Genomic DNA, 72,089 nt, shown 5'->3' with positions numbered 1-72,089 from the left:
TGCACACCTGAGACCTAGTAACACTAACGAGTCACATGACATTTTGGAGGGAAAATGACAAGCAGTGCTCAATTTGGACATTTAGGGGTGTAGTCTCTTAGGGGTGTACTCACTTTTGTTGCCGGTGGTTTAGACATTAATGGCTGTATATTGAGTTATTTTGAGGGAAGAATAAATTTACACTGTTATATAAGCTGCACACAGACTACTTTTCATTGTGTCAAAGTGTCATTTTGTCAGTGTTGTCCCATGAAAAGATATACTTAAATATCTGCAGAAATGTGAGGGGTGTACTCACTTTTGTGATACACTGTATATGAAGTTTCATTATATATATATATATATATATATATATCAAGTTTCATTATATATATATCGCGTTTCATTATATATATATATCAAGTTTCAATTTATATATATCGAGTTTCATTATATATATATCAAGTTTCAATTTATATATATCGAGTTTCAATTTATATATATCAAGTTTCATTATATATACAGTATATCGAGTTTCATTATATATATATATTGAGTTTCATTATATATATATTGAGTTTCATTATATATATATATATTGAGTTTCATTATATATATATCAAGTTTAATTCCATATACAGTATATCACAAAAGTGAGTACACCCCTCACATTTCTGCAAATATTTTATTATATATTTTCATGGGACAACACTATAGAAATAAAACTTGGATATAACTTAGAGTAGTCAGTGTACAACTTGTATAGCAGTGTAGATTTACTGTCTTCTGAAAATAACTCAACACACAGCCATTAATGTCTAAATGGCTGGCAACATAAGTGAGTACACCCCACAGTGAACATGTCCAAATTGTGCCCAAAGTGTCAATATTTTGTGTGACCACCATTATTATCCAGCACTGACTTAACCCTCCTGGGCATGGAATTCACCAGAGCTGCACAGGTTGCTACTGGAATCCTCTTTTACTCCTCCATGATGACATCACGGAGCTGGTGGATGTTAGACACCTTGAACTCCTCCACCTTCCACTTGAGGATGCGCCACAGGTGCTCAATTGGGTTTAGTCCATCACCTTTACCTTCAGCTTCCTCAGCAAGGCAGTTGTCATCTTGGAGGTTGTGTTTGGGGTCGTTATCCTGTTGGAAAACTGCCATGAGGCCCAGTTTTCGAAGGGAGGGGATCATGCTCTGTTTCATGTCACAGTACATGTTGGAATTTATGTTTCCCTCAATGAACTGCAGCTCCCAATTGCCAGCAACACTCATGCAGCCCAAGACCATGATGCTACCACCACCTTGCTTGACTGTAGGCAAGATACAGTTGTCTTGGTACTTCTCACCAGGGCGCCGCCACACATGCTGGACACCATCTGAGCCAAACAAGTTTATCTTGGTCTCGTCAGACCACAGGACATTCCAGTAATCCATGTTCTTGGACTGCTTGTCTTCAGCAAACTTTGTGGGCTTTCTTGTGCGTCAGCTTCCTTCTGGGATGACGACCATGCAGACCGAGTTGATGCAGTGTGCGGCGTATGGTCTGAGCACTGACAGGCTGACCTCCCACGTCTTCAACCTCTGCAGCAATGCTGGCAGCACTCATGTGTCTATTTTTTAAAGCCAACCTCTGGATATGATGCTGAACACGTGGACTCAACTTCTTTGGTCGACCCTGGCGAAGCCTGTTCCGAGTGGAACCTGTCCTGGAAAACCGCTGTATGACCTTGGCCACCATGCTGTAGCTCAGTTTCAGGGTGTTAGCAATCTTCTTATAGCCCAGGCCATCTTTGTGGAGAGCAACAATTCTATTTCTCACATCCTCAGAGAGTTCTTTGCCATGAGGTGCCATGTTGAATATCCAGTGGCCAGTATGAGAGAATTGTACCCAAAACACCAAATTTAACAGCCCTGCTCTTCATTTACACCTGGGACCTTGACACATGACACCAGGGAGGAACAACGACACATTTGGGCACAATTTGGACATGTTCACTGTGGGGTGTACTCACTTATGTTGCCAGCTATTTAGACATTAATGGCTGTGTGTTGAGTTATTTTCAGAAGACAGTAAATCTACACTGCTATACAAGCTGTACACTGACTACTCTAAGTTATATCCAAGTTTCATGTCTATAGTGTTGTCCCATGAAAAGATATAATGAAATATTTGCAGAAATGTGAGGGGTGTACTCACTTTTGTGATACACTGTATATCAGCGTTAGCTATATATTTCCTGTTTGGCTTGCCAAATTAATCGCAATTAATCGGGTGCAAAAATAACAAAGCACAATTTGAACAGTTATACACATTTTTAATTGCAAGAACATGTTTACCAATAAAAAATTTATAAAATGATGATAAATTTATTAAATCTAAATTATTTGTAGAAAGCCAGCCAATGCCTATATAGAGTTGTTAACAGCATCTTTCAGCCAGTTATTTAAAATAAGTCTGTTTACATTAGTGAGCAAAAGTGAGGATCTTTTCCTGTTCATAACCCTGCCACTGAAAACAGGCGTTCATAATATGAACCATTTCTAGATGCAACACCCGTAGCATAACTAGGAGCTCATGGGCCCCAGTGCAAAAAAAAAAATTTTGGGCCCCATCAACAAATTGCATATGCTGATAGCTGATCAGAATGAATTAAAAATACTCACTCAGAAGTTACACTTAAAGTCCAAATTCCTGCCTCTGGTATTTTTAATGCACAGTTTTAGTTTTAATTTTACTTAACAAAAATATTGTAATATAATAATAACGACCTGGCGAGTGCAGCCAATGGGGGGGCAGTGAGGTGAGTGCTTGAGTTCATGTCATGGATAAATTGTCACACGTAACTATTGTTGCTGACTTGCTGTATACAAGTCATTTTTTGCGAGTCACAAGTCACGCGCCATCATCAAAAGAGTCATTGTGATTGCTCTTGGCTTGTATTTTAAGTCAGGTTTAAAGCATTTTGATGTTAAACAATTCATTTACTGTTTTCCTGAAATCAAGAAAAAACAAATTACAAAAAAGTAAGATCTAATAATAGTTTTGAATGCAAATAGGGTAAAGGGCAGCTCACGTGACCACCCCCTTATCAATTGATCTTCTAAAAGAGGACAAAACCATTATTCATTCCATTCTCTATAATACTAGACAGACACCACAACATATATTATCAAGGTCAACATCTGCTTTAAGGTGCACTGCGTACAGCAGGATTGTGGATAATCAGAGACAAAAGAGATTTTCAGTGTCATCCACAAGTGTGAAAAGCATCGGTAGACCAGAGGAACAAAACGGACACCTGTTGCTCCCTATTTGTCCCATATGAGAGGTGTGTGTGAGAGAATGATCAGTGTTGCTCTACACATACTAGATGGAATGTTGTCAAAGAATAACATTGCCTTTCTCTCTGTTTACATTCACACATTAATGACATTTAGCAGACACTTTTATTCAAAGCAACTTTCAATTGTAACTGAATACAATTGAAGCAATTGCAGGTTAAGGGCCTGGCTCTGGGGCCCAACAGTAGCAAATGGGCAATGGTGGAATTAAACTACAGATCACTACTACAGCATACTCTATTTCCTATATACATATACAAAAACCAATAGAGGTAAGTCCAAGGCTTGCCTGACACCTTCTGAAAGCAATGGATGGTCTACAGTGCAAACCAGAAAAAGTAGCACGATGACAAACAATTTACAGGAGGGAGATATTGTCTTATTAAATAACAGTGAGATGGCGTGCAGTGAGTGGACTGTTGGGTTCATTATGAAAAATGTAAAGTACAGTTAAGTAATGTACTTAATGGCGCAGCGGTAAAACACACTAGCACACCAGAGCTGACATTTCTCAGCTCTGCCATACGTTTGGCTTGTTGTTCATACAGGGCGGGTAGCCAAAGAGGGACCTTATAACTGATAAAATAACGACCTCTGCTGGCTGGTTGATGGCGCCTGCACAGAGTCGAGGAAAAATGCGTTGATTGGGGTGTGGCTTTTCATACACAAAGCTGATAGTAATGTATTTAAAGTTGATCTTCAAACAGGAAACTGGCAGAGTATATATACACTGATCAGCCATAATATTAAAACCACTTCCTTGTTTCTACACTCACTGTTCATTTTATCAGCTCCACTTATCAAATTACAGCATTTTGTAGCTGTAACAATTACTGACTGTAGTCCATCTGTTTCTCTACATATCTTTTTAACCTGCTTTTACACTGTTCGTCTATGATCAGGACCCCAAGAGGACCACCACAGAGCAGGTATTATTTAGGTGGTGGATCATTTTCAGTACTGCAGTGAAAATGACATAGTGGTGGTGTGTTAGTGTGTGTTGTGCTGGTATGAGTGGATCAGACACAGCAGCGTTGCTGGAGTTTTTAAATACTGTGTCCACTCACTGTCCACTCTATTAAACACTCCTACCTAGTTGGTCACGGGGCGCTGTTGGCTGGATATTTTTTGGTTGGTGGACTATTCTTAGTCCAGCAGTGACAGTAAGGTGTTTAAAAACTCCATCAGCGCTGCTGTGTCTTATCCACTCATACCAGCACAACACACACTAACACACCACCACCATGTCAGTGTCACTGCAGTGCTGAGAATGATCCACCACCCAAATAATACCTACTCTTTGGTGGTCCTGTGGGGGTCCTGACCATTGAAGAACTGCATGAAAGGGGGCTAACAAAGCATGCAGAGAAACAGATGGACTACAGTCAGTAATTGTAGAACTACAAAGTGCTTCTATATGGTAAGTGGAGCTGATAAAATGGACAGTGTGTGTAGAAACAAGGAGGTGGTTTTAATGTTATGGCTAAATAGTGTTACTTCTACCTACTTCTGAGTAGGAGTATTTAGTGCATGGTAATTTTAGGTTACTGCTGGCAGGTCATTTGTACAAACCTCATTTCCAGAAAAGTTAAAGCATTTTTTAAGTCATTTTCCATTGTTTTCACTGATCAAGTTCATTGTTATTCCTTAATATAAACATATTTAGAATATAATCACTTTATGAAATTTTTTAATAGTTTTGGAACTGTGGACACTTCTTGTTGTAGTTTTGCAAATGGAATTTCTGTCCATTCTCACTTGACACAAGACTTCACCTGCTCAACAGTCCTGTGGCTATTGATTCTGCTCTTTATGCTGCACCATATATTTTCAATAGGAGAAAGATCTAGACTGCAGGCAGGCCAGTCAAGCACACATATTCTGTACCTACACATACTGAATGAGGCCTGGCATCACCTTGCTAAAATAATCATGGAAAACTTTCCAGGAAAAGAAGTCACCTTAATGCCAGCATGTGTCTCTCAAAAATCCCAAAAAAGGCTTGTATGGTCCAAATAGAGGAATAGAATGCCTTTATTTGTCATATATACATATACAGACATACAGTTCAATGAAATTCTTTCTTCACATATCCCAGTTTGTTTGGAAGCTGGGGTCAGAGCGCAGGGTCAGCAATCATACAGCGCCCCTGGAGCAGAGAGGGTTAAGGGCCTTGCTCAAGGGCCCAACAGTGGATGCATGGCAGAGCTAAGATTCGAACTCTCAACCTTTCAGTTCATAGCCCAAGGCTTTACCCACTAGGTAACTGAAGTCTGCTTTTGATGTCTACCCAACATTGGTTGGTGAACTATTCTCAGTCCAGCAGTGACAGTGAGGTGTTTAAAAACTCCAGCAGCGCTGCTGTGTTTTATCCACTCATACCAGCACAACACACACTAACACACCACCACCATGTCATTGTCACTGCAGTGCTGAGAATGACCCACCACCCAAATAATACCTACTCTGTGGTGGTCCTGTGGGGGTCCTGACCATTGAAGAACAGCATGAAAGGGGGCAAACAAAGCATGCAGTGAAACAATGCCAGCAGCACCCCTGGAGCATAGAGGGTTAAGGGCCTTGCTCAAGGGCCCAACAGTGGCTGCATGGTAGAGCTAAGATTCGAACTCTTAACCTTTTAGATGATAGCCCAAAGCTCTACCCACTAGAAAGTGAAGTCTGCTTTTGATGTCTACTCAACATTCATATGAGTTGCCCTGGTTTTTCAATGATGATACTGTTGTTCCATCCCTAGCAAAGGTGATTCTGGGTGCTGGTCTGATTATAGTTTGTCCATGATTTATAATAGTTTGACTGTACTGAGCCTGTTGAGAAAATCACTTAGCTTTGTAAGCATGGATTTTGTCTAACATGTAAATGATTGTCAATGTTTGACCGTCACTGAAGATGACAAATAATTCTCTGTAGAACAGTTAATCATTAACTACCTGAGAACAACATTTTTTCCTATTTCCAAATATTGACCGTAAGTTCTGATTCATGTACACAGAAATGGGCAGGTCTGAGTTTAGAAATACTGAGGCTGAAATGTTACTCTGTCAGTAAACTTGTTTTTTTGAAGAATGGAGCCAAGTCTAATTGTCCTATTCCTTTTTAACTTTGTCAGGGTTTTTGCTTTATCAAGTGACGGTAGGACTTAATTTATAGTATTATTTATAGTATTAATACTATTATGAATAGTATTATGCTGGCATTTTACTGTTTCTTTATTCTATTTAAAAAAACATGCTATTAACATTAAATAAGGCTCAAAATACATATGAACACTAATAAAATAATATTACTAAAAGTATTGTGGTTATTGCAACAGATGGTGTCATCCGATTGTCTGATCAGTCAGCCTGTCCAAAGGTGCTCCCTCAAGTCGAAAATGCAAAGGTTTCTAATTCTTCTCTAAAGAGCATATATACTCAGGGAGATAAATTAACCTACAGTTGTCAGGAAGGATATACAGGAAGAATCACTTTTATTTGTGATGGGCACACATGGGTGAAGACTCGAAAAACTGAATGTTCACGTAAGTATATAATTTTCTTGTATAGAAAGTATTTTGTGTAAGTTTAGGGATTTTTCTTTTCAGTCCTGACCCAAACTTTCAATATCCAGATTTCTGTTTTTAATTCTTAACAAGTTGTATTGTGGAAAATGGAAAACTTCACACACCCCTGGTTTAAAAGTAAAGTATGCATTTTAGTAGTGTTTAGATTTAAATACAGTGATATAAAAATAATTGAACCCCTCTTGATTTCCTCTATTTTTGAATATGTGTTACATTAGATGAGGCATAGCATTTCTACACTGACTCTATATTTTATCAGCTCCACTTATCATATAGGAGCACTTTGTAGTTCTACAATTACTGACTGTAGTCCATCTGTTTCTCTACATACTTTTTTTAGCCTGCTTTCACCTTGTTCTTCAATGGTCAGGATGATTCTCAGCACTGCAGTGACAATGACATGGTGGTGATGTGTTGGTGTGTGTTGTGCTGGTATGAGTGGATCAGACACAGCAGCACTACTGGAGTTTTTAAATACACTCTATTAGACACTCCTACCTGGTTGGTCCACCTTGTGGATGTAAAGTCAGAGACAATCACTCATCTATTGCTGCTGTTTGAGTTGGTCATCTTCTAGACCCAATGGGTGCTGTTAGCTGGATATTTTTGGTTGGTGGACTATTCTCAGTCCAGCAGTGACAGTGAGGTGTTAAAAAAATTACATCAGCATTGCTGTGTCTTATCCACTCATACCAGCACAACACACACTAACACACCACCACCATGTCAGTGTCACTGCAGAGCTGAGAATGACCCACCACCCATATAATACCTACTCTGTGGTGGTCCTGGAGCTAAAAAAAAAAAAAAAATGGACAGTGAGTCCATTTTCAGAATTTTATATTCCTGTCATTTTATATATTTTTTTTCTTTTGTTTTTTAATTGAATTCAGTTAATTGTTTCATTTTATAACTAAGATGGCAGTTAATTTATTTTAAGGCCAGTTGATGTTTGGCAATTTTTTTCATGTAATATATAATATTTCTGAAATGTTTTAAAATTAGAATTATATAATAGTAAACCTGTCATATAGTAAACCTGGCATATTTTATTAAATTATATCTAATTGTAGTTTTGTCTTTCAATTTTAAAAGGTAAGCGTTGTGAACTTCCTAGTGACATTCCGAATGGCAATTTTATGATAGTGAATGGCACTGATTTTGTTTATGGAACCACTATCAAATACATATGCAAAAAAGGGTGAGTGCAAGCATCTACTCTGAAATAATTGTGATATGTTCAAATTCCACAACACTTTCTTATCTAAAATTGTTTTTAGCTACCACATGGTGAATTTGGTAGACACTAGAACATGTTTGGCTGGTGGCTGGAGCAACCGCTTGCCTGAGTGTAAAGGTAACAAAGTATGTTTTTTATATAATAAGACTTCTTGTGTAAATGTGTGTTTAGGATTTTTACTTTACAATAATTATGAACCTGTTTTAATTCTAACTATTTGATATTGAAGCTATTTTAATAGTTAACTTTGTAACAAAAAGATTCAAACTAAATATACTGTACATTTAGTGTGCTCTTTCTTATGTTGATATAATTGTAACTGAGGGAGTATGATGGGGTGAACTGCACTTAAAACTTGCCATTGCTTTCTTAACATTAGGGTTCTTGCCTTATATATGACATGGCTTTTTTAATAAAATAAAAAAAATGAAACATGCTTTTACTGTTCCTTTAGTGTAAGGAGTTTAGCAAAAAAGACAAGCAAAATGATAAATAGCAGCAAAACTGACTAGTTGTAAGGACTTATCTGATGTCATTTTCTCTTTTATGTTGCCTAAAGTGACAATGCATTTATAGAATGACCGTTTGTTCGCATATCTAATTTGGCACAGTTTGCACGCTGGATGCCAATCCTGATGCAACTCACTAAGGGTGCACTGATATGTGTCTTCCCAATGGCTAGGTTTATAAAATGGCATGCATTTTCTGAGTTTGTGAACCCAGCCCAGGATTAGGCCCCCTTGAACTCAGGCACTGCTGTTACCAGCAGTGTTGCTAACATTATGCTCACTATTTATTTTATAGAAGAACGGAGATGAAAAATAACCTAATTGTACTCAGTTACAATTATATCCAAAAGAGCAGCATTAAAAATTAACATTTCTATATTCCATGAGCAATATATTAAAACAGTGCTTTCTTTTTTTTAGAATTGTCATGTATTCCACCTGAAACTGATAGGAACATCACAGTTGATGGAATTTATAATTATGATAGCCCAATACGACCTGGACATACGTTACAATTCAGATGTAATAGCCCTGAACTTAATCTAGACGGACCTAATGAAATCACATGCAATGAAAATGGAGACTGGAGTGACTCATTTCCCAGATGTGTAGGTAAGATTCTGAGTGACTGTAGTTTAATAGTAAATAAAAAAATATTTGTTCAGTATTAAAATTAGTTATAGGATGGTAAACAAGTCTTTTTAGTCATTGCAAGTCTTTGCCAGTTATTGCAAAATAACATATACTGTAAATAATTGTGTGTTTCTACAATGTCAAACAGTTATATTTAACTCCTCAATGTCTTGGAACTCTTCTTATACTAATTGCCACTACTTCTGAGATGCCAGTATTAACAAAATATCCTGCTGTTCTAAAGTACTACATCATTAGAGTTAAAAATCCTTATTTTCTTTTTTTCTATATAGCAACGATATATATACACTGATCAGCCACAACATTAAAACCACTGACAGGTGAAGTGAATATTTACATGATACATCTAGTGATGCACTAGGACACATCTTCAGTAATAGTGCCTGGGGTCATAGGGTGTTTTGCGTCTTTCAATTACAGACACCCTCACCCAGGCAACCCGACCGTGAGTGATCAGTTCCCAGCCTGTGTCCAAGTAGCAATAGCCCACTGTTTGTCCCTCCTAATCCACAACCATCTTGAAGCTTTCTCTGCTGCTTCTGAAGCTTGTCTGATGGCTTTCTGCCAGTGCTGTTCAGGATGCTATACACTTTGCAAAGTGACCTTCCTGCAAAGCCCCTCGCCCCTACTTCAATAGGCAAGCACCATGCCCACCACCCCCTTCTGTGGCACTCCTCCACCAGCTTCATGTATTTGCCTCTCTTCCATTCGTTGGCCTCCTCTATCTGTTCTTTCCAAGGTACTGTCAACTCCAGTATGACCACCTGCTTTATCATATCTGTAACCAGCACAATATCTCGCCTAAGAGTGGTTTTGATGATGTTCTCTGGGAATTTAAGTTGCTTGCCCAGGTCCACCCTCAGTTGCCAGTGTGCATGTGCTGTGCCTAGGAGGCCTGCTTGAGTTCTTGGCTTGGGTTTGGGATGTTCGCCAGGGGGTCTATGGCACTTGGCCTGGTCGATGGCGCTACAGATGTGCTCAGCTATTACCTTCAGCACGTGGTCATGTCGCCAACGGAAACGCCCTTCCCCAAGTGCTTTAGGACAGCTGCTCAGGATGTGCTCCAGTGTAAGGTGACATGAATAACATAGATTATCTTGTTGCAATGACACATCAAGGGATGGAATATTTAAGGCAACAAGTGAAGAGCCAGTTCTTGAAGTTGCTGCATTGTAACCAGATTAAGGATCTGAGCCAAATTGTGATAGCTATACGACTAGGCCAGAGCATCTCCAAAATGGTAGGTCTTGTGGAGTGTACCTGGTATGCAATAGTTGGTACCCACTAAAAATAGGTCCAAAATAACAATAGGATCCTGTGCACCCTAGGCTCAATTTTAACAATATGGATGTGGGTTTTTATTTTTCAGATGTTGGTCATTGTCCTGTTGCATAACATAGTTAACTTTAAGCTTTATTTTACAGACAGAGGTCTTATATTTTTGTTTTAGTATAAGTTTCTATCATGCATTCCTTTTTAATACATTTTATTTTACTTAATTTCCATATTATAGAAAATGAACCCAGTCGTTTTCTGTGGTTGTAAAATAAGTAGCAAAGTGTAAAGTTCATGCTGCCACTTTTAGTTAATAGTGCCTTTTTAGCAGGGGGGAATGATCAGGGCCCTCGATATATTCTAAAAAACATGACATACACATTATGTGACACACTATATTGCCAAAAGTATTTGCCCGTCTGCCTTCACATGCATATGAAATTGAGTGACATCCTATTCTTAATCCATAGGGTTTAATATGATGTCAGCCACCCTTTGCAGTTATAACAGCTTCAACTCTTCTAGGAAGGCTTTCCACAAGGTTTAGGAGTGTGTTTATGGGAATTTATGACCATTCTTCCAGAAGCACATTTGTGAGGTCAGAGACTGATGTTGGACGAGAAGGCCTGGCTCACAGTCTCCGCTCTAACTCATCCCAAAGGTGTTCTATCAGGTTGAGGTCAGGACTCTGTGCAGGCCAGTCAAGTTCTTCCACACCAAACTCGCTCATCCATGTCTTTATGGATCTTGCTTTGTGCATTGGTGCACAGTCATGTTGGAACAGAAAGGGGCCATCCCCATACTGTTCACACAAAGTTGGGAGCATGAAATTGTTCAAAATCTCTTGGTATGCTGAAGCATTAAGAGTTCCTTTCACTGGAACTAAGGGGCCAAGCCCAACTCCTGAAAAACAACCCCACACCATAATACCCCCTCCACCCAACTTTACACTTGGTACAATGCAATCAGACAAGTACCGTTCTCATGGCAACCAAACCCAGACTCGTCCAGCGTGATTTATCATTCCAGAGAATGTCCAGTGGGGGCGCGCTTTGCATTGCGCTTGGTGATGTAAGTCCTGGATGCAGCTACTCGGCTATGGAAACCCATTCCATGAAACTCTCTACACACTGTTCTTGAGCTAATCTGAAAGCCACATGAAGTTTGGAGGTCTGTAGCGACCTCTGCCACTATGTGCCTCAGCATCCACTGACACTGCTCTGAGCTCCTGAGAGCGACCCATTCTTTTACAAATGTTTGTAGAAGCAGTCTGCATGCCTAGGTGCTTGGTTTTATACACCTGTGGCCATGAAAGTGATTGGAACACCTAAATTCAATGATTTGGAATACTTTTGGCAATATAGTGTATAATAATATAATATACTAATTGTTTAGTTTTATTCTTATCTACTCATAAAAAATAACTAACATGTAAACAAATACAAATCTAAGCAAATAAATCCTTAAATACTGCCTATTCAGTTTGTGTTGTAATATGAGGGGTTAAATTAAAAGCCTGTCTCTGATATTGCTAGCTGGTAATTGGTGTTCTAGCTATAAATCTTCAGGAGAAGCAATTTAATTTAATAAGGGAACAATTTCAAGTGACAGTAACGTTGACCAATCATATTGTCCTTCTTAATTGGTTAGCTCTGTTATCCCTAACTTCATGACAAGTATTTTTCTTTGTATTCTGGTGCTGGGATTTCCCACACATTTTTGTTTTACAATGATAACAAACTGTTCTCAAATATTTAGAGGGGGTTAGAGGGACTGAGGTTTTAGAGTCATGGCTTGCTACCACTTTTTCAAAGGGTTCTGAATGATTTACAATGTTTTTTTCCAATGACAGAAACCATTTGTGAGATTGAAGAGATTCAAAATCAAGTGTCTGTGGTTGGACTGCCAAAAAATGATGCATCTATGAAGTATGGACACAAATTACAGTTCTACTGCCCCCAACTCGACATGGTTTTAAGTGGAAGCAAGGAAGTCAGCTGCTCAGCTGGAGGAAAATGGAGCCACCCTTTTCCTATTTGTGAAGGTATCTGCAGCTATTAAACCAAGTTATTCAGATATTTTTAACATTCTGTAAATGACGTTGAATGACACAATCTGAAAGTGCCCTGTGTCCTCAAGCTATCCTAATTACAAGTCAGCTACCCAGAAATAAACCAGATACTGCATACCATATTACATACAGTTCTAATGTAAGTGTACTACCAATACTGTCTTACTATTCAAGTACATCTGCAAGTGTACAGTATGTATTTTACAATACAGCTTTTTGTTTACTTTATCCAATAAGCATGTCATCTTACTAGCTGCTGATACACATACTTAAATTGGTTACTAAGCATCTAATATACAGTGTATCACAAAAGTGAGTACACCCCTCACATTTCTGCAGATATTTAAGTATATCTTTTCATGGACAACACTGACAAAATGACACTTTGACACAATGAAAAGTAGTCTGTGTGCAGCTTATAAAAAAGGGTAAATTTATTCTTCCCTCAAAATAACTCAATATACAGCCATTAATGTCTAAACCACTGGCAACAAAAGTGAGTACACCCCTTAGTGAAAGTTCCTGAAGTGTCAATATTTTGTGTGGCCACCATTATTTCCCAGAACTGCCTTAACTCTCCTGGGCATGGAGTTTACCAGAGCTTCACAGGTTGCCACTGGAATGCTTTTCCACTCCTCCATGACGACATCACGGAGCTGGCGGATATTCGAGACTTTGCGCTCCTCCACCTTCCGCTTGAGGATGCCCCAAAGATGTTCTATTGGGTTTAGGTCTGGAGACATGCTTGGCCAGTCCATCACCTTTACCCTCAGCCTCTTCAATAAAGCAGTGGTCGTCTTAGAGGTGTGTTTGGGGTCATTATCATGCTGGAACACTGCCCTGCGACCCAGTTTCTGGAGGGAGGGGATCATGCTCTGCTTCAGTATTTCACAGTACATATTGGAGTTCATGTGTCCCTCAATGAAATGTAACTCCCCAACACCTGCTGCACTCATGCAGCCCCAGACCAATGGCATTCCCACCACCATGCTTGACTGTAGGCATGACACACTTATCTTTGTACTCCTCACCTGATTGCCGCCACACATGCTTGAGACCATATGAACCAAACAAATTAATCGTGGTCTCATCAGACCATAGGACATGGTTCCAGTAATCCATGTCCTTTGTTGACATGTCTTCAGCAAACTGTTTGCAGGCTTTCTTGTGTAGAGACTTCAGAAGAGGCTTCCTTCTGGGGTGACAGCCATGCAGACCAATTTGATGTAGTGTGCGGCGTATGGTCTGAGCACTGACAGGCTGACCCCCCACCTTTTCAATCTCTGCAGGAATGCTGACAGCACTCCTGCGCCTATCTTTCAAAGACAGCAGTTGGATGTGACGCTGAGCACGTGCACTCAGCTTCTTTGGACGACCAACGCGAGGTCTGTTCTGAGTGGACCCTGCTCTTTTAAAACACTGGATGATCTTGGCCACTGTGCTGCAGCTCAGTTTCAGGGTGTTGGCAATCTTCTTGTAGCCTTGGCCATCTTCATGTAGCGCAACAATTCGTCTTTTAAGATCCTCAGAGAGTTCTTTGCCATGAGGTGCCATGTTGGAACTTTCAGTGACCAGTATGAGAGAGTGTGAGAGCTGTACTACTAAATTGAACACACCTGCTCCCTATGCACACCTGAGACCTAGTAACACTAACGAGTCACATGACATTTTGGAGGGAAAATGACAAGCAGTGCTCAATTTGGACATTTAGGGGTGTAGTCTCTTAGGGGTGTACTCACTTTTGTTGCCGGTGGTTTAGACATTAATGGCTGTATATTGAGTTATTTTGAGGGAAGAATAAATTTACACTGTTATATAAGCTGCACACAGACTACTTTTCATTGTGTCAATGTGTCATTTTGTCAGTGTTGTCCCATGAAAAGATATACTTAAATATCTGCAGAAATGTGAGGGGTGTACTCACTTTTGTGATACACTGTATATATATTCAGTGTATAAGTTGGTTAGTTTTCACTGGTTTTCATGCTAAGTCTCAATTACATTCTATGGTCAGTAATTTAATAGTTGCCAAACATGTCAAAGTATAATGATTATGAGTTTTTTTGTGGTAAGGCCAGCACATACCTAAGCAAACTTGCTACCTAAATGCTAATACAAACCTTGTAAGTTTTAGGTCATGGAATCTAATGTTTGTGTGTACCAAACAGAGATGTTTACAAGTCACAAAATACGAGTCCAAGTGAAGTCACGAGTCTTTAGGCTACAATCCAAGTCAAGTCACGAGTCAATAAACAAAACATACATTGGAAATGTAGCGTAGATATAAACAAATAATATGTAAGTTCAGATAAAAAACAACAACAGATTAGCAACTGTATTTTGCCATTTTACTTAGTGTCTTTACTTTCCTAGTCATTGTGCAAATGAATGTAATTTCCATAACAAGAAGGTACCAGTTAAAGGCTTAAACTGATACGTTTTGTTTTCATTGCAAAACAAAAGCGTGCAATGAATCACGGCACAGCTGCTAAAATCCAAAACACAGCAAAAAAATCATAACCACTGCTTACCTTAGCTTATGTTCTTCCAGATGCTATTAAATGTATAACTGTGTGTTGTCCCATTAGGAATATAATCCGTTATTTTGTAAATGTTTGCTTATAATTAAAAACCTCCAAACTTTTCCCGATTGTTAAGTAAAACACAAACTCATTAGAAAGCCAATCAAGCGTTTCATTAAAACATCATCTGTGTGACGCAAACTGAATAAATGCAAATAACAGCATTTTTACTAAAAAATAAAATCAGAAGGTCTGATTGGTTCAGAAAGTCTTTCAACCATTAGCGCCAATTCTGTAGGAGCGTTCCATTCACCCCAGTTGTTCCTGTGAAGTGCACTACACAGGCTATTTCACCATTTTAAGTGAGATTCCAATCCAAAGGTAACGAAAAAATTCAAATGAAGTGAACTTCAAACTGTGTAGCGAGCGACGCTTCAGCACTACGTCTAAAGCTGGCTGTAACATATATATGTAATTATCACACAAACCTAATGTTAATAATGCTGATGCTAGGGACTCTTTTACGAGTTGTTTACGAGTCAATTTTTGTGAGTCATGAGTGAAGTCCAAGTCATTTGAAACAAGTCCGAGTCGAGTCTGAAGTCACCATCTCTGGTACCAAAGTGTATGTAAGCAATATATTTTATAAAAATAAATGTACAATGTACTTACAGAGATGTTTTTATTTAAAGCAGTGTAATATTTAACTCAGTTAATCTGTTTGTCTATCTTCTTTCTCTCTTCTTTCACAGAGATTATTTGCAAGGAGGAGAAACTCATTAATATTAGAATTGTCAATGGATTCCCAGGCATAGTGCCACCTTTTAAACCCCAACATACTTTACATTTCCAATGTATTAACAGTAGGTTCATCATGAGGGGAGAGTCATCGGTTACATGCAGATTTGATGGAAAATGGAGCAGTCCATACCCTACATGTTCAGGTGCAAACACAAGACATTAGTTAAACTGTGCTTGATCAACTACCAAATTGGTAAAATATAATACACTAGCTGCATGTTTTTGTGTGTTAACAGCAAGAGATACATGTGAGCCTCCTCCAGTTTTTGAATTTGCAGTGTTGACTACTTTGCTGAAATCCTTTTACAACAGTGGTGAAACCATTTCATACTCATGTCCCCAATTCTATACTATGACTGGGAATCCCACCCTTACCTGCCATCAAGGAAAATGGAATGGAATGCTAAAGTGTTTAAGTAGGTAACAGTATATGACTCACATTGTTACATTAAATTTGCAATAAGGTTTTAAATCAGATGCTGTTTTCGCTGTAAGAAAAAAAGATGTAACCAAGCAAATAACACAAACATTTACTTATTTACTTACTCAAACCTACAGACCTAAAGAGAATCCAAAGTATAAAACATCTCACCTTACATTATTAATTCGTTGTCTAAAATAAGAAGGATCCTAAATGGGATGCCCTTGACCTAACAATACTTCTCCATTCCTGGTTCAAAGTGGCTGGAAAATTCTAACAGTCACTCAAGCTATGGGATTTGACTTTCATTTAACTGGTAAAGAGGACCTGGTGATGTTCTTCAGCACTCTCCTGTGATTTAGTGAAGCACTTCAACTTAAAGTCAACCACACAGTTGCCTCCCAACATAATGGTTGAATGGTCTTTTGAGACCTTGAAGCCTGGCACAACCTCCTCCTCCTATGAATAAATGGTCTGGCATTTTATTCCAGTGAAGACCAGTCTCATCGAATTGAATACATTGAATATCTGTTCTGGAACAAAATGTGTATCTACTGCAGGCCTCAGTCACTCCCTTCCTGACCCTGAGACACAGCCATTCATGTCTGTAGCTGCCCAGCTGACCAGTGTGATTAGTATAATTAATAAAATTTCTATTTTTATATAACGTAGTCTTTGTCCCTCACTGTGGAAGTAATTGAAAGTTAGTGTAGGGATATTTAATACTAAATAGTGTTTTCTAATAACTTATTCAGGTCAGTGTTCCATACAGTTTATGTCTGTTTGTTTTACTAATATGAAGTTAGGTACTCTTAAACCCTAAGGACACGATTTATTTGTAAAGGAAACTGAAGTAAACAACAGTGTGGCCTTACACTAGTCAAAGCACTGCTTTATTAGTAAGTGTACCAGATGTGCTACAGTTGTGGTAATTGCTCATTACCATGTTTATTTATTTATTGGATGTCATGTACGTTCTATAACTATGAAACCACCATCTAGGACAGGGCGATATGACTAAAGTGTTTCCCTGACTCAGCTGCAGTGGATGATGTTTGAGATGATGAAATATTTGTGAGGTAGATTTAAGTGTGTGTGATGAACATGGTGAAAACTGCACATGTGTACCTGCTCTCACACACACACACACAGAGCGAGTTAAACAGTTCTCTTGAGCTGTTTTAATGGTAATCTGGGTATCCAAAGCATACTCAGTATAACAAATATGGTCATTTTTAATATTGTGTAAAAAATAATATCGAATATATCAATATTTGTGATATACCATCCAGCCCTACTACCATCTAACTTATGCTTGAATGAAGTATCATTTTAGCTTTGTTGCTTTGTTTATGCAGTTATTAATTTAAAGGTCAATGAGCAGTATATGTGAACCGTAAAGTCAGTGTAGTCAATGTTTACATTTTAAATGGCAAAAAGTAAGATAGATTATGATTTTTATTTTAGTTTTAGTATTTTGATAAATCCAAATGTCAGGTAATGGGAGGATATTTAGAAAATTTGTAAATGCCTGAACTACAGGTGTGCAATTAAAAAGCCAAAATGAACATAGAATTTCATAATTTAGCTGTTTCCCTAAAAGTGGATTTTGTTTTCACTATTAATTCATTAATGAATTGTTTCATGTTACATTGTATTTCAGAACCATGCATTTTAAGCATAGAACAGATGGATACCTATAACATACAGCAATATTATGGACAAAAGAGAATAATGTACTCAGCTCATGGACAGTACATTAGATTTGCATGCCAGGATGGAACATATGCAAGAAGCAATGTCAATGACTTTTATCAGCCATGCAGTGATGGACATATGCAGTTACCTTATTGTCAGTAAATCAACTCAGGCTACTACTAAATTAAAACTATGTCAGAATGGTAATGTTTTAAAGATAAATAATGTTAAATGTAATAAGATCTATGTACTACACGATTATTTGAGTGAATATTTTAAGGATAAGATCTTAAATGCTATTTGATGACTTTTTGAATAACTACCATAATAACACCAATAAAAAAGGTTACAGTACCTAGAGAAAATCATTCATTCCTATCGAACTATTTGCATTTTGTCACATTATACCATGAAAATGAAAGTAAATAAGGCAAGTTTTCCAGCTGTATTATAATAATTTAGTAAAAATCAAAACTTGATTTGGATAAGTGATTGGCCCCTTATAGTACCCATTACAAATTTATGTCCAACCAATCACCTTTCAAATCACACATCGGGTGGCACGTGGGTATCACTGTCGCCTCACGGCAAGAAGGTCCTGGGTTCGATCCCAAGGTGGGGTGGTCTGCGTCCTTTCTGTGTGGAGTTTGCATGTTCTTCCCGTGTCTGCGTGGGTTTACTCTGGGTGCTCCGGTTTCCTTCCACAGTGCAAGACATGCAAGTGAGGTGAATTGGAGACACTAAATTGCCCATGACTGTGTTCGATATAACCTTGTAAACCGATGAATCTTGTGTAACTACCGTTTCTGTCGTGAATGTAACTGAAGGGTGTAAAACATGATGTTAAAATCCTAATAAACAAACAAACAAACCAAATCACACATCAGTGTAATTTATCCATACCTGACATTAATTCTCAGAATAAAACCAGCTGTTCCCCAAGAATTCCACTACCAGTACTGCATGGTAACACAGAAATTCACCATGGTTGTGCAAAAGGTATCACAAAAGCTTTTTGATAAAGTTGTGAAAAGTTAGGAGAGGGATACAAAACATAACTCTCCATCCGAGTACTGTTCAGAACATTAACAAGTAGAAGGTATCGCACCACCAACACCTTGCAAAATCTGACCGTCCCTCTAAGGTGGATTACAAGCCAGGAGGATATTGATCAGGGAAGCTACTTAGAGACCAATGACAACTTTAAAGGACTTACAAGTGTGTAATAATATGGCACAAAACTAAATGTACACAGGGTTTATGTCCACATTATCAAATTCTCAAGTGCTCCATGTGTTTATGGCATTCCGTACAGAAAGCAAAGTGCTTAAACTTATAGCAGAAATAAAATAGTTAGGTAGGCACGTCTCTTTAAGTCCAACGTACAGTAAAGACAGGATGAGCCCTGATTCTTACCTACACATTCACTCGAAATGTACTTCAAATTCTAAGCGATGTAAACAAAATGGTAGGTGTTAAGGCGGATTCACATGAGAAGCTTTTTGTGCTTTGAGCGCCGCGGCAACCGCAAAAATTGCGAGCCCAACACAGCAAAAGTGTGTGCCATCTGTTGCTTCTCACGTGAATGGGCCCTAAACTGAACTCGGTAAGAAATACGATCTCGCGATTAAGTAGCTGAATGAAACAATATAGACGTGCAACACAAGTAGTGCTAAGGGAAATCATATGAATGATTATATGAATGGAAACATTGTAGAAATTAAAAGGGATAATTTATAAATATTTTAAATATATTTATAACAATGAGTCAATTTAAAATAATGACATCCGCGCATTTTTAGCGTCAATGTCATCAATTAGGTTGACCAATCGCGGCAGATAAGATATAAAAGTGACTAGTGACTTCAAATGTGTATGAAAATTTTCTAAAATATTCAAATATTTTCTAAAAATATGAACAAATGTAAAATTTGATGCTTGTAACACCTGTTACAGAGGCATGTTTACCACAGTATTACATCAACTTTCCTAATTTGCCTTTTTAATAATTTGTGAACTAAGGATACTAATTGTGGTAATTTTGCTAGTGGAACTTTTGCCTATTTTCTGGCAAAAATTCTTGCCCATTATCCGTGGTTGCTGTTGTCCGATGTTCTATATTTGCACCTAATACCATGGACACACTGCATGACTTTCTCAGTTGTCAGATTGCTGTACTGTTTACAGTATACAACTGGATCTTTTGTAATCTGGAATCTATAGGTTGTAGTGTGCAAGCCACAACATGACTGATCAACCATAGGGGGTCACACGTTAAACACTCTTTTACTAGGAGGAATCGCCAACAAGGCTGTCTGGCCTCCCAAGCTATCTTTTATAGCTGTACTGTCCTCACTGTGCGGTGGCTTCACTTTTAAACTTTTGTTATGCAGTTTGTGGTGCTGAGAAACGCTGAGAATCAGCTTCTCCGGGAGAGTCGAAAACATTCAATGTAAAAAAGCTTAATGTACTACAAGATGACCTAGGAACAGTAAACTTCTCTCAATTATTATTGATTATATTGCTCTGTACTACTTAAATTCATTGGCCATTGTTTTAGTACAACAAGCCAACAAGATTTATTTTTCATGTTAAGCATTGTTCGTGCTGCATGGGTCATTTTTGCCACGTCATATCAAACAGTTCATCTTATTGGAGGCACTTTGAATTTTGACCCAGTTTGCCGGTGAGATTTTCAATCAGGTAATGCAGCAAGTGCAAAGAAACGCAAGCCCAACGCCAAAGTGCAGCGGCAAGCTAAGCAGCACCGCCACAGTCCATAGGGAATTATGGCACAGTAGGCCCAAAAGCGGTTTTGCTTCTCATGTGAATGTGCCCAAACCTCTACAGCTTAACACGCCCACAGATGGCATAATGGTTCGCACTAAAAAAAATAGTATTTTTTGATTACAGCTGTGAACACACGTTCACAGTTTGGAAGCTTTTTTTTCTGGTCAAAACATGCTGAACTGGTTTGAAATCAAGTTCGCAAAATTACTTTAAGAAGCAAACAAGCAGCTGGTGTGCATGTTTTAGAAAAGACTCAATAAAAGTGGCATGTGGGCCCAATATCATCTAGTGGGACCTGTGCAGTTGTTTACGCTGAGCATGTGATATACCTAAATTAAATCCTCAGAGCCATTGTCAGACCTTACGCTGGTGCAATTGGCCCCATGTCTCTCCTGCTGCAGGACAATGTCTGGCCTCATGTGGCCAGAGTGTAGGCAGTTCCTGGATGACAAATGCATTGATGCAATTGACTGGCCCTTACGTGCAACCAGAGCTGAATCCAAGTGAGAACCACTCTTGCCTCCAATGGCAAAACCTAGTATCTACATTTTTTTTCCAAAATTGAGTTTAGACGCCGCTCAGTTGGGGGGTGGGACAAAGAACCGGATGTGGGTCTCTCTCTGTCAGAATGCGATTACGACCTCTGCCGGCTGATTAGAGGCGCCTGCACAGAGATGAGGAAAAGTGCCCTTAGGGTGTGTCTCTCCGCATGCAACGCTAGGTGGCGTCAAACTCATCAATGTGCGGGTGGCAAAAATACATCCGGCTGCTGCCCATGTTTCGGAGGGGATATGGGTTAGCTTCGATCTCCTCGGTCAGGGCAGGGTTCGGCATAGACAGAGAGGAAGCACGATGCAAATTGAACAATTGGATGCGCTAAAGGGGGAGAAAAAGGGAAAAAAATTTTTTTAGTTTAGACCATATTTGTAGTTACTAGGTCCTTCCCCATCTATTTAACATGTAATAGTTGCATAATGTTCTCTTGAAGTGTCTATTTTACAAAGGAAATATATAGTAACTACATCCAACTAGTCTGTTTAGGCTAATCAAGGATCACCATTGAGTCATGTGACACAAGCTGGGGTGCTAAAAGCTGTTAACGAAGTTTGGTTATTAGGATTTTAATGTCATGTTTTACATGCTTTGGTTACATTCATGACAAGGTTCTTTAGTTCACAAGGTTATATCGAACACAGTCATGGACAATTTAGTATCTCCAATTTACCTCACTTGCACGTCTTTGGACTGTGGTAGGAAATCAGTGCACCCGGAGTAAACCCACACAGACACGGGGAGAACATGCAAACTCCACACAGAAAGGACCCGGCCCGCCCCACCTAGGGATCGAAGCTAGGACCTTCTTGCTGTTAGGTTACATTACTACCCACTTAGCCACCGTGCCGCCCCAGTTCATAAAGAAACACTTTCATTATGAAGATTATGAGGAACTAGACTTCTTCAAACAAAGATTTGACATGAAAATAATTCCTGCAAAACATCAACGCCCTCAAGTAATCCCACAAAAGAAAAAGTGGGTATTCCTAGTGTAATGAACCATGTAACTGGCATGAAAAGGAAATTTTCCTTGGACATGAAAAGAAATGACAGAGTTGAAGATCTTACTGAGGAATTATAAATGTTATTTTGCCCAGTAATTTTATTAATGATTTTATGTTTTGTATATAATTTTAAATTTGGCCAGTTATTGTGTTTTGAGAGTAAATTATTGTAAATGGTGATGGTTATATTATGCAGATGTAATTATTATTTTGTGTATAGAGTTACAAATTTTTCTTGTATGGAACAAAATTTCAACAAATAGATAGTAAAACAATAAAGTTTGTGAAAACCTACTAGCTTTTTCTTTTGATTTACAAATTGTCATGGAAAATAAAAGCAACGAAAAAACATAGTAACTACCACAAAAAATTTCTCTGTATTCTTAAAAAACACATTTCTCACCAAATATATATTTGTATTTAAAACAATATGATGTATTAAATTGATTATGATTGTAGCACTAATCCCAGCTGTGTAAAGAAAATCTGGATTTACTCAATTTGGTCTGGATCACAGTTACTAGGTGTTTCCTTTGGACGCCAGCACTGGGACAATATGTATGAATTCGTTTCTGCCAGATAGGACCACAGACTGTCCTGGAGCTCACTGTTGCCCTTGTCCAAGTCTGGGAGGGAATCCCTCAGGACACCATCCACACTACTCAGTCACATGAGTTGTGATAAAATTCCTGTTTCTCACTTAAGGTGTGGTTTTAAATTCAGAAATCAATGGGTCGTGATTTCGTTATTGCTGTTATCTCAGCAATGAATTTATTCTAATACGAAACTTAAATCTTTGACATATCAAGGTTCAATGTGTGATTTAAGTGTTCCCTTTTTTACTGTGAGGTTACACTAACTGGTAACCAATAATTTTACTAACAGAGCTACAACTTAAACAGCTAACATTCTAAACACTACATACACCGATCAGCCATAACATTAAAACCACCTTCTGATTTCTACACACAGTCTATTTTATCAGCTCCACTTACAAGCACTTTGTAGTTCTACAATTACTGACTGTAGTTCATCTATTTCTCTACATACCGTTTTAGCCTGCTTTCACCCTGTTCTTCAATGGAGTTTTTAAATAGTGTGTCCACTCACTGTCCACTCTATTAGACACTCATATTTAGTTGGTCCACCATGATGACTTAAAGTCAGAGACGATCGCTCATCTATTGCTGCTCTTTGAGTTGGCCATCTTCTAGACCTTCATCAGTGGTCACAGGACACTGCCCATAGGGCGCTGTTGGTTGGATCTTTTTGATTGGTGGACTATTCTCAGTCCAGCAGTAACAGCGAGGTGTCAAAAAACTCCAACAGCGCTGCTGTCTTATCCACTCATACCAGCACAACACACGCTAACACACCACCACCATGTCAGTGTCACTGCTGAGAATAATCCACCACTCAAATAATACCTGCTCTGTGGTGGTCCTGACCATTGAAGAACAGCATGCAAGGGGGCTAACAAAGCATGCAGAGAAACAGATGGACTACAGTCAGTAATTGTAGAACTACAAAGTGCTCCTATATGGTAAGTGGAGCTGATAAAATGAACAGTGTGTGTAGAAACAAGGAGGTGGTTTTAATGTTATGGCTGATCGGTGTAAACTAAATAGCAATTGTTACAACACCATTGTTGGAGTAATAAATTCATATCCTTTTTAATAAGATAGTATGCAGTTGGGCAGTGTGTTATTGTCTGAATAAAACAGCAGACACATATAGTCTACCAATTATTGTTGTTACAACGTTTTTACAGAGAAAAAAAAGACACGATTTAATCAAATTATCCAAAAGAGATTTATGTTGCACTGACAAAAAATGTGCACAAGCAAAGCCACACCTTTCAATAAAAAAAACACTTATTCATGGTATCTTATAGCTTCTAAGGCTGGCATAGTTGTGTCAAATTGAACACCAAGTAAAAAGTAAAAGCATCACCTACAAATATGGATGTTGTAAAGTAACAGGAATTTACTACCATTACATCCAAAATATATACAATATATACACATTATGGGGCATTTGGGGTAGGGGGACCAAACATTTACAGTATATGTACAAATGATATTGGAGCATTTAAGAGATGAGGGCAAGAGTATTAACCAACATCTGGATGGCACCAAGAGGATCTACAATGTTCATCTTCCTTCTGTGAAGAACCCAGTCTGGTGCAAATCTAAAAATCACAGATTAGAGATCAATGTAATAACTGAATTAGCAGCTTTAAATGACAAAAAAATAAACATTTTAATGCAAAAAATACAAGATAGTAAGAATCAATAATCAATATAACACAAATCATATGGTAATTATCTATTCATACAATCTCATTTTCTATTCAGGTTTTAAACTGTATTTAATTAAAATGTGCATACAAAGATTAGAAATCTAAAAACTTAGATGTCTTTTTAGAGAAGAGAAAATGAAGAGTGCATTGAGAACTCCAAAGAAAACTATAGTGAAGAAGAAATACAGGCAAGGCCATTTTAAAGCTTCAGTACATGTTTGGGGAATTGTTCGTGCTTACATTCTTATAAATTAATTTGGTTGTAGGAATAAATACACATTTATTAGTCATAGTGTCTAAGGCTGGGCTTTGAAGCATGATGACCTATAATAGTCAAATCTGACTCAACAGTTCTAATTAGGAATATTTTATTCATTTATTGCATTTCCCCACTTTTTCTCCTACTTTTGTCCAATTCACAGGTGGTAACTTCATTTTCCATGGCAGACACCCACACTGACCAAGGAGAGCCGAAAACAGGCGCACTTATACTGCTTGCGCCACCTAATCGCCCAGTTATTTAATACTGTAACTTCAATTCTCTAACAAAAGTTATACAGTAGATTGCATCATTAAATAATTTTACATACACCGATTACATAAAAAAAAAACCACCTCCTTGTTTCTACACTCACTGTCCATTTTATCAGCTCCACTTACCATATAGAAGCACTTTATAGTTCTACAATTACTGACTTTAGTCCATCGGTTTCTCTGCATGCTTTGTTAGCCCCCTTTCATGCTGTTTTTTAATGGTCAGGACCCCCACAGAGCCGGTATCATTTAGGTGGTGGATCATTCTCAGAACTGCTGGACTGAGAATAGTCCACCAAACCCAAAATATCCAGGCAAAAGCACCCCGTGGGCAGCATCCTGTGACCAATCATGAAGGTCTAGAAGATGACCAACTCAAAAAGCAGCAATAGATGAGCGATCGTCTCTGACTTTACATCTACAAGGTGAATCAACCAGGTAGGAGTGTCTAATAGAGTGGACACGATATTTAAAAACTCCAGCAGCGCTGCTGTGTCTGATCCACTCATACCAGCACAACACACACTAACACACCACCACCATGTCAGTGTCACTGCAGTGCTGAGAATGATCCACCACCTAAATAATACCTGTTCTGAGGTGGTCCTGACCATTGTGGAACAGGGTGAAATTAGGCTAAAAACAGTATGTAGAGAAACAGAAGGACTATAGTCAGTAATTGTAGAACTACAAAGTGCTTCTATATGGTAAGTGGAGCTGATAAAATGGACAGTGAGTGTAGAAACAAGGAGGTGGTTTTAATGTTATGGCTGATCAGTGTATATAAATTAATACTTAATATTTTACATTTTTAAACTTACCTGGCTACTGGCTTGGACTTTTGTGGTGTGGCTTGGGGAAAAAAGCTGCCATTTAGAGAGACATTCATTCTCTCTTTTACTTTGGTTCTCTTGGCATCCATATTGTATTTCTGACGTGTCAGCTTGTAAATCCTGCCAATGCGCTCAGGTGCCTTTGGAAGCTTTTTAACTCCCTTCATGAAATAAAAGAATAAGAAATGTAAATAAAGAAAACGGCATCAAAGAAGTAAAACACACAGTTCTACCAATGTTAACAAAATACCATTGCACGTTCTTCATCCTGTACAAGAATCACTAACAACAAGCATGTTTTGGTGAAGATGCTGCCTCCTTTGTCTGCAACTTTATCTCCAGCTTTATCTCTGTATATGTGGAGCAAATCTAGGAGTGTGTCCACACAGTTCTCCACTTCATATACTGCATCGATTGTTTTGTTGTACTACAGCATGAAGCAAAACAGATAAACGACATTATCAACTGATTATTTATATATTTTCTTTAAATTGCAAGTAATTAGCATAACTGAGCAAAAAAAAAATCAAAATTTTACACAAAAACATCCCTCATAACGATTTCAGGACATACCTTTGATAGATTTAGAAGAACTTGGATTGCTAAACTTATGATTTCCATTGAAGGTACACTCCGGTTGCAGCTTCGTATCAAGGTAAAGAGAATGTGTGTTGCTCCACTGTTCACAAGCCGCTCACAGCACTCTGGTGAAAGTCTGGTCGCCGTTTCTATGAATACAATAACAATAATTAAACTGTGACATGTACATGCTTTGTTTGTAATATAATTAAAAAGTAGGCAATCAGTGCTCGGGTGATGCAGTGGTAAATTCAGCTGGCCTGCTATCGCTGTGATCGAGGAGTTAAATCCCCAGCGAACGGACAGTTGAGCAACTACATACAGACGTGACCAGTTATGTCTGACCACGGCCAAGGCCCCATGATGGATTGGCACCCTGACTATGTTCGCATTGCACCTAGTGAACCAACCACAACATGGACCAGGACAAAAAATATCCTAAGACATGAAATGAAAAACAGCCAATCAAAACGTAAGACATGGGGTGCAGCTGGCACAGCGGTCTAATGCATTAGTCCACCAACACAGAGATCTTGAGCTCTCAAGAATTTATCGACTGCACATCACATTGCTGTTGCAGTATTGTATGTGATACTGCTCACTGTGATAACCAGTCTCTGGTAGGTAAAAAAAGCAATTGGAAACTGAGTTTGGAAGGGCCATGTAAAAGCCTGTGGCTCTGCTCAGTTAGGTTCTACAGTGCTGGAGAAAGTTACAATTTGGGAATTAGATATGATTAGATAATAAGGAACAGGAAGAAAGTGCAAAAAATACAAAAAACCAACCCCCCAACCGCAAATAACAACATAAATCTGAAAAAAAAGGAAGCAATGTAGTAACAAAGTCATTGTTGTTGTAGGTCCAATGCCATAAAAAAAAAAAGGACAAAACACAAATCCACAGCAGAGAATCACACATGGGGTAAACTGAAGTATACACTCCACCTTATGAATGTTTTCTGGAGCACACATCAGCGGCCTACTCAGGCACCCCATGCATAAAAAGCTACTATCATCATTATCTTTCCATACTTTTATAATAATAATAATAATAATAATAATAATAATAATAATGATAATATTATTTCAGCAGTAAACTAGTCAATTCTGGGAAATATCACACAGCTGGTGAGGGACAGCTGGATGCATTCCTGGTACTAATGCTGACTAACCAAGACAAAAGCTTTTTATTTTAGTTAAATGAGAAAAAACACACACCTCTTAAATGTTAGACAATATTAAGTTACAATTCTGACTATAGGCAATGTAACAGATTGTGGCCACTATTTCTTTTCTACGCAGTTAACAGACAGAAATCTTTAATATCATTCTTTAAACATGTGACATTAAAACATTTCAATTGATTACCATGTGCATGCTAATTTTTCTGTTAATTTAATCAGTTAACTGTGTGCTATCTGATTAATAAACTGTGAAATCATAACACAAACAATGCAATATAATCCTGTAGAATTAATTTCTTACCCAAATGCTTCAGAGCAACAAGAATATAGGCATAATTCTGATATCCAAGCAGGTAACTCAAAGCAGTCGATGTTTTGTGACACAGCTTATCTTCTTCTTTGGCCTCTTTGTTGACTTTCTTGACACGATGCCTGATGGAAATGAGTTTGGATGTATCATGATTTTTTCTTGACTGATGACCTCTCCAAAGTGCCTGTGAATATAAATAGGTCATGATTAGACTACAGCTTTGAAAAAGATACACAGTCATTATTTTATAAACATGATATTGTGCAAGTTAAATTCCACTTTTACCTGAAATTTCAGAATTCCTTGATTCAGTTTTTCTTTCCTCCGTCTCAGAAGGAATCTCTTGGCAACAACCTGTATAACAGTGGCAGCCTGATTGCGACGATTGAACCAAAGCTTCACTGCTTTCTGTACCATGATGATTTTCTGTCTTTGTTCTAGATATTTCTTTCTCTGGAGCTTGGCCCGGAACTTTTGCTGAAATAGCATGCGTTTCAAAATAATTAATTAAACAACTGGCAGGGCAGTAATGATCTTTTATCATATTAGTTTAAAAGCAATGTAATTAAATTGCAGTTTTGCACTCAGGGATGTTACTACATTGGTTAACAAAGAAAGCAAAGTATTATGCAAACCAGTAAAAAACAACTGATTTTTTTCTTTCCATACATTTTACATATTTATTACAACAAACTGGATATACCTGGATATAAATGACTGATGATATCTGCTTCTTGGCTTTTCTCAGGGTCCAGTAAGCTCTCATGGCCCTCTGAATCTTCACTGCACACAGATGATGGAAAACTGCTGCGGCAAAACGCTGACACCTTGCAGCTCTGGCAGCTTTGATAATCTAAAGAATTATAAAGAAATAATAACTACAACAATACATTATAAACAATATAAAAAAAATAGCCAATTAGTGCTCGGGTGGTGCAGTGGTAAATTCAGCTAGCCTGCTATCACTGTGATCGAGGAGTTAAATCCCCAGCGAAGAGATGGTTAAGCATCTACATACAGACATGACCAGTTATGTCTGACAATGATAATCTAAAGAAATTATATCTACAATAATACATTTGAGGCAAGAAGCTGGTATTTTAGTCCTAATGTATGTTAAACTATTAAACTAGGGTTTTATATATGCATGATTTTAGTCATGTATTCTTGAGGAATCAGAGTACATTTTCCTGTTTATATAATTCCTTCACTGATTTCGGTATTTGGAATGATTGACAGATAGTGTATATCTAGGGCATTCGATTAACATATGTTTAATGGCCAGGGGTATAAGGCCTGTTTCAAAGCTTTTGTGGGTGGGGCTGTTCGCTGAATCATTTTGTCTACCCTCTTTCCTGGTTGTATCTTGGGTGCGTATGGTGGAGCATATTTAGTGTGATTTGTTTATGTTTGGGAGTCCCATTTCAGTTGCCATATGTTTTAAATGCAGGGTGTAATCTGGGGTTTAGTGTCTATTGGGAGAGGATTATAGTTTATTCTATTAAATGTGTAATTGGGGCTTTTCTTGCCAGATTGTCCACCTTCTTATTTCCAGGGACACCAGTGTACTGGGAACCAGCATAGTCTAATATCACAGTTTTTACTCAGGGTCAGGGTATGTATTTTGTCCAGTGAATTGTTTATTAGTGGTGTTTTTGGGAGATTTGGAGTCATGGCAGATTAGTCATTTGGATTTCTGTGCTGCATCTATTAGGTTTAGTGCCATAAGCAGGGCTTAAGCTTCAGCTGTAAAGATTAAGTTATACTGTTGTAAGACCTTTGTTTGAGGTTATAATTGCTGCTTTTACTTGGTTTGTCGTTTAGGTATATGTGTATATAATGGATAGTTCATTCTTATGTTCAAGGAATCTTTTAGGTATGCATTTGGATGGGTAGTAGGTTTCTTGATTTTTTGCTAGGTTCATAATAATGACAAGGAAGAGAGGTTTTTTGTAGATATGGCTGATGTTTATGTTTAGATTTATCTGTTTAATCTGTACTCAAAGGGGCTGGATGAGGTTTGGATAAATACAGCAAGGGCTGTTATAAAGTGAAGACTATTCTGTAATCAAGATAAGCACATTTTTTGTTGAGCTTGATAATACACTGTAGTTGTAGTGGAGTTGTAGTCGTCTGTGTTCCAGAGATCCTCTTGTAGAGACTTTGTTGCTAAGATGTTTAAAAGGCTCCTATGGCCAACCTTATGTCTAAGCAGTGCACTGTGTGCCCAGTTAGGTACAATTTCCTGGTTGCACCATAAATTATACTGCCATAATCTAGTTTTGTTCTGACTAGTTCTACAGATCAATTACTTTCCATACCAATCACTAAGTAGTTAACCTGATGGGTAATTACAAGCGTATGTATTGGTTAGTAATTAAGGTGTTGAATATAAAACTTTTTGCCTCAACAGAATGAACAGAAACTAAAAATATATTACTGGTTAGATCAGCATTATTAACTATTAAGACAACAGTTTCAGTTGTTTCATCCAGTTATTACTATTACCTTAGTAGCTATATATACACAAGCAGCTGTAACCTATCTGGCAAGCTAAAACTTATAACAATGTATGATTTGCACCCAAAAACTGGAATTAAATTTTAGCTGATGAGTTTTAATCATTTATTACCCTTCAGAGAAATTAGCAGCAAATAACACGTTGACTATATTTGTTTCGATTAAATTGTGCAAATGTTTAAGGCTTCCATATACAGAAGCCTACCACCTAACCATACCACCATGTTTTAAATAGTTACAACTTCACAAACTAGATGCTAAAAGCACTTACCTGTTGTCTTGTGTGCCAGCCACGACAAAAAGCCTGTATAGTGATGGCAGCAGCATTTTTCCTCCTCTGCTTCTCCTTTTCAGCTTTGACAGCCCGTACAGCTCGGTAACGCCGTTGGAGAAACACAGTGGCAGCTGACCGGAGCTTGAAAGTACGCCTTTGACTATACCCTTGAAAAGCTGACTGGATCACCACTGCTGCATTGTGTTCCTTTGAAGACAGAAATAAGACCACAAACTTGAAGCAAAATCTAAAAAAAAAAACTACAAATAAGCAAAGCAAAATTTAACATGAAGGTTTAATTTAAAGTATTACAGAAACTTACCAAAACTGTTTCACATATTACGTTTATATAAACACTTGATGTCAATGTACACATTCTTAATCAAACTACACCAAAAATGTCCTTATACAAATAATCTTCATCAAAATTGGAACAGTAGGGAAAAATAAACAAACAGTCAAGGACTAGCAAATTTTATTCCCCAAGTATTCCGCTAGGTATGGACTACAGGCAGACAAGGCAGGCACCTGCACTCTCTTACTTCAAAGCCAGCCTTTTGTAACATTTGCAGAATGTGGCTTGGCATTGCCTTCCTGAAAGAAGCAGGGAAGAAATACATGTTGCTCCAGAATATGCATGTTCCCTCACAATTGGAGAATCAAGACGACAGACCGAACTGGACCAAACTGTAGAGAAGTAATCAGGCTCAAGGATCATCATCAGGTGAGATCAATATTAGTTAATTCAATCATCTGTTAGTTTGTTTATTTTTTGGTTTAACACAATCTTAACACATTGGTTACATTCATGGCAGGATCATTACAAATTTTAATTTATTTATTATATAGATCAGGTCATAGTCTTTCTTTTTTAGTTTTAGTTTTATCTACATATGTGAGTCCTCAGTTTTATATTTGTGAATGATTGGTTGATTGGGTGGTTTAACACCATGTCTACATGAAGTTAATAATCATGGCTGAGAGGTGTTTTGTTAAATGTTTGATGTATTCTGTTTTCTGTGTTGTCTGTTTTCAGCTGTTTGTGATTAGTCCAGTATTTGCAAGAAATTTTATTACATTTTTATAGTGTTTAGGGTTAAAAGCTTATATTATTTGTGATACCTAATTGATTCCTTATTGTATTGTATTTGTGACATTCAATAATGACCTTCCGTTTATTGTTATGATGGTATGTCATATTTCACATGTTGGTGGGGTCACTCAGTAAGTGTGAATAAATTAATTAGGTGTGTCCAATGCGGCATCTAGTCCATATAGATTGCTCCAGTCTGTTAGTTGGCATATATTTGTGGTGTGAGCTGATATTGGGGTATATTTCATGTAGTCATCTGTTGGTGATCCATGATTGAGTTTAGGTACTTCTAGTCCTACAATGAAACATAGGTTAAAGTCCTCTTCTGAGTCAGGCAAAGTCTGGTACAGGTCAACCTCAAACTGCTTGTGAAAACACAGTGTCTTACAAATGTATTTTGTGTAGAGGGTCTATATCCCATCATAACACAAATAAAGAAAGATCAAGTTACTGTGGTTAGTCACAGCTGTAGAGTACAAATGACTGCATAACCAGAGTGTGATTTATTTAAAATATATTAATATTAGCATTTTATTTGGACTGTTCATAATTACTAACAACATAACATATTAGTTATAATCCACCCTTAACATTTTAAAATAAATTTTTTAAAAATAATTACTATATTTCAAAGCACAATTTAATTCACAGTACAGATAGACCTTTAACCAATGTTTACCAAAGACTAACAGAATATCCACAATATCAGAAGATCTGATTTAAATCCATCCATTTTACTTTGTAGTACATATTATAGCCAGAGGTCTTGCAACTTATGAGATGAGCTCTATATGTCTATATGGTATTCTGTATTATCAGCTGAATTACCATTCTAATTGTGAAGTAGTTACTGTAGACATAGTGTATCAAGTAATCATTATTTTATTATACTTTGTGCTTTTAAAATGGTAGCAATATAATTTATGGTAACAGCATAGTCCTATATTCTTCCACTTAATGCCCTGACTTTATTCTTTTTGTAGACTTATTGATATAGTATTAAGACATCATCCATTCCTGTTGCTTCCCAGGGGGACTAACAGAACCCCTACTAGGCAAAACCAGAGGACAATTCACAACAGCGGTATTATGCAGTTATTAATTACCTAATTATCTATTTTGCCCTGCTCTGGTAGAATTTTAATGTGTGTTATGCTGTTAGGACAAAGCCATATAAAATTTTACATTCATCCAGGTAGGATAAAGGGGGTATTAGGAGATACAATTTTTTATCTTCTCTTGTAGAACATTCTGTACTCATGTTAATTTTAAGCTTGTCACATACACGCACAGATCCTTAACCTTCCTTCTTGGTAAAGATTTGACTCAGTGGAAAACTGTCTACACCTACATATGCTTTCTTTCAGAATTTGCTGTTTATAGATTAACATACCAAACTTATTGTATATATACTTTCGCATTTAAGCATTAAAAGGAAATCTGCTAAGGAAGGACAACGTGTGTTGATCACTTCTTTTAATCTCCTGGAACCAGAGTAAAGCGAGTCAATACACATGTAATAGTAATAAGTCAAAGCACCCAGCACTGACACAACCTCATACCATGACAGATGCTGCCTTTTGGAGTCTGTACCAACGAGGAAAAAGGATTATACAAGTTGTTATTAACACACAGATCACAATGTTCATTATCATTTTAAGTGGTGGCACTATGTGGATGTTGATATATGGCTTTTGTTTAAGAGTCTTAACTGACATTTGTAGATGCAGCAATGATTAAAGATCATGGACATTAAAATAATTTATAGCCTTCACCTTCAAGACCAGAGATTTCTTTAGATCTTCGTTGGATTATTATTATTTTTTTTAAATCAATAAAATTGGGTTTGCATAAGGGCAAAGTGAGCATTTCTTTACATATGTTTAAAGTTAAAAATTAACACTATGAAAAAGAAGTGTCAGGATGCTTGGTATGACTCGGATTTGCCGTAAACCATGATTTTAACTTGCCAGAACAAACAAAGCTAAAATTTTCACCCTGTTTAAATGAACTTTGAGCTAGACAAACAAAATAAAATAAATGTTTAACTACTTGGCTAAACATATTGTGTAATAAGATTACGGTAAACTCACGCTAGTTTTTGGGTCTGTTTAAGGTGCAAATTCAAAGCAAATAAAAACATTTGAAAGGTTTTTTTTTTTGTAACAAATTAAAACTGTATTAAGTAACTTATATAACTTATATTACCTGACCTATTTTACTATTGCACAGCCAGTTTTATTTTATTATTGCAATGATAAATTATAATTATTATTATTATTATCACAAACCAATGATTATGCTTTTCATGTATTTCCAACAAAACTACAAATATGGTCTATAAAAAGCAAACTACATCTTGGCCTTTTCCATTTTTCGTTGTATTTTTTACTAAAGAGATCAGGAAGAAATTTGTTTAATAATGACATGTAAATATACGTTAGTTAAAATAACAAGTAGTTAAAACTGGCAACAGCGTATTCACAAAAAGTACAGAGCTAAGAGCTACCTCTTGTGGCTAAACTGCAAAAAGAAAGTGTGTGTGAAAGAATCCAGGGTTCATGGGGTGCTTCACATTTAAAAACTAAAAATGGTAATATGCATAATATTTCCAAACATGTTATCAAATAAAACAAATTTAAAATAAATAAAAACTCTCAAAAAGTAGGGTTGGTTCGGTTCTTAGATGGAACAATTTTGCTACTTCTCTTCAGAAAGAGCTATATAACAAATAGCTGATTGTGATAAGTGATTGTCAGGAGCCAGAATAAACTTGACAGCACTTATATAAATAAATACAGGTAAGTGTTTTGATTAATAGCCATATGCAACAGCATAGAAAAGCAAATGACAAACAATGAAGCCAGTAACCAGTATCAGGTTACTTACCTTTTGAATTGCTTTTCTCACACTGTAACCTCTCCACAAGGCTTGTATATTAACAGCTGATTTTCGGATTCTTTGGAACTGTACTCGCTGTCTTGCTTGGCATCCTCTAAACCATGCTTGAATTTTTATTGCAGCTTGTGTCTGCATGTAGATTTTTCTTGATTGGTAGGCGCGAAATTCTCGCTGTAATTGAGACCAAAAATAATTTAACTTGACAGAAATAAATATTTTAAACAACAATTAATGATGGGCAACAATACACAAAACATCTTGGTAAGTTGTGATGCATCTTGATACGGGCACTACAGGTCTCCGGAACTGAACTGGAAGGAAACCACAATAATTCTTCCCAATGGATGTTTTGATAATCGTGGTGCACAATAGCCCAAAACTGTTTTAATTGGTTTAGATATTTTACCTACTGGATTAAGCCGTTGTCAATTTGTGCTACGCATTTTCATTCATGGCAACGAGCATAAAAAAGTAATTTATTTACATCATGAAATTGGCCATATTTCTCAACTCATTTCATTCATGTTTGTTTGTTTATTGGGATTTTAACGTCATGTTTTATACTTCACTTACATTCACGACAGGAACGGTACTCATTACACAAGATTTTTCAGTTCACAAGGTTATATCAAACACAGGCCTGGACAATTTTGTATCTCCAATTCACCTTACTTGCATGTCTTTGGACTGTGGGAGGAAACCGAAGCACCCGGAGGAAACCCACGCAGACACAGGGAGAACATGCAAACTCCACACAGAAAGGACCCGGACCGCCCCACCTGGGGATCGAACCCAGGACCTTCTTGCTGTGAGGCAACAGTGCTACCCACTAAGCCACCGTGCCACCCCCATTTCATTCATCTAATACTTCTGATATAATATACATACAGGCACACAGGTGTCAAAAGACACGCCCACCAGATTACTTAAAAATCTGCATGTGTTTTACTAAACAGTTTTGGATCGAACAAAAAAAGATAACCCAAATTAACACAAAAATAAACTGATATCCAATTACAATGTGCACTGTACAATAAATAAACTTTACTTGTTGTGCCACCTCATCCAATAACTTTAGTTTTTCACATTAGTTCTGTGAGTGGGCCCAAATTTCTAGACAGCAATTTCATTTAACCCATTTGTGAGGCTACCTATTTTAAGTCTACTTAGTTTTGGCCCCTTATTGATTTCTTCTATTTTTGCATATTTGTAAGCTTAGTGATTGTTAGCTTAATTGTTAGAGCTTATCAATTCTCTAAGAATTCATTTTTAAGAATACCATCTCTTATCAATGAGGGTCAAAAGTCAGATTAATACAAAAATTCTATCCATTATTTGCAGAATCAGTAATTACCCTAAATATTAAAAACACATAAAACTGGTAGCCCTTACTTGTATTACAACTGCCGACCTCCTTATTTTGAGGAACTGTGCTCGCTCCCTCTGGCAGAGCTGATAAGCTCTGTAATGCTTTTGTATAACAGATGCACATTTCTTCAAGTGCTGAAACTTGCGTTTCTCAATCAATCCCCGATAATGTGTCTGTTAAAAAAAAAAAAAACAACAGGCAATTTTTTTTAAATGTTTCGCCAAAAACCTCATTAGAACAAATAAAATAATGTAAAAGAAGAAGCAGCCCAACCTGAATTGTGACTGCACTGGATCTCATCTTTTGGAATCTTCTGTATACAATGAATCCACGCACTCGAGCTTGAAGGGTTCTAATTCGTTGGAGGGTAGTAACATAATGTTGTCTCTGGTTTGTTTTTGCTCTGTATGCTCTGTAGAACCTCTGTACAGTAACTGCAGCAGCCTGATATCTCAGGTAGTTTCTTCTGGCTGTACACATTCTGTAGTTAGCTTGTAACTTTATGGCACATGACCGCAGCTTCTTGTAGTGAATGTGGTGTACGTGCATGCGAAACAATGACTGAATCTTGATTGCAGCAAGTCTTCTTTTCTCATGTCGCCTTGTAAGCATTCTTCGGAATGCACACTGCAAGGTCCGCGTGGCTTTCTGAATGGTTTTGAAGTCATTTTGCTCTTTCTGGACCAGTTTGCAGGATCTGTACCATTGCTGTATTATGACTGCAGACTTTTGAATTCTGGAGTAGCGTACTCTACAGTAATGTGCCCTATAAGCCGACTGAAGCACAACAGCGGCAGCCTTTGTACTTAAAAACCTCCGCCTCTGGATAGACATCCTTACATAGGATTGAATCACCTTTGCAGCCTTAATCTGTTTCACAAGTTCCCTTCCACGCTTGCCTCTGAATGACTTTTGCAAGCAAATTGCAGCATGCTTTAATTGCTGGTATCTTTGTCTTTGCTTCTGTCCAAGTTTCCAAGCTCGAAATCTCTCCTGAAGAACACTTGCTGCCCATTGTTCTCTCTTGAATGCTGATCTTTGCATATGCATTCGTACCGCAGCCTGAATGACCGTGGCTGCTTTGTGCATTTCTGTCATGGTCCGGCGAACAGAGTACCCCCTAAAAGCTGCTTGAAGCACAATGGCAGAGTTTCTCAGGGTTAAATATCTCTCACGAGCCACTTTAGCTTCTTTATACGATCTGAAATGTCTCTGTATGATGACGACTGATAACCGCATGGCCTCGTACTTGGTTACCTCCCTGTGTCTTCTAAAGGCAGCTTGAATCAACGTAGATGCCTGATGCTGGAGCATTATTTGTCTTCTGACATTGTGGCCTCTATAGTAGGTCTGAAGGGTTACTGCAGCACAACGTAGTTTTAGAAACTGCTCCCTCTGATTACGAGCCACAAGCAGAGATCTGTATCTTTGCTGAATGGCAATAGCGGCAAATTTCATACACAGATATCGAGTCCTGGCACAGTGAGTCCTGTAAGCGCTCTGAATGATGCTGGCAGCCTGATGCTTGAGTGCCAAAGTTTGCCTGGCTTTCATACCACGGAACGCTGCTTGTAAAACAATAACCGCAGTCTTCTTATTTTGTAAAGCCTCCATCTCTTGTTTGATCATTTTGTTGGCTCTGTAACGTCGCTGAAGAGACCTGACTGCCCACTGTAGTCTCTGGTATGAACTTTTTTGTAGGTACTTTCTTACATGGGACTGAATAATTACAGCAGCTTTTCGTTCAATTTCCACCTGCTGCCGAACCTTGTATCCTCTGTATCTTGCCTGAATCGCAATTGCAGCATCACGTTTCATCAGGTAAACCTTTCGTTCTTGTCTTGCACACAAATTTGCCCGGTATTTTTGCTGACAAAGCTTGACTGCTCCTTTGATGGACAAAAAACATTTTCTGTCTCTATAGGCTAGGTACCTCCGTTTTATTAAAGTAGCTGCAGAATGCATCGCTGCAATTTCACGCCTTTTCCGTTGCCCTCTAAAAACAGCCTGGATGGTTATGGCACTATGGCGCAGTTTTAGAAAATGTTCCCTTGCAAGTTTTTGTTTTAAATAGCACCTGTACTGTCTCTGGATGAGCAGAGCAGCAATTTTCATAGCTTGGAAGGGCATTCTTACTCTGTACATCTTGTACATGGCTTGTATCACAGTAGCAGCTTTGTGTCTCGCTTGCATTTCACTTCTCACCTTCATTCCTCTGTACGCAGCCTGCAAGGTGATGGCTGCTTTTCGCATGGAGCTATACTTCTCACGCTGCTGGTTTGCTATAAGTTTCGCCTTGTATACTCTTTGAATGAGAATAGTAGCTTGTTTAAGGGCCTGATATTTTTTGCATTGCTTGTGTGCTCTGTAACTCATTTGGATAATCTGTGCAGCCCTATGACTCTCTGAGATCTGTTTCCTCACGCTCATGCCACGATATGCCGACTGAATACACAAGGCTGATTTTTTCATTGCCACGTAGCTCTTTTTAACCACATTCTTCATCTTGTAGGCACGAAACTGGCTCTGAATAACATATGATGCCCATTTTTGTCTTTTGTACTTTGCAAATTGCAAGTGTCCACGGAAGCAAGCCTGTATGACAGTTGCTGCTTGGTGCATTTTTTGAAGACTCCTGCGCATTTTCATTCCTCTGAAAGATGACTGTATAGTCACAGTGGCATATTTTAACTGTAGATAAGATGTACGTGTGTGCCTAGCCAAGACATGCGCTCGGTAATGCTGCTGTATCACGGTGGTAGCACGCTTGACAGCAAGAAAAAAGACTTGTACCTTGTGCATCCTAAAATACACCTGAATGATAGTTGCAGCATGATGCCTTCTTTTAAGTTCTCTTCTTGCCTTACAGCCACGATATATAGCCTGAAGTCTTATGGTTGCTTTTTTTAATTGAACGTAGTGCTCTCGTTCCGACTGTCCAAGTACATATGCTCTGTAGTGCTGCTGAATGATGATGGCAGCCCTTCTTTGAGCTAGGAATTGCAAGTGACGTCTAAAAGCTGACTGAATTGCAGTAGCAGCTTTGTGTCTCTCTTGCATTTCTCTTCTCACCTTCATTCCTCTGTACGCAGCCTGCAAGGTGATGGCTGCTTTTCGCATGGAGCTATACCTCTCACGCTGCTGGTTTGCTACAAGTTTCGCCTTGTATACTCTTTGAATGAGAACAGTAGCTTGTTTAAGGGCCTGATATTCTTTGCATTGCTTGTGTGCTCTGTAACTCATTTGGATAATCTGTGCAGCCCTATGCATTTCTGAGATCTGTTTCCTCACTCTCATGCCACGATATGCCGACTGAATACACAAGGCTGATTTTTTCATTGCCACGTAGCTCTTTTCAACCATGTTCTTCATCTTGTAGGCACAAAACTGGCTCTGAATAACAGATGATGCCCATTTTTGTCTTTTGTACTTCGCAAATTGCAAGTGTCCACGGAAGCAAGCCTGTATGACAGTTGCTGCTTGGTGCATTTTTTGAAGACTCCTGCGCACTTTCATTCCTCTGAAAGATGACTGTATAGTCACAGTGGCATATTTTAACTGTAGATAAGATGCACGTGTGTGCCTAGCCAAGACATGCGCTCGGTAACGCTGCTGTATCACAGTGGTAGCACGCTTGACAGCAAGAAAGAAGACTTGTACCTTGTGCATCCTAAAATACGCTTGAATGATAGTTGCAGCATGATGCCTTCTTTTAAGTTCTCTTCTTGCCTTACAGCCACGATATATAGTCTGAAGTCTTACGGTTGCTTTTTTTAATTGAACGTAGTGCTCTCGTTCCAACTGTCCAAGTACATATGCTCTGTAGTGCTGCTGAATGATGATGGCAGCCCTTCTTTGAGCTAGGAATTGCAAGTGATGTCTATAAGCTGACTGAATTACAGCAGCAGCTTTGCATTTCTTAATCATGTCCTGCCTTACTCTCATGCCTCGAAATGCGCTCTGAAGCACGATTGCGGCTTTTTTCACGAATAGAAATTCAGATCGTTTTTCCTTAGCCAACAGGAAAGCTTGGTAATGTCTCTGAATGATTACAGCGGCATGCTTCATGCAAAGAAATTTTCTTTGTGCTGCATGTCTACGATAATGGGACTGGATTATGGTGGCACACTGGTGAAGCTGGTTGATTCTCCTCTGGCGTTCTTTGTGTCTTTGCAGCGCTATTACTTTACGCGCTTTCAATCCTCGGAATGCTGCTTGTAGCACAATGGCTGCAGACTTTATTTCTTGATACTGCCTTTTCTCCTCGTTTCTCAACAAACAAGCCTTATACCACCTCTGAATAATAACAGCAGCTTGCTTCGTGTCATGTATTTGTTTTCGGACAAGGTAGGCCCTAAAAGCACTCTGGATAGTGATGGCAGATTGATGCTGTTTTTTCATTATATGAAACTTGCATATCTGGCATCTACCCCTGAACCATGTTTGAAGGTATATGGCCGGGAATGTCAAAGCCAGATGTTTCTGACTACGTTTCATTCTGTACCATGACTGGATTTTAACAGCAGCACAGTTTTTCTGAGCCATCATTCTTGTGTGCCATTTTCGAAAGGCTGCCTGGAAAACAAGAGGCATCAATTATTTTATTAGAAACAATTTAAGAAAAAAAAAAAAAATTACTTAAAGACAGATAGAAATTATGATAAATAATATACATATCTCTTTTTACAATCATGTACCAATTAATGTTACTGGTAAAATTCATGTTTTGGAAGCAGTTTTCACATTAAGACCTGTCACACATGATGTGACAAACGTCAATAGATTAATGTAATGTTGATTTAAAAAACTTAAGTTTGGTTATTAATGCAAATTCCCTAGCTAGCTTTGCAAAGCCAGACAATCTCAAAACCAGAATGCATGTCTCACAAACTTAGCACAGTAAACATCAACTTTTCCAAAGGTACAATTTCATTTACTTTCTTCAGAGTCAATCTCCTAATCTAACATTAAAACACAAGTAAAAACAAACCACCTTCATTATTTACGAGCTGATTTAAATTAAAACGCAAAGATGTCTAAATAGACAGGCTTAAAGCAACATCTCTGACTGGTGTAACTTTAATTTAAATTTGTGTGTAGAATAGCCAATTAAATGTATCTATTGCAAATATAGTTATACAGTGTAACCGATACCAAAGCTAATAAAAGAAAAGGTATGGCCTCATTGAGCAGCTAAGTAATTTACACACAATGAAAACCCAATTCTGTGCAAACCAGAAAAAAATAGGATGGGATTTAGGATGTAGCTGGTTTGTTTGTTTGTTTATTATGATTTTAACGTCATGTTTTACACTCTTGTGGGAAGAAACCGGAGCACCCGGAGAAAACCCACGCAGACATAGGGAGAACATGCAAACCACACAGAACGAACCCAGGACCTTCTTGCTGTGAGGCTACAGTGCTACCCACTTAGCCACCATGCCACCCCTAGGTTGTAGCTGGTACTCACTTAACTGTGCTTGCCAACATCGAGAGAAAAATAACAAGCATGTTATTACTGTAATAAATTGCTGCATAAGATGCAATAAGAACAACACCACATGCAGGAAAACAACATTCCTTAAATGTTTCTTGCTTGTTTTAACATTAAACTACATTTCTGTCCAACTTCATGTTTACACTTCACTAAGAACAACCACATGGCTTCAAAACAGTTTGTTTTTAAGTGCAGGTGTAAATGCAAACCAGCTTTAATTGCCCGTTTGTTCAACTCCATTGTAATGGACATGACTGCAGCACCTTGCACTATATTTGCACATCCTGTTTATGCTTTGAAACCACATATTTCTTGTAAAGTAATGGTATGTATGTACGGTGTATCACAAAAGTGAGTACACCCCTCACATTTCTGCAAATATTTCATTATATCTTTTCATGGGACAACACTATAGACATGAAACTTGGATATAACTTAGAGTAGTCAGTGTACAGCTTGTATAGCAGTGTAGATTTACTGTCTTCTGAAAATAACTCAACACACAGCCATTAATGTCTAAATAGCTGGCAACATAAGTGAGTACACCCCACAGTGAACATGTCCAAATTGTGCCCAAATGTGTCGTTGTCCCTCCCTGGTGTCATGTGTCAAGGTCCCAGGTGTAAATGGGGAGCAGGGCTGTTAAATTTGGTGTTTTGGGTACAATTCTCTCATACTGGCCACTGGATATTCAACATGGCACCTCATGGCAAAGAACTCTCTGAGGATGTGAGAAATAGAATTGTTGCTCTCCACAAAGATGGCCTGGGCTATAAGAAGATTGCTAACACCCTGAAACTGAGCTACAGCATGGTGGCCAAGGTCATACAGCGGTTTTCCAGGACAGGTTCCACTCGGAACAGGCTTCGCCAGGGTCGACCAAAGAAGTTGAGTCCACGTGTTCGGCGTCATATCCAGAGGTTGGCTTCAAAAAATAGACACATGAGTGCTGCCAGCATTGCTGCAGAGGTTGAAGACGTGGGAGGTCAGCCTGTCAGTGCTCAGACCATACGCCGCACACTGCATCAACTCGGTCTGCATGGTCGTCATCCCAGAAGGAAGCTGACGCACAAGAAAGCCAGCAAACAGTTTGCTGAAAACAAGCAGTCCAAGAACATGGATTACTGGAATGCCCTGTGGTCTGACGAGACCAAGATAAACTTGTTTGGCTCAGATGGTGTCCAGCATGTGTGGCGGCGCCCTGGTGAGAAGTACCAAGAAAACTGTATCTTGCCTACAGTCAAGCATGGTGGTGGTAGCATCATGGTCTTGGGCTGCATGAGTGTTGCTGGCACTGGGGAGCTGCAGTTCATTGAGGGAAACATGAATTCCAACATGTACTGTGACATTCTGAAACAGAGCATAATCCCCTCTCTTCGAAAACTGGGCCTCATGGCAGTTTTCCAACAGGATAACGACCCCAAACACAACCTCCAAGATGACTTGGAGAACTGCCTTGCTGAGGAAGCTGAAGGTAAAGGTGATGGACTAAACCCAATTGAGCACCTGTGGCGCATCCTCAAGTGGAAGGTGGAGGAGTTCAAGGTGTCTAACATCCACCAGCTCCGTGATGTCTTTATGGAGGAGTGGAAGAGGATTCCAGTAGCAACCTGTGCAGCTCTGGTGAATTCCATGCCCAGGAGGGTTAAGGCAGTGCTGGATAATAATGGTGGTCACACAAAATATTGACACTTTGGGCACAATTTGGACATGTTCACTGTGGGGTGTACTCACTTATGTTGCCAGCTATTTAGACATTAATGGCTGTGTGTTGAGTTATTTTCAGAAGACAGTAAATCTACACTGCTATACAAGTTGTACACTGACTACTCTAAGTTATATCCAAGCTTTATTTCTATAGTGTTGTCCCATGAAAAGATATAATAAAATATTTGCAGAAATGTGAGGGGTGTACTCACTTTTGTGATACACTGTATGTACAGTATGTATGTATGTATGTATGTATGTATGTATGTATGTACAGTATGTATGTATGTATGTATGTATGTATGTATGTATGTATGTATGTATGTATGTATGCATGTATCATACTTGGATTAAAACTGCAGCCGCGTTTTGGATAACCAACTGCTTGGCTTCCTTAATCCTTCTCAACTGTAGTCGGGCAGAATGACCTTTCCAGTAGGCCTGAATGATGGTTGCAGCAATGTTCTGTCTGTTCAGTCTTCTCTTACATAAAAATGTACGCACAAGGGCCTGGATTTTGCGTGCTGCTTGATTCCTTAGCTGTATAAAGAAAACACATATAAAAATATAACAAAAACTACATTGCTCAATCAGACTTAATAACAGTAATAACTATATAACAACTTTACCTTGTTATACTGCATTTCTTTTTTCAACTTGTACCTTCTCCATGCACTCTGGATAACTCTGGCTGCCCTGGACTCATTACGAAGGTCCAAAAGTCGAGCGCAAAGGAAGGACAGATAACATGTAACCACCTGAAGGAGCACAAACCTCATGTTATTTACACATTATATTAAATATCCATACCTGGAAACCATTCTGGTGTAGTGTAATCAAACATTGTTGTATCAAAAATATTCAAAACAAGACTTCACCTTTTCATTTGGAATAGTGTTAGACATGTCCTCTGGAGTAATCATTGTAGGAACTCCTCCAAGGTGAGAAACAGCTGTGCTCACCAATTCAAAATTTCTTTTCTCATTTTCAAGAAGCGCTTTGAAATCCACTGATGGTGACTCTAAACCTGAATATGTAACAAACATCTAATAAATAATACAGTAATAAATTACAGGCAAAGCTAAAATAAATAACTTAAAAAAACTAAAGCTACCATTTTGCTCCAGTGAGTCAAATGAGTATTCAGAGTCACTGCATGAGCTGTTTAGTTCCAGTTTGCCATTAGTACCACACTCAATTGTCTGTGTGGTTTCCTTTTGAATGTTCTCAGCTTGTATGTGATTTGGATGGTAGTGATGGATGAGATAGCAAAAAATTCGACCATCAGAAAATGAAACTGTGAAGTTCTCAGCCTAGAAAGAAAAATGTGTTAAATGTCAAGACACATGGTGTAACTGTAGCTTGTAAAAATGAAGCGATGTTAAAATATTAAATATCAAACATAACTCACCATTACACCATAAAATTCACCAACGGCATTGACCCAGTCCATCAGCAGGGTTAGTTTCTCATTAGGGTTTTCGAATGTCCTTACTTTTGTGCGCTTAACACCACATTTATCAGCCCTCAAAGAAACCAGTTTTTGCTTTGTCATCCAGGTTTTTCTAAGGAAGCTGATTTCCTCTTTGAGTTCCTCTACATCAAGCAGAACCTCAACCTAAGTTGAGTGGATTCAAACAATTACCATTAGTTAACACAAAACCAAATCAAGTGACAAAATGCACTAATTTAGTGTATTGTGCTGCTAACAAACATTTCAATAACACTCAGTTGTTAATAATCATTCATTGTCTCACACAAAACAGGCAATTAAAGTGGGCAAATATTATTAGCCTTCTTTTTCTCTCTCGCAATGTAGTCATATCTATATTCTTTGTCCTTACAGGAAATGCTGCTAAAGATTTTTAACATGCATGAAGAAACACACTGTGCACTCCTACACTGCCTGTGCTGGCATTCTAATCAGCTAGCGTTGCATTAAAAGTGACTACTAACCCAGCCTTCCCTCTTCTAAATGTGGCAAATTGCACCGGTAGAGCCTGCACCTACTTTTTATTTATAAATACATTATAAAACACACAGAATAAAAACATTAAGTGATCTGACGGTGTATCAGTGTACAAACTACATCACAGAAAATGCAAAAATACCTGAAATGAAAAAATGATCTTCCAAAGAAGGTTAAGGGTCTTCTCTCTGTGTCCATCTACTACGTCTTTGGGCTCAATGATGGTCCCTAAAAAGATACATTTTGTTAAAAAGATACATGGAATGAGAATATTAAACCAACCAAAAATATCCAGCCAACAGCGCCCCATGGGCTGCGTCTTGTGACCACTGATGTAGGTCTAGAAGATGACCAACTCAAACAGCAGCAATAGATGAACGATTGTCTCTGACTTTACATCTACAAGGTGGACCAACTAGGTAGGAGTGTCAGTGACAGTGAGTGGACATGGTATTTAAAAACTCCAGCAGCGCTGCTGTGTCTGATCCACTCACACCAGCACAACACACACAAACACACCACCACCACATCATCGTCCCTGCAGGGCTGAGAATGATCCAACACCTAAATAATGTGCACTCTGTGGTGGTCCTGACCATTGAAAACAGGGTGAAAGGAGGCCAACAAAGCATGCAGAGAAACAGATGGACTACAGTTAGTAATTGTAGAACTAAAGTGCTTTTACATAAGTCGTACCATGCTCATCTTTTAAGTCCACCCCTTTCTCTTTGAGCACTTGCACTGCGACATTTACATTGTGCACTTTCTGAAGGCGACTAACTGCAGGCATCCTCAGCTTTTTGGACAGAGACCAGTCTTGAGTAAAAATCTCCATGACACGCCTGGAAAATATATATAATTCAAGATTATACTTATATTATACTATAAATATAAATCAAAATTACACTGAAACTGAAAACAAAAACTAAGAAATAGAATGTCTGAACACAAACATACACCAATCGAATGCCACATTTTAAGTCAGTGGCTAGATTATGAACAGCAAAGTTGAACTCATCCAGGGGTGTCTGAACATGTGAAACAGCAAGGCCTAAAAGGCTGAGATGGCGTGAGAGAATGCCTTCCCCACTTAGGAAGTCTCGAGAAAAAGCCAGCAGTAGATCTTTACTTGTCTGTGAAGAAAACACAAAAAGGCAACATATGTTTACTTTCAAAATGGGTACTCTTAGTACTCGTGTTAATCTGAATCTATTTACAGAAGCTGAGTTAACTTGCTAACAGTCAGATGTGAACACTACACTTGCTGCCACTGCAACCTGATCGCAACGCCCTTTTTACTACACGATTTTGAGACGCCGACTGGTTCAGATATTTAACATGATAGATATTTTTCTTGAGTCGCAGAGCGCTCAGCAAGCCGCTCGGATCGAGCCGTTGAACAGTTCACAAATAGCTATCGAGAGGCGAGTTTTGGTCTTTGAGCTAATGCCAATTTGCTTCAGAGCTGCCACATCTAGCGGGGACCAGTCGGCGAGCGAAAATCAGGGCAAAAATCGTGTAGCATGAACTAGGCATAATATGCATTCATCACTAAATTGGTGACTGCTGAATTATCCCAAACAATATCACAGATCAGGAAAAATATTACATTTTCGACAGTCATGAACAAAAGGTCCTAGCTCTCCACCAAAAGAATTGGCTAAGGCAAATTTTACTGTCACACACACATATCAGGTCACACAGGTGTGTGTCCATGTGTTGAGAACCCTTGATTGAGCACATTTTAAAGAATGTTTTCCATCTTCGTAGATCTCTACAAGCCTTTATCTAAGCACTTGTGAAACTAATTTTAATAGCAAGGTTTACATTTACAGCATACAGTTACGTACAGTAGTGATGCAAGTAATTGAGGATTAAAGGCATTGCTGAAGAGCCCAACAGTGACAAATTTGTGGTGGTAGGCCTTAAACCAGCCACCTTCTGATTACTAGTCCAGTACCTTTGAGCTACCATTGCCCCTTACCTAGTTAGAGATTTTATTGGCAGATATGAATGAATAATGAAATCATCAGTATTTTAAATAAAGAAGTTTAAATAAGTAAAACACAAATAAAAACAATACATTTTGTGTCCTGGCTGAATATATTAAGCAATTATGATTTAAGCAGCTCATTTTATGACCCACCAATGCAAACTTATTTTAACTGGTTTACAATCCTGATTGCATGATAGATCTGCGTGTTGAAGGCTTGATCTAGGGAGGATGTTGTGTACTTAACATGCCAATCATGTGTTAAATGTACAAATACTGAAGTAGTATTAAACAAACCTTAAATTCAGCATCCATGCAAAACAAACACGGATCATGCTCAATTAGCCTGGACTCTTTGGCCTTGTCCAGGAAACAGACGAGTAAAAGCAGCTTCTTTAAAGTGAAGCGGGACAGAGTCTCTTCATGTCCTGTTAAAACACAAAGCATGGCAAATGTATAAAGAGCCATTTAAACAGGTGATACACACACACAAACAAATTCAGTTCCTACCATCTCTGTATAAGTGGGGAACTTTGGGGTGTCTGAAATCCGCAGCAATATCTGGATTCCAGAGCAGTCGAGTAAGAATAAACATGGCCAGGCCCATGACATCACTGTTGCTCTCCAAGGAAATCAATTCTCCGAATATAGTCTGAAATAAGTGCATATAAAATGATCAGTGATAAGATTAACTTTCAAATGAATTTATATCACATAAGTATCTAGAAATCAACAAAAGTGAAAGTACCTCCAGGCCAATTCGTAGCCAAAGTGGATTATAAGAAAGGAGCCAGTTTAGAACTTTCTGCCTTTCACCTGTAAGAGAAAATATTTGTTTACAAAACCTAGAGTATATCACCCCCTAGACAAACGTTGTACATTTAGAAACCTGGGCATTAAAACCCTGGTACAGTGTAAGTTTAAGGGTTTTTAATAAAACATGCTCGGTAAATAAAACATTAATTTAATTTAACAGTTTAAAAAGTTCAATAAGTTCAATAAGTGTTCTTGAAATCACAAGAAGGAATAAGTGTATATGATCATTTCAAGAGAAAGAGAGATCAGCGCTGGCTGCGGAGTACATTACAATGCCACTAAACCAGTAGTTAGACACTCCCACTACCAACTTTTTGAGTGTTTTGCTTGATTATTCTGCTTTTCCTTTTTACATACCTATATCCTTCCAGAGGTGCCGATCCCTGCGTATAAGGAGTCTCTTGGATTCAACTTCCAGCTCAAGCCTCTTTATGGCCTTTGCCATAGAGTCAGACGTGAACAGATTGCATGCTGCACGTCGAAGGCGGTTCAGGCGCCGCCGGGCTGTATAGGTTTTGAATGACATCTCCTCTTTAGTAGGGGCTTTGGGTATGTTGAACTTCTCACCTCCCATAGTTAAGGTTAATGCATTTACTGCAAAAAAAAACTGTACATTACAATCTTTAAAGTACTTTAGATGATTGATTAATTTTGGCTGCACCCATCAGGGGTCACCACAGGGGATCATTAGTCCACATATATGATATGCCACAGTTTCTTCCTGACACAATCCACAAAAAAAAAAAAATATATATATATATTTGATCAATAAAGAGCTAGAGTGAAACGAAAAGCACATTTACTTGATTACCCTAATACCCCTTTCTTTTTGTTATTATATATTGCATATTACATAATTATTCTGCCTTCGACTTGTAACCGGACTAAATTACCACACAAAAAGGGTTCATATAAAGACAGGCAATTAAAAGGTTAATGTTTTTAAAAAATATATACAATTATTATTTTTTTAACAGAAATACATAAAATAAATAATACCTTTGGTGACTTCAGTGGCAACTTTAAAATCATCGGGAGTGAGGACATAATTCATCCACCATGTGAATCCTCGTTCCTGCTTCTCAATCCATCGCTCATCATAAAACATGTTTTTGGCAGCAAATGGCAGTGGATGCCTGGGTAGCGCTATTATTATTTACACAAAAAAAAAAGAAGAAAAAAAAAGAATATATATATGTATATACAGTGGGGGAAATAAGTATTTGATCCCCTGCTGATTTTGTAAGTTTACCCCCTTACAAAGACTTGAACAGTCTATAATTTTTATGGAAGGTTTATTTTAACAGAGAGAGACAGAATATCAACAAAAAAATCCAGAAAAAAAACATTAAATAAAAGTTATAAATTAATTTGTATTTAATTAAGGGAAATAAGTATTTGATCCCCTACCAACCAGCAAGAATTCTGACCCCCACAGACCGGTTATGTGCCCATGAGGCACACAAATTAGTCCTGTCCCTGTATAAAAGACTCCTGTCACAGTTTCTTCCGTTCAAATCTCTCGACCACCATGGGCAAGACCAAAGAGCTATCAAAGGACGTCAGGGACAAGATTGTAGACCTGCACAAGGCTGGAATGGGCTACAAGACCATCAGCAAGAAGCTTGGTGAGAAAGAGACCACTGTTGGTGCGATAATTCGAAAATGGAAGAAATACAAGATCACAGTCAATCACCCTCACTCTGGAGCTCCATGCAAGATCTCACCTCGTGGGGTAAGAATGATTCTGAGAAAGGTGAGGTCAGTCCAGAATTACATGGGAGGAGCTTGTCAATGATCTCAAGGGAGCTGGGAGCAGAGAAATGCTGGATATGACCGCAAGAACAAAATCCCCACCGGGCATTTCTTTGCCTCCAAACACGGCGAGTGGAGTTGATGCCAAAGAGCTCAATTTTGGTCTCATCTGACCATATCACATTCTCCCAAGCTTTCTCTGAATCATTCAGGTATTCATTGGCAAACTTCAGACGGGCCTGTACATGAGCCTTCTTGAGCAAAGGGACTTTGCGGGCACTGCAGGATCTCAATCCATTACGGCGAAGTGTGTTACTAATGGTTTTCTTGGTGACTGTGCTCCCAGCTCCCTTGAGATCATTGACAAGCTCCTCCCGTGTAATTCTGGACGGACCTCACCTTTCTCAGAATCATTCTTACCCCACCAGGTGAGATCTTGCATGGAGCTCCAGAGTGAGGGTGATTGACTGTGATCTTGTATTTCTTCCATTTTCGAATTATCGCACCAACAGTGGTCTCTTTCTCACCAAGCTTCTTGCTGATGGTCTTGTAGCCCATTTCAGCCTTGTGCAGGTCTACAATCTTGTCCCTGAAGTCCTTTGATAGCTCTTTGGTCTTGCCCATGGTGGTCGAGAGATTTGAACGGAAGAAACTGATTCTGTGACAGGAGTCTTTTATACAGGGACAGGACTAATTTGTGTGCCTCATGGGCACATAACCGGTCTGTGGGGGTCAGAATTCTTGCTGGTTGGTAGGGGATCAAATACTTATTTCCCTTAATTAAATATAAATTAATTTATAACTTTTAATGTTTTTTTTTTCTGGATTTTTTGTTGATATTCTGTCTCTCTCTGTTAAAATAAACCTTCCATAACAATTATAGACTGTTCAAGTCTTTGTAAGGGGGTAAACTTACAAAATCAGCAGGGGATCAAATACTTATTTTCCCCACTGTATGTGTATATATGTATATACAGTATATGTATGTGTGTATATACAGTATATATATACACACATACACTGATCAGCCATAACATTAAAACCACCGTCTTGTTTCTACACTCACTGTCCATTTCATCAGCTCCACTTACCATATAGAAGCATTTTGTAGTTCTACAATTACTGACTGTACTCCATCTGTTTCTCTGCATGCTTTGTTAGCCCCTTTTCACCCTGTTTTTCAATGGTCAGGACTCTCCCAGGACAACTACAGAGTAGGTATTATTTGGGTGGTGAATCACTCAGCCCTGCGGAGTTTTTAAACACCTCACCGTCACTGCTGGACTGAGAATGGTCCACCAACCTAAAATATCCAGCCAACTGTGCCCCATGGGCAGCGTCCTGTGACCACTGATTAAGGTCTAGAAGATGACCAACTCAGACAGCAGCAATACATCTTTACATCTACGGGGCCCCACGCAAGATCTCATCCCGTGGGGTCAAAATGATCATGAGAACGGTGAGCAAAAATCCCAGAACTACACGGAGGGACCTGATGAATGACCTGCAGAGAGCTGGGACCAAAGTAACAAAGGCTACCATCAGTAACACACTACGCCGAGAGGGACTCAAATCCTGCAGTGCCAGGCGTGTCCCCCTGCTTAAGCCAGTACATGTCCAGGCCCGTCTGAAGTTTGCCAGAGAGCATATGGATGATCCAGAAGAGGATTGGGAGAATATCATGTGTTCAGATGAAACCAAAATGGAACTTTTTGGTAAAAACTCAACTCGTCGTGTTTGGAGGAAGAAGAATGCTGAGTTGCATCCCAAGAACACCATACCTACTGTGAAGCATGGGGGTGGAAACATCATGCTTTGGGGCTGTTTTTCTGCAAAGGGGACAGGACGACTGATCCGTGTTAAGGGAAGAATGAACGGGGCCATGTATCGTGAGATTTTAAGCCAAAACCTCCTTCCATCAGTGAGAGCATTGAAGATGGAACATGGCTGGGTCTTCCAGCATGACAATGATCCCAAACACACCGCTTGGGCAATGAAGGAGTGGCGCCGTAAAAAGCATTTCAAGGTCCTGTAGTGGCCTAGCCAGTGGAGTCCGTGTTGCCCAGCGACAGCCCCAAAACATCACTGCTCTAGAGCAGATCTGTATGGAGGAATGGGCCAAAATACCAGCTACAGTGTGTGCAAACCTGGTGAAGACTTACAGGAAACGTTTGACCTCTGTCATTGCCAACAAAGGTTATGTTACAAAGTATTGAGTTGAACTTTTGTTATTGACCAAATACTTATTTTCCACTATAATTTACAAATAAATTCCTTAAAAATCCTACAATGTGATTTCCTGGATTTTTTTTTCTCATTTTGTCTCTCATAGTTGAAGTGTACCTATGATGAAAATTACAGACCTCTCTCATCTTTCTAAGTAGGAGAACCTGCACAATCAGTGGCTGACTAAATACTTTTTGGCCCCACTGTATATGGTAAGTGGAGCTGATAAAATGGACAGTGAGTGTAGAAACAAGGAGGTGGTTTTAATGTTATGGCTAATTAGTGTATATTTGAACTATTTAAACAACCAATTCAAAGGTATTTTCCCCACCCCACTATCCAATAACACAGCATAACAACAGAAATAAAAAAGGAAACATACCTGATTGTATGGGCTTAATAAAGGTTAGCTGGGACTGTGCCACAGCTATAACCTTTGCAGATTTCACTTTTAATGTGCCGTATGATTTTACAGACTGTCCACCTGCACAAATAAATTTTTTTATTTGAACTACATACACTCATTTCAAACCATCTTTAAATGGAAATAACAAAGTCTATATATACCTTGTTGAGCAGATTTTGGCTTAGACCTTTTGGGTAGTGCAGTTGTAGACTTCAAGCTTGGTGGTGCTGCAAAGAAGCCCAAAGTAATGAGATTTAAAAATAATAATAAAAAAATAATATAAACATAATGCTAGCTAATATCTTAGGTAATAAGTCTGACTGCTACACATTAAGTCTCAAGTTCAAGTGAATATACCTAAAACACTTTTCTTTAAAAGATAACACAATATATACAAATTCTAGTACTTTTGGAGGGAGGGACCATTTTACTTACCTTTTGATTTGCTTTGTGTCTTTTCAGGTCTTGAACTGAATCTTTTATCAGGACATGGTTTTTTGGGTTGTTGTCTGAAGGCACAACTTTTTTTTACTTCAAAGGACAAAGCACTTAGGTTGTCCTGAGAAAATTCTTCACTTTTCCTCTTTCTGTTCTGATTTGCTGTGCAACTATGTGTAGAAGAGTCCAAAGAGGCAAAGGATGGTAGCACCCGACTGCCCAGAGAGTGACCGTCAGATGCTACACAATTCCACCCATTCCGCTCTTCATCAGGTCTTGAGTTGGTGTGATCTTGTACTGAAAAAGACTGATCTGGGGATTCCAGTTGTTGTGGCAGCAATTGTTGTAGGTCGCATGGTGAAGTAGTAGTAATGGTAAATCTTAAATTAATATCAGTGTCACAGTTAATGACAGGTAGAATCTCCTGCTCACAGGCTTTGTTCAGGTTTGTACTAGAACCTGAACTAAGATCCGACACTTGAGGTGGCTTCTGCAGAAGTCTACGTCTGGAGGTTCTTGTTTTGCTTGTACAGGGACTGCGCTCAGGAGAAACTTCTGCTTTGTTTTTGGTAACTGTAGCACAGTTGAAAAGTATTTTTTTGGTTTTAGGACCTTTCTGAGCTAATTGCTCATCTGATGTGGCAGGGCAAAAAACAGTGCTGGACATGAGGGCATTAACATCTGAATCATGTACTTTGTTTGATTTGACAAAAAACATCAATCTAGGTTGAGCAAGGTCAGTCTGAGGAGAGATGTTTGCCACAGTCCTTACAGCTGTCTTAGGCTCGCAGTCAGACTCCAGCGAATCAGGCAAATTAAAGCTTGAGCAAGCATTCGGAGGGCTCACAGCATGAGCCAGATCTGATTCAATAACTGCCAATGCATCCTTTATAGACATAGTTCCTGATTCATTACATCCAACTTTATTTGTTTTGCTAATGACAGGAAGTGGACTTTGAAACTGAGGCATCAGGGGGTTGGAAAACCTTTGTGGGGTGCTAATAGGGGAGAGCGTTTTATTTAATATGCGGATTTCCTTGCCATCAGCAAACAGCCCAGAGGAATTATTGTCTTTATTAATGCCATCAAGAAGTTGATCAGCTGGCACTAACACAACAACTGGAGAGTTATTTTGTAATTTGTTTTTCGAGTTGTCACAGATAGACTTGGGTAGAGCTTGAGAAACCTGGGAATTCCCAGACCGACGATTTTTCTCCTTACTGCCAATAGATCTGCGAGAAGCTCTTTCATGGTTTAATGGCGTAAGCGGGTTTGATCCTCTATTTTTCTTGTATTGAGAATGTCGTGACACATGAAATGTCTTGTTGGCTGCCTTGACTGTAATAGAAGCCACTTTCCCACCTTTTGAGTGATCTTTCTTGGATTTAATTGAATCCCAAAGACTTTTCTATAAAAAAAGAAAAAGAAAATCAAAACATTGGTTAAAACTTGAAGGTGTCAATTTGGTTTAAGACCACAGATGTGGTTCCTTAATATCTTAAGTACTGTGATACAAGTACAAAAACGACCATGGCAGAAACAAAGAGAAACGTATTGACGGAGGATAACTAAACTTACTCATAGTATAAACAAACAAAGAAAAACAAAACATTTAAACCTCCTGTTTAAGATCAAATAATATTAGAGAAACAAGTATTCAAACATTAATATTAGGGATGCAAATTATGTTGGATTCTTAAAAACCAATGATGACCATCATTAGTCAAAAGGTGACCACTAATTGACAACCTTCAATTATAAAATACAATATAATCCAAGTTAAAACATGCTAATCAAAGAATGAATACGCATCAGGAATCTTGAAGATTTTCTGGAAAACAATATTATGGTTAATACAAGATGAGCTATGTAGATTTATACCTTAGCATTGGGGCATTTTGTTTCTGTTTTACATTACTGAAACTTGCTGTCGATATTAAACTCGGTGACTTGTACATTTCAATTGGATGCCGTATGCTTGTACAGGGTAAAACAATTAGCAAAATTTGCATCCTGAATTTGTATATTTTCTGGAAACCATTATACAATATCTGGGAACCTGCATGTGTCATGGCAGTACTGGGATTTCAATGATTTTAGGAACTGCTCTTAGTCTAAGACCAAATTATTGGAACACATACTTTGCCAAAAAGAATCTAAAGTTATTTTCTCAAAATTCATTCATTGTCTGTTTTGCCACTGCTTTAACCTGGTTATAGTCATGGTGGATTTGATTCACTTGATAAAGAGTAAAACACCCCAGACAAGTCGCCAGTCTGTCACAGGGCAGACACCCCCACAGCCTTAGGGCAATTTTTAGTAGCTCCAATTGGCCCCACTGCATGTCTTCGGAGCACCTGGAGAAAACCCACACAGACAGAGAACATGCAAACTCCAGACAGAAAGAGAATTGAACCCAGGCCCTCCAAGCAGTGAGGCAACAGTGGTACCCACTGTGCTGGTGTGCCGCCAATATGAATATAGCACACGTAATTTGTACTTTTTTACCTGAATCAGCAAACATTGATAACTCCAAGCTTTTTGTCACAACTCTAGATAGATTTACTGAGCAGAAATGGTTCAACCAAATTTGTTGGTTTTTCTGGCATGGACTTTGTCCTGTACAGGCCAGGCCACTTATTAAACTTAATTTAAACCTTTATTGAGTGGAAGCATCTAAGCCCCAGGCATTGCAAAGCTTGCTTGACACTTGTGTTTAAGCAGATTCTACTATATAAAAGGCCCTACTTTTAACATTAGTGGTCTCCAGGAACTACACAAAGTAAAAAAATGATTAGCACTTAAATCTGTTTAGTTATTTTAAAAAGTTTTACCTTTTTAGTCTTTGGAGCATCTGCTTTTCCAAGCAAAATTGCTTGGTGTTTGACGATGCCATTTGCAACAAAGCTAAGCAGTTCTCTAACACCACCCTCTTCTGCTGGCGTCCACGTTACAGTTACAATCACACTTTCTTCAGGCTGTAAAAACAGCATACATTTACAACAAATTTTATACAATACAATTAAACAAATAGCATCTAGCTACTATAACAAATGTTTTATAAAAAGGACAAGATGGTTTTGTTGTAATAAAACAAGCTGTACAATATCTGGTAATACACCAATCTGCCACAAAATTACACTGACAAGTTAGGCAAATAACTTGTAATTCTCTCATTACAATTAATGAGAGATGGGATATTTTAGACAGCAAGTGAAGTCAGTTCAAATACAATGGCCAAGTGAAGGATCTCAAATAACCGGTCTTGTGGAGTGTTCCTGACATGAAGTGGTTAACACCTACTAAAATTAATCCAAGGAAGAACAACCTGTGAACCAGCGACAGGGTCATAGGCAGCCAGGGCTCACTGTTGCATGTGGTGGATTGAAGAGCTACTGGAGGCATGTATTTTAGACAAGCAGCAAAAGGAATTTAAACAAGACAGTCTAGCACCGTTTTAAAATGCCCTTATCTGAGCAATATGAGCAAATGTGAAGTTCATCTGAATGGAAAAGCCAAGGAAGCGTCTAAAATGTGCATGAAGCAGAAAACTGCTTAGAATGTTGTAGTAGGTACCCAATGACATACTATATGTATTAAAGAATAAAACTCCTATAGTATGGATACAGTCATAAAAAATCTCTAAAAATGATAAATGCTACTTTCAATAGATTAAACGTTGTAGTAGGTACCCTAGTGATACTGCACCTATATTACAGAAAAAAAGTCCTATAGTATGAATACAGTAATAAATCATAAAATGTAAAAGATTTTTACTAATCAAGAAATAAAAAAATTTTATAATGAAGGTTGTACATTTCTAGTGACATATGCTACTTACAACAGCATTATGAAATAAGTCCTACAGTGTAGGTATAGTAATAATTCAGAAAATGTAAAAATGTAAATTTTTACATAATAGAAGGTTGTAGTAGTTACCTAGTGGGTAAGACAACTTGCCTGTTGGCACATTTACATTTTTGGCATTTAGCAGACGCTTTGATCCAAAGCGACTTACAGTACCATGGTAGTATATATTGTCTATGCAATTGAAGGTTAAGTGACAGTGACAACCTGGCAGTGGTCGATTGCTAGTCTGGTACCTTAACCGCTAGGCTACTACTGCCCTAATGTTGGTAGTAGAGCTGAGATTCAAACTCAAGTTTAAGATGTCAGCTTTGGTGTTTGTTTGTTTATTAGGATTTTAACGTCATGTTTTACACTTGGTTACATTCATGACAGGAACGGTATTCACTCATTACATAAGGTTATATCGAACATGGTCTTGGACAATTTTGTATCTCCAATTCACCTCATTTGCATGTCTTTGGATTATGGGAGGAAACCGGAGCACCAGGAGGAAACCCACGCGGAGACGGGGAGAACATGCAAACTCAACACAGAAGGGACCCAGACCACCCCACCTGGGGATCGAACCCAGGACCTTCTTGCTGTGAGGCGACAGTGCTACCCAGCTTTGGTGTGCTACCATTTTTTACCACTGCACCAGCAGAGCACCCACATGTCTCTCATGTTTTTTTTTAAACATTTTATGATTTAATACTGTACTCATACTGCAGGAATTTTTTTTGCAATACAGCTGTAGTAAGAACATATGTCAATAGGGAATTACTACAACCTTCATTATATTAACATGTTAAAATTTTAACATTTTTGTTAGTTGCATTGTATGATTTATTACTGTACCCATACTGTAGGGCTTTTTTTTTAATATAGGTGAAGTAAGTGGCACATCACTTGGTACCTACAACGATTATTAAAATGTACATATCATTTTTATAGATGTATTTTTACTGTACCCATAATGTAGGACTTTTGAATAGTACATGACTGGGTAACTACTACAACCTTTAATGTATTTTAAAGTGTTTCGCTTCATGCACTTTTTAGACTCTCCCTTAGTTTTTCAACGCATTGGAACACAAGAAATAGCATTAACTAAAACATTAACAGAATAAATTCATTTGAATGGAAATTGTTCATTGTCTACTGCAGAGTATGTTTATGCAATTTTATTCGATTTTGGATGTTTACTGACCGAGATCTGCACGAAATAAACTCGAATACAGAATACAATACAAAACAAGCTTTACCACACCGGTGGTCATCATTCGTCCAGTCATTAGTAAGTACAGTACTATACAATAACTGTCATGAATTATGTGTAAAATCGTGATGCTAGCTAGCAAGAATACTCACGTGAATAGTAAAAGATGTCTGATCTATAGAGAAGCCCTTGGATGAGGGGATTTTATCCACAGACACGGTAATAACAGCGTCCTCAGTCGGGTTTTCAACGCGTAAAGGTAGAGATTTTGAAGACCCCAACTTTAAAGTTCCAAAAGTCACGAAAGGAGAGCGTGAAAACTGCACTAGACTCAAAACTGGAATAGGTGCGTCGTTTTCCTTGTCTTTCGGACGTCGCGTACTAAATGTTGGACTAATGTCTAAAAAATCCGCTTTGGCAAGTGAATGCGACATGTTCGCATTCATTCTTAAAGGCTAAGACTGCAGTACACGGTATGTAAACTACACGAACATTCGCCCATTACACCATCTAACACAACCAGTCTACGGAAAACCACACTAAACAATTCCACTGCATGTCGATATGATTGTTTGAATTTGAGACCAAATGGTCTAGCCAATCAAATTAGAGAAGGGCATTTGCTTGGCCAATCAAGAAGGGGGAAACAAAATTCAGCCTATTGTATTTCAGGCTACGTTTAAACGCTTTAAAGCCACGCCCACAAAACAGGAACAAGGGCGAACTGTTGTGTTCACGAGTACGCTAACGCTTTTATTCACGCTCTGATGGTTGATGTTTTGGTTAACTCTAATTTTCCCATATTTTAAAGCTTTTGGGTTTTTTTTAAGTTGAACAACGCTGACATAAAACATACAACTGAAAAGATAAATAAATAAGATAAAATACATTATATAAATTATAAAATAAAATTGGACTATTCCTCTGAATGGGTGTCATTTGTGTGTTGTAAATTGAGATTAAACTTCTTTTTTTTATTTTTTTTTTAGCTTTGTTCAATACTGAATTAAGTAACACACATACTTAATACTTCTTAAAATGTGTATTGGTCAATCTCGGTCAACTTTGTTTAATTTTTACAAGGTTTCTAAAAAGAGCATGGTTGCATTTTTCTCAGTCATGTTACCAAAACACATATGCCATTTAAAAAGTATGTTGAAAATCATGTCAACTAATTCTTTTGTTTTGCCTTCACAAAAGTGTTTATTTTAAATAAGTGGTTGGCTAGAAGTTCAAAAGTCAGGTGAATTGGAGATACAAAATTGTCCATGACTGTGTTTGACATTAAACTTGTGAACTGATGAATCTTGTGTAACCAGTAATTACCTGTCCTGTCATGAATGTAACCAAAACATGATGTTAAAATCCTAATAAATAAAAAAATAGGTACTTTTTGCTTTTAAAGGAGACACAAATATCATGTTTACATCTTTTTATCATGTAATCTCGAGGAAGACAAGCATCAAGGCGCTTCTCTGTACTAGCACCCAAGTGGTGGAACGAACTTCCTCTGTCTGTCCGAACATCTGAGTCTCTTGCTGTCTTTAAAAAACTTAAAAACCCACCTCTTTACTAAACACTTAAGCTGACTTGTACTTACTAACACTCTTATTCATTTCTTTAAAAAAAAAGCAAAAAAAACTTTGGTTCTATCAGCAGATTTCTGTTCTTGAACTGTTGTTTACTTAAAGTTAGAGTAATGTAATGCTTACTATGGAAGCACTTCTGTAAGTCGCTTTGGATAAGAGCGTCTGCTAAATGCCGAAAATGTAAATGTAATCTGTTATAAAGTTAGACAAACTATGGAAAAAGTGGTTTGGCGTTATTTTTTGGGTGTGTGAGAGTGTGCATGGCCACAGGTGCATGTTGTGTGTGCATGTTTGTGATGTTTCTGTGTTGAAAGGATGTGCTTTGTTCTTGTAAAAAGAGAGGGAAAGAGAAATGCTCCTGCACAGTATGGGTTCTCTTCATCATCTTCCACAAAACGTGAGAAAGACATCCAATAACAGCATTTTAGCTAGACTGCATTAAATTCATGAAAACAAACTTGCCCAACCTTTTCCAAGAAGGCTTTTCTAGTATAGAAATTTCAGCACACACCATTTGCCAACAACTTCAGGACTTTGTCTTTGAACGTCTTTGGCTGTGGTATAGATGTGAAATTCCAGTATGGATTTTACATTGTAAAACTGACCTTAAATGTCAAATATTTCAATCATTTTAACTTAAAAATCAGATGAATAGAGGACGCTTCTCACTCCTGTTACTGTTATTTAGTCCTGTTACTGTTTATTTTGCATAGAATTAACAAATACATGAAATATAGCAGCATGGTATTCATGCTTAAAGTATGAGGGCACTAGTATATTCTTGTGATCTATCAAAAATGTGTAATTTTTTAACAATTTAGGAAACAGAAATGTACAATAAGATTAATTTTCTCAATGACTGTCACAATATTCACAAATATACAGGGCAAAAAAAGAAAAATCTTTTTGAAGTTGAAAACAGACATCTTAGCTGTTAAATGATGTATGTGTCACTTTAAACCACAAGTGCATTTGTATGTTACAGGGTGACATCCTGGTCAGAGGGCTTAATTAAAATGTTATATAAAATGGTACAGTTTTATGGCTGAGCTAGACCAAAACTAGTTTTAAAAAGTTTTAAAACTTGCCCCCGATCATAATAAAACATGAAAAATAAATAAATAAAAACAATGTTTAATATTACTAGATCGTAACCACGAGTTGTGGAAATTAATGGCATTGAAAATTTGCACTGCAAATTCAGGCTCAGGTAAACAAAATCAGGTTTGGGTAAAAAAAAAAAAAAAAAAAAAAAAAAAACCAGGTTCAGAAATTTTATCGAACTAACACCTGTCACAACATACGTTTGAGGTCATTTCTTTCTCACGACCAAGTCGGAACAGCACGCCAGTGGAACGTTTCCAACTGTAAGTTGCTTATTCTTCCTCCTATTTGTACAAGCTTGCATCAGATAGTAGTGTTTATTGTTTTATTGGTTGTTTGTTCAGAGATACGCTGATGCTTGATTTATTGTTTTTACGAATTACTCGAGTTGAAGCACCATGTAGCGGTCTAGCCTGATGACGTTCGCTTTTTATAGGGCTACCCTGTTAGAATGTGGATTATACAACAGTTAGTTCCGACCTTACAATCTGATTGGCTGAGAAGCGTTCTAACTGTGCTGATATTCGTGATAACAGCACGGCCTTTTCACACCACAACTGTATTACTCCGCTGACGCGTTGCCAGTAACGACAAGCTTCATGCACACAAACGCGCACGCAGGCGACACAGACTTGTTTCCCGATCGCGTTTTAAATCAGTTATCTGATATACAATCTAGCGCACTGTGTAGGGAACATAAATCCGCGATCTGATACACAATCTAGTGCACTATGTAGGGAACATAAATCCGCGATCTGATACACAATCTAGTGCACTATGTAGGGAACATAAATCCACGATCTGATACACAATCTAGTGCACTATGTATGGAACTTTAATGTGTTTGTAACGCGAACAGTTAGCTTAATAGCCCAGTTAGCAGCTCCTAAAAGTTCTGTTATCACCCATATCCTTTGGTGTGTGCAAGAGGTTTTTTATTTCTTTTTTTTTTTGTTCCTTCGGAGGTTCTTGCCTTTTTCTTCTTGTTCTTTCTACCTCCCTGAAATGAGTTTTTGCAACTTGGGATGTCTGCTTTGTTTGTAGTGTTAAACTTTATATTCGTTGTGGAACTACTTTTTGGCGGAAGGTATTGTCAATATTAAAGCATATTTATTATGAAGTTCAGAGCTTCTTTGATTTATTTTCTTTCTTTCTTTCTTTGTAAAAACTGTTGTATAAAAGCAATAGAACACTTGAGGTCGTGTGTTATCGCGAATAAGATCACAGCTGTGATGTTATTCGCAATAACACACTCCCTCTCGTGTTCTATTGCTTAATTATGTTTGCTTTTCATGCACTCCATTAACACTCCATTAATAACTCCATCATATTATTGTCATTTAAATAAATTCGGCTGACCTGCCTTACAGAACAATAAAAAACTAGAGAAAAGCTTCCCAATTGCGTGTTTAATTTATTGCAGTTTAGTATGTGAAATGTGTACAAATAATTGAATTTGTAGTTTTTGATATACATTTTTAAATATCTACTTTCTGTTTCAACGTGTGACTTTTGTGAAAACAACTTGTTAACAATAAATATAATAATATAATCTAAATTAGGAGTAAGTTGGCCTGGTCAGGCTAACAGGCTGGTTAAACGTTTTGCTCTTTACGAACCGAAAATCTTACAGATTCCTTGAATCATTTGATGATATTATGCACTGTAGAGGGAGAATTGCAAATTCCTTCCAATCTTTATTTAAGAAACATTGTTTTTAAGCATTTCAATAATCTAATGCATTTGTTGACAAACTGGAGATCCTCTGTCAATCTTTGTTCCTCAAAAGACAACCTTATTTAGTTTTTTTCCCTCATTACTAGCCCTAAATTGCTCCTGTCCCAACCGTTTTGGAATGTGTTGCAGGCCTGGAATGGAGGTATATTTATATTTATATACAGTGTATCACAAAAGTGAGTACACCCCTCACATTTCTGCAAATATTTCATTATATCTTTTCATGGGACAACACTATAGACATGAAACTTGGATATAACTTAGAGTAGTCAGTGTACAACTTGTATAGCAGTGTAGATTTACTGTCTTCTGAAAATAACTCAACACACAGCCATTAATGTCTAAATGGCTGGCAACATAAGTGAGTACACCCCACAGTGAACATGTCCTAATTGTGCCCAAAGTGTCAATATTTTGTGTGACCACCATTATTATCCAGCACTGCCTTAACCCTCCTGGGCATGGAATTCACCAGAGCTGCACAGGTTGCTACTGGAATCCTCTTCCACTCCTCCATGATGACATCACGGAGCTGGTGGATGTTAGACACCTTGAACTCCTCCACCTTCCACTTGAGGATGCGCCACAGGTGCTCAATTGGGTTTAGTCCATCACCTTTACCTTCAGCTTCCTCAGCAAGGCAGTTGTCATCTTGGAGGTTGTGTTTGGGGTCGTTATCCTGTTGGAAAACTGCCATGAGGCCCAGTTTTCGAAGGGAGGGGATCATGTTCTGTTTCAGAATGTCACAGTACATGTTGGAATTCATGTTTCCCTCAATGAACTGCAGCTCCCCAGTGCCAGCAACACTCATGCAGCCCAAGACCATGATGCTACCACCACCATGCTTGACTGTAGGCAAGATACAGTTGTCTTGGTACTTCTCACCAGGGCGCCGCCACACATGCTGGACACCATCTGAGCCAAACAAGTTTATCTTGGTCTCGTCAGACCACAGGGCATTCCAGTAATCCATGTTCTTGGACTGCTTGTCTTCAGCAAACTGTTTGCGGGCTTTCTTGTGCGTCAGCTTCCTTCTGGGATGACGACCATGCAGACTGAGTTGATGCAGTGTGCGGCGTATGGTCTGAGCACTGACAGGCTGACCTCCCACGTCTTCAACCTCTGCAGCAATGCTGGCAGCACTCATGTGTCTATTTTTTGAAGCCAACCTCTGGATATGACGCCGAACACGTGGACTCAACTTCTTTGGTCGACCCTGGCGAAGCCTGTTCCGAGTGGAACCTGTCCTGGAAAACCGCTGTATGACCTTGGCCACCATGCTGTAGCTCAGTTTCAGGGTGTTAGCAATCTTCTTATAGCCCAGGCCATCTTTGTGGAGAGCAACAATTCTATTTCTCACATCCTCAGAGAGTTCTTTGCCATGAGGTGCCATGTTGAATATCCAGTGGCCAGTATGAGAGAATTGTACCCAAAACACCAAATTTAACAGCCCTGCTCCCCATTTACACCTGGGACCTTGACACATGACACCAGGGAGGGACAACGACACATTTGGGCACAATTTGGACATGTTCACTGTGGGGTGTACTCACTTATGTTGCCAGCTATTTAGACATTAATGGCTGTGTGTTGAGTTATTTTCAGAAGACAGTAAATCTACACTGCTATACAAGCTGTACACTGACTACTCTAAGTTATATCCAAGTTTCATGTCTATAGTGTTGTCCCATGAAAAGATATAATGAAATATTTGCAGAAATGTGAGGGGTGTACTCACTTTTGTGATACACTGTATATATTTGGGTTTATATTTTTACACAAACACAATACACCCATCTGTTCTTTATATGCATTTACTGTAGTTGTAGCTGCAGTGTCTGCCTGGAAAATTGGCACAGAGTGCTGAGATGACCCATCCACCTTTATTTGCCAGTGCCAGTCTGGTGCAGCATCACTTTCCAGCCTGACATGCTCTTCCTCCAATGACCTCTGTCAGCCATCTGTCTTTCAGAGCAATACCACGTGCCAGACTACTGGTGTCCATCCTGGACAGTTAGCTTGCCGCTGTGGGTCCGAGTCATCTAAATGGGACTGCCACTTCAGCACTTGGGTTTGTGCACAAAGGCTGTTTTGCAAAAATGCTCATTGTATACAGATCCAAGAAGGAACAAACACCTTTGTAAATCTGGCTATGCTGGCACTCTGTGTCAGATGGAGGTGAAACAGTGTGTTCCCAGGCCCTGACATTTGCCAGACCAGTTCAGATAGAACACCCTGCAAAAATGGAGCTACCTGTATGGACAGAATTGGAATTGGGAATTATGAATGCCTCTTCAAGCCAGAATACAGAGGTCAGTGATATAGTGATGATATACAGTGGTACCTTGTAACTCGATGCCCCCTAACTTGTGTTTGACTGCCGTCTTGTTCAGCGCTTGGCTTGAGTGGTTCAGTAAACAGTCATCAAAGTGTGACTATGAGACGAGTCTGCATTTATGTGAAATAACTGTCAAATCCACTCTAAAAGCATATACATGTATCTGTGTTTAGCTGGATTTTCCTCCTGTTTCACTTAAACTTGTGTTATAGCTTGGGGTGCTGAGAAATGGTAAGAATCAGCTTTTCCGAGAGAGTCTAAAATGCTTATCGATACATAAAAGCTTAATGTGACTGTATTAAAAAAATGACATAGAAACACTAAACCTCTCTTAATTATTACTGCTCATAAGTTCTCTCCACTAATGAAATTCCTCACTCGTTTTTTTAGTACTGTACAATAAGTTACGTTAAGCTTTATGCACCGCCACACTCCATAGGAAATAACAGTGCAGCCAGCACAAAAGCTATTTTGCCGCTTCTCATGTGAAAGCACCTTTACTGAACAGAATACGGTATTCCAAGATCAAGCATCTCCACGATTAAGAAGCATAAGAAATATAAAGAAGTAAAGGTAAACAGGTTTTATTGTATTTAATTTTCGATTGTATTTCAGTGTTTTTTATATGTGTTATTTTCAGTGTATGAGTGTTAAAAACAACCCCATTATTTTACATTAGCCTAAAATATATGCAATTCCACAGGACCATGGAATCATTAACAGGTTTTCCATACTTGCTTATGGGGAAAAAATAGCTTGAACCTAACATCTTTTAAACTCGACGACACTCCCAGAACCAATTGACGTTGAGTTTTAAGGTACCACTATATACACTTTTAAGTAAACTGAAGATTGGTTAACAGATTACTAACGATGATTTTTAAGTTAAATGGATTTTGAGTCTAAAATATAATGAACAAGTTAAAAAACTAGTTTACTTATGAGTCCCGTTTATCGTAGCCTTTTTCAGTTGAAGAGAATTTTCAAAATCCAATCCAAAAAAACTTGAATTTGGTGGCATAGCATTTTAGCTGAAAGCTGAGGTCATACCACATTCTTGAGCGTCTTTAACCTTCTATCAGTGTGCTGACCTGCTTAGCTGTATTTTGCTAAGAATACAGCTGTTAACACACCTGTATTGAAATGTTAGTTTGTTTGCAGTTAGCTAGCCACCCTGTACAGTTGCATGATAACCAAAAGTCTGAAGCCCAAAACACATATTTTCTGTCATATTTATCTGGGTTAAAATATGCATTTTTTTAAATAACTAATGTGGTAGTACAGAATTTTTTGTAATGTCATAATAGTGATTATGATTGACTAATTCATGATTTAATTGGGCTTAGTCAAAATAATGTCACCAGCTTTAGTCAATTATTATTAATAAGGATTAAACAGGATAAATAAAAAAACTGTGATCAGCAATATGGTTTCATGTCAGCACAGATGCACCACAGATGCAATGTTTGCTCTGAGAGTGTTGATGAAGAAGTACTGGGAAGTCCAGAAGGAGTTGCATTGTGTTTTGTCAGGATGTGGTATTTAGGCTGTTATAAAGAAACTTGAAGAATCTGCAAAAGGTTCGCAACAGAATTTTTCAGAATACAGAGGTCAGTGATATAGTGATGATATACAGTGGTACCTTGTAACTCGATGCCCCCTAACTTGTGTTTGACTGCCGTCTTGTTCAGCGCTTGGCTTGAGTGGTTCAGTAAACAGTCATCAAAGTGTGACTATGAGACGAGTCTGCATTTATGTGAAATAACTGTCAAATCCACTCTAAAAGCATATACATGTATCTGTGTTTAGCTGGATTTTCCTCCTGTTTCACTTAAACTTGTGTTATAGCTTGGGGTGCTGAGAAATGGTAAGAATCAGCTTTTCCGAGAGAGTCTAAAATGCTTATCGATACATAAAAGCTTAATGTGACTGTATTAAAAAAATGACATAGAAACACTAAACCTCTCTTAATTATTACTGCTCATAAGTTCTCTCCACTAATGAAATTACTCACTCGTTTTTTTAGTACTGTACAATAAGTTACGTTAAGCTTTATGCACCGCCACACTCCATAGGAAATAACAGTGCAGCCAGCACAAAAGCTATTTTGCCGCTTCTCATGTGAAAGCACCTTTACTGAACAGAATACGGTATTCCAAGATCAAGCATCTCCACGATTAAGAAGCATAAGAAATATAAAGAAGTAAAGGTAAACAGGTTTTATTGTATTTAATTTTCGATTGTATTTCAGTGTTTTTTATATGTGTTATTTTCAGTGTATGAGTGTTAAAAACAACCCCATTATTTTACATTAGCCTAAAATATATGCAATTCCACAGGACCATGGAATCATTAACAGGTTTTCCATACTTGCTTATGGGGAAAAAATAGCTTGAACCTAACATCTTTTAAACTCGACGACACTCCCAGAACCAATTGACGTTGAGTTTTAAGGTACCACTATATACACTTTTAAGTAAACTGAAGATTGGTTAACAGATTACTAACGATGATTTTTAAGTTAAATGGATTTTGAGTCTAAAATATAATGAACAAGTTAAAAAACTAGTTTACTTATGAGTCCCGTTTATCGTAGCCTTTTTCAGTTGAAGAGAATTTTCAAAATCCAATCCAAAAAAACTTGAATTTGGTGGCATAGCATTTTAGCTGAAAGCTGAGGTCATACCACATTCTTGAGCGTCTTTAACCTTCTATCAGTGTGCTGACCTGCTTAGCTGTATTTTGCTAAGAATACAGCTGTTAACACACCTGTATTGAAATGTTAGTTTGTTTGCAGTTAGCTAGCCACCCTGTACAGTTGCATGATAACCAAAAGTCTGAAGCCCAAAACACATATTTTCTGTCATATTTATCTGGGTTAAAATATGCATTTTTTTAAATAACTAATGTGGTAGTACAGAATTTTTTGTAATGTCATAATAGTGATTATGATTGACTAATTCATGATTTAATTGGGCTTAGTCAAAATAATGTCACCAGCTTTAGTCAATTATTATTAATAAGGATTAAACAGGATAAATAAAAAAACTGTGATCAGCAATATGGTTTCATGTCAGCACAGATGCACCACAGATGCAATGTTTGCTCTGAGAGTGTTGATGAAGAAGTACTGGGAAGTCCAGAAGGAGTTGCATTGTGTTTTGTCAGGATGTGGTATTTAGGCTGTTATAAAGAAACTTGAAGAATCTGCAAAAGGTTCGCAACAGAATTTTTTCTTAGTGACTTAAAGTACCAGTAATATCATCCAAAAATGTGCAAACATAACATTCTCAGGTTTTGCATTTTCTGTCTTTTCTCTTTTAGCTAAATGCTGAGAACTTGGCACCTGCTGCCTGTGTAAGCTTGGCATCTGTGGTGATTTTTCTGCCTTTAATGAATGAAGTTCTGATGTTTCTGTAGCAGAGGGCTATGCATGGTAACTACAGCCCAAGTCGACATGAAAGTAGACACGTGTGGAGATGTGGAACATGGTTCAGCCTTCACGTACTGAGAGACTCATCTAAAGCATCTACCAAATGGCTAGGGTAATCATCAGTTTTACTTACTGGTCTAGAAACAAGGTAAAAAAAAACAGCACACACGTTGTGACATGGTCCTTCTCTCTGTTTAGCATAGATGTGTGTCCCTTAGTCCCTTAGTGTAAGTTACTTTTGACTTGTTTGGATTTGCCAATTATCTTAAAGGCTTCATTAGTTCTACCTAATATTGGGCTACTGTCTTGCATTTACAAACTGTTATCAGCTATATAATACATTTTTATTCCATGTATTTCATAACAAATTAGAATATTGCAGGTAAAACATGTTGTACAGTGTATCACAAAAGTGAGTACACCCCTCACATTTCTGCAGATATTTAAGTATATCTTTTCATGGGACAACACTGACAAAATGACACTTTGACACAATGAAAAGTAGTCTGTGTGCAGCTTATATAACAGTGTAAATTTATTCTTCCCTCAAAATAACTCAATATACAGCCATTAATGTCTAAACCACCGGCAACAAAAGTGAGTACACCCCTTAGTGAAAGTTCCTGAAGTGTCAATATTTTGTGTGGCCACCATTATTTCCCAGAACTGCCTTAACTCTCCTGGGCATGGAGTTTACCAGAGCTTCACAGGTTGCCACTGGAATGCTTTTCCACTCCTCCATGACGACATCACGGAGCTGGCGGATATTCGAGACTTTGCGCTCCTCCACCTTCCACTTGAGGATGCCCCAAAGATGTTCTATTGGGTTTAGGTCTGGAGACATGCTTGGCCAGTCCATCACCTTTACCCTCAGCCTCTTCAATAAAGCAGTGGTCGTCTTAGAGGTGTGTTTGGTGTCATTATCATGCTGGAACACTGCCCTGCGACCCAGTTTCTGGAGGGAGGGGATCATGCTCTGCTTCAGTATTTCACAGTACATATTGGAGTTCATGTGTCCCTCAATGAAATGTAACTCCCCAACACCTGCTGCACTCATGCAGCCCCAGACCATGGCATTCCCACCACCATGCTTGACTGTAGGCATGACACATCTTTGTACTCCTCACCTGATTGCCGCCACACATGCTTGAGACCATCTGAACCAAACAAATTAATCTTGGTCTCATCAGACCATAGGACATGGTTCCAGTAATCCATGTCCTTTGTTGACATGTCTTCAGCAAACTGTTTGCGGGCTTTCTTGTGTAGAGACTTCAGAAGAGGCTTCCTTCTGGGGTGACAGCCATGCAGACCAATTTGATGTAGTGTGCGGCGTATGGTCTGAGCACTGACAGGCTGACCCCCCCACCTTTTCAATCTCTGCAGCAATGCTGACAGCACTCCTGCGCCTATCTTTCAAAGACAGCAGTTGGATGTGACGCTGAGCACGTGCACTCAGCTTCTTTGGACGACCAACGCGAGGTCTGTTCTGAGTGGACCCTGCTCTTTTAAAACACTGGATGATCTTGGCCACTGTGCTGCAGCTCAGTTTCAGGGTGTTGGCAATCTTCTTGTAGCCTTGGCCATCTTCATGTAGCGCAACAATTCGTCTTTTAAGATCCTCAGAGAGTTCTTTGCCATGAGGTGCCATGTTGGAACTTTCAGTGACCAGTATGAGAGAGTGTGAGAGCTGTACTACTAAATTGAACACACCTGCTCCCTATGCACACCTGAGACCTAGTAACACTAACGAGTCACATGACATTTTGGAGGGAAAATGACAAGCAGTGCTCAATTTGGACATTTAGGGGTGTAGTCTCTTAGGGGTGTACTCACTTTTGTTGCCGGTGGTTTAGACATTAATGGCTGTATATTGAGTTATTTTAAGGGAAGAATACATTTACACTGTTATATAAGCTGCACACAGACTACTTTTCATTGTGTTAAAGTGTCATTTTGTCAGTGTTGTCATATGAAAAGATATACTTAAATATCTGCAGAAATGTGAGGGGTGTACTCAGTGGTGTATAGTAACGAAGTAATAATACTTCGTTACAGTACTTAAGTAGTTTTTTTGAGTATCTGTACTTTACTGGAGTATAAACATTTTCGGCAACTTTTACTTTCACTTTACTACATTTACTAAAGAAAATGTGTACTTTTACTCCGTTACATTTCACGTATGTAAATTCGTTACTCGTTACTTGAAAATAAAACGACAAGAATAGTTTTTAGCTAAATGATGTGAGATGTGTGACAGACTGCACGCAGGTTTGGCGAATCTGCGCTTTAAGTTAGAGCGGTGGTTTAACACATTACTGCGCATGTGCAAACAAACGTTCGCGTTCTGAGTGAAGCGCGTCGCTCTGTTCACCCAAACACACGAAAATCCCGGAATATCAGAATCTCTTCGTCTAACCTCACCAAACACGCCGATGTCAGTTAAGAACGATTAATAAAGTAAAACCACAGCATCCGATTTTTTACTTCTTATTATTAGCGTTGAGATTGTTCAGATATCTAGCTACCATTTTCAATTACATTCGAACCACAAATAAAACGGTTCACTAAATGAGTTTGGAATGAATTCGGTGCAGACATGAAGAAGACACGTCCATTATTTACAAAAACTGATCAACAAATATTTCCTCAGATAATCTCTGTATTACACCGACAGTAAAAAGATTCAGGGTATCAACAATAAAATAATGTTTAAAAGATTATTTCGTTGCTTTTACTAGTTTTTAACATTTCCAACTTTTCATGGATGATTTTTCAGCTGCTGCTTCAAGCTGACATAAGTTAGAAATTGTGCTTTGTTTAAATGTGAATACCAATATTTTTTTTTAGTTTAACACATGCCAATCAGGGAGTAGATCTGGCCCAAACGAGATTATTTAAATACAATTAATTAATTACGATTAATTAATTTCGCCAAAGTTCAGTGGTTATAGGTTGTTGAGATATATCTATGACTTGTACAACCCAAATCAAAAATTGGGAAAGTATAGAAAATGCGAATAAAAAAGACAGTGTTTCTTACATTTACATTGATATCTTATATGAACCCAGAATATTTCATGTTTTGTCTGGTCAACTTCATTACAATTCTTAACATACACATTTTAAGCCTACAACACGTTCTAAAAAAGTTGGAAAGCTGGAAGTTAGAGCTAATAATAAGGTTAAAAAAATAATGACGTGATTTTAAACAGGTGATTATAATGATGAATTGCACAAATCATGTTCAGATGGAAGAAAGAAAAAAGGTTGTTAAGGTGGTTTACAGGATTAAAAGAACAATCTTCATATTTTTCAAAATGACCGCTTCAGTTTATACTAACAGCATTTACTTTTTACTTCTACTTTTAATACTTAAGTACATTTTATATCAAATTACTTTTAATACTTAAGTACATTAAACATCAGATACTTTTAGACTTTTACTCAAGTAATATTCCATGAGGTGACTTTTACTTCTATCTAAGTACATTTCTGGTAAGATACTTGTACTTTTACTCAAGTACGGCCTTCAGGTACTTTATACACCACTGGGTGTACTCACTTTTGTGATACACTGTATGTGTATATAGCCATAACATTAAAACCACATCCTTGTTTCTACACTCACTGTCCATTTTATCAGCCCCACTTACCATAT

General features: G+C 38.2%; 2 protein-coding genes across 2 annotated transcripts; one reads left to right on the top strand and one right to left on the bottom strand.

Moving 5' to 3' along the window:
• Positions 1 to 6,389: 6,389 nt before the first annotated feature.
• On the top strand, positions 6,390 to 18,981 carry LOC134331076 (complement factor H-like). The gene is made up of 9 exons (XM_063012332.1): positions 6,390 to 6,484; positions 6,666 to 6,872; positions 8,010 to 8,115; positions 8,195 to 8,271; positions 9,084 to 9,275; positions 12,445 to 12,636; positions 15,938 to 16,129; positions 16,223 to 16,402; positions 18,071 to 18,981. The coding sequence occupies exons 1-9, from the start codon at positions 6,418 to 6,420 to the stop codon at positions 18,265 to 18,267; spliced, it is 1,410 nt and encodes a 469-aa protein (XP_062868402.1). The 5' UTR covers positions 6,390 to 6,417; the 3' UTR covers positions 18,268 to 18,981.
• Positions 18,982 to 24,112: 5,131 nt separating this feature from the next.
• On the bottom strand, positions 24,113 to 58,661 carry aspm (assembly factor for spindle microtubules). Its single transcript, XM_063013152.1, is given in 31 exon segments — positions 24,113 to 24,645; positions 26,112 to 26,284; positions 26,374 to 26,550; positions 26,697 to 26,851; positions 28,187 to 28,379; positions 28,481 to 28,672; positions 28,899 to 29,048; positions 30,987 to 31,196; positions 34,972 to 35,154; positions 36,376 to 36,525; positions 36,626 to 38,094; positions 38,314 to 40,989; positions 42,218 to 42,221; positions 43,902 to 44,096; positions 44,186 to 44,314; positions 44,435 to 44,583; positions 44,671 to 44,869; positions 44,968 to 45,174; positions 45,668 to 45,753; positions 46,222 to 46,367; positions 46,483 to 46,658; positions 47,816 to 47,946; positions 48,029 to 48,170; positions 48,267 to 48,334; positions 48,692 to 48,928; positions 49,334 to 49,480; positions 52,698 to 52,799; positions 52,883 to 52,948; positions 53,157 to 54,567; positions 55,994 to 56,137; positions 58,380 to 58,661. Coding segments are annotated over 31 exon segments (9,849 nt in total). The 3' UTR covers positions 24,113 to 24,545.
• Positions 58,662 to 72,089: the final 13,428 nt, after the last annotated feature.

This window comes from Trichomycterus rosablanca, chromosome 17 (assembly GCF_030014385.1).
Source record: "Trichomycterus rosablanca isolate fTriRos1 chromosome 17, fTriRos1.hap1, whole genome shotgun sequence".
In the NCBI taxonomy this organism is placed as follows: Eukaryota; Metazoa; Chordata; class Actinopteri; order Siluriformes; family Trichomycteridae; genus Trichomycterus; species Trichomycterus rosablanca.
This window is presented reverse-complemented; position numbering and strand designations above follow the sequence as displayed.

Bases quoted from the DNA above. Each gene is read 5' to 3' on its own strand.
- LOC134331076 (XM_063012332.1), top strand. From the start codon at position 6,418: ATGGAGCCAAGTCTAATTGTCCTATTCCTTTTTAACTTTGTCAGGGTT. The intron at 8,116-8,194 runs GTGAGTGCAAGC...AATTGTTTTTAG, and splicing joins AAATACATATGCAAAAAAGG to CTACCACATGGTGAATTTGG. The intron at 12,637-15,937 runs GTATCTGCAGCT...CTTCTTTCACAG, and splicing joins CCCTTTTCCTATTTGTGAAG to AGATTATTTGCAAGGAGGAG.